Below are 72089 nucleotides of genomic sequence, written 5' to 3'. Positions count from 1 at the left end.
ATTTTCCTCTCTTAAGAGAATAAAAAACTGTTAAACATTACCTACTCTATTTAAGTTTATTCAACCAAAGAATTATGATGGTGAAGGAACTTGAGAAAGGCACGTAATAAAGGGGACAAGAAGATTTGTTTGTGCAAACGTTTGATTTTGGGAAGCTATGCGGAATGGAGGCATCACTCAAACTTAAGTTTCCACAATTATACCGTACCTCAAATTCAAAAGATGCAACTGTGTGCGTGAAATTGTGAGATGGAATGATAATAATTGGACTTGGGAATTGAGCTGGAGAAGAGGGTTGGTTTAATCGGGACTGAAGAGAAGTGGGTGTGGAAGAGGGAGAATACAAAACTTGTATCTATTTCTCATACATGCTATGTCTTCATATTTCAAAACAATACATACATATTTACATACTGAGAAATACAGACATAGATAACTCATTTGTGAGCTATTTCTTGGATATGTTGAGAAGTATGGTCTTGAATTTGTGAGTCTCGCATATGATTTTGAGCAAGCCATTTTGGTATCCATACTCATTTGCAGATTGTTCCAGTAACTCAACAATGGTGAGACTCTGAATTGCTTTGATGGTAACCCAAATCTTCTCCAGATCTCCTTTTCCTGTGCCTACAAGCACTGGAACATACCCTCTGCGACTTCCACCTTCTTCCATTCTTTTATTTTCCTTTCAACTTAAGCTGCATGTGGAAACACTATTTATAAGCTCTCTTGTGTGAACACAGAAAAACACCTTTTAGATCAATATGTCTGCAACCACAGATCCACTTGCCCTAGAAATAAGTATTATGTTTTCTTTTTGTCAACCTTTTTAGTTCATACTTCTTATTTAGTGAGATTTGAAACTAAATATTTCATATTTAGCTTATAATATATATTTTTTTCAAAGATAAAATAAATATTTGGTTTGGGTTATTCGGGTTTATTATAATTTACATCTTGATGTGTTCATCCATGACTACAATGATTTAGACAACGTACGTGACATAACATACTATTGTTAATGATTGAAATGTCCGAAAAAAATTCAACCGAAGAGACAAATGTTTTTAATAACAGTATCGATCATTCAATCCTTTTCAAGTGCAAGTGGTGCATAAAGCTAAAGAAAGTGGTTTACCATATAGGCGTAATTGCATTGACTTTAAGAATGGTAAGGAATAGCGATATGCATGAACTTTTGAATCATTTTCACTCACCATTAACTTGTATAGATACGAAAAGAGATCATAAGTTCATGACTTCAAATATGAATCCAAACCTTTGAAATTAATACAACGGATTGTGGATAGATGTTAATTAATGAGTTTTTAACTTCATCAAGCAACAAGAATCATAACCCCTTTTCTAATCATTAAGAGTATCAAGTGTTTTATTTAACACTCAGCTACTTTTTCTTTTTATTATTGATCCATTTAAGAATAAAGTTAAGTTCCAACTTCATACTCAAATTAAATAATAAACTCTAAGCTTTACCTAAATGGTTTGTGAACTAGTAAATAAACCTTGATTGAAGTACATAAATGGGTTGTGAAAAATATCAGTCCACTTTTTAGATAATTAATTATTATATCCAAAAGGTAATGAAAAATGTTTAGCATGTTATTGTGTACTATTTTATGTAAAAGAGTAAGAATATCTCCTAAATTCATTGTTAATAGCTTTAACCTTTTGTGTGAATTGAAGGCTATTCAGCCTCGAGGTTAAAGTCTTGGCCAAGAACTAAGTAGGTTGAATTAGATGGGTGTATGTTTTATCTGATGTTAATACATATATGTATATATGTTATTTTTATTTTCTCAGCTCACCCTTTCTGTTTGTGTATGGCGATGATCGTGTAATTCGCTACACGGGAGCAGATGTGGATACAGGTGATGCTGAGGATGCTCAGGCGACAGAGTGAGGACTAGCTTGGGGATTAGAGCTAGGAGTTTTTCACTTTATATTTATGGTGTTTTCATTTATGATTATGGATTTTGGAAATTGTAACATCATCATTATTACTATCTTATAATTTTGGCGAGTGTTTAAATATTTTAAAATTTTCCCACATTTGGGAATGATAATATCTTGACTTTTTAAATTCTTTTCTTGAATTATTTATTTATTTAAGTAATATTCCTTAGGGATGTTACAAGATCAGTCATGAAAACAATTATTGCAAGATCAACAATGGAATGAGTTTATTGCTCTCGAAATGGTTGGTAGTGAAGCTGAGTGGTTGAAAAATTTCTTAGCAAACATTCCAGTAGGAATGAAACCAACCCCATTTGTGTTAATACATTGTGATTTCCAATGAACAATAACTCTAGCTAGAAATAAGAACTACAATGGAAAGAACATACATATACAATTTCCATTGCTTATGTGAAGTCATAACGGAATCTAGCAAATCTTTGAGAAAACCCTTCGGAAGAAACATGATTTTAGAAACATCAAGGGGAATGAAACTTAACCACTTGCAAACAAACAAGTGATGGTAACTGAACCTTTGTGATTAGAGATCTCATGAATAAGGTTCACATTAGTAAAACATAGTCATTTGTCAGTTTTGATAACATTAGAATTGATTTCAAATCAATTTTGTCCATTCCTATGGTGTGTATGCAAGTGATAGAAACTACATTATTGAGAGGTTAAACTTTCTAATTAAAATTCTATGTGGTGTAAGAATTTTAGTCTAAACAAAGTTTTTAATGATTTTCATATCCTTTATAGGTGGTGTCACAAGTGCAAAAATATAATTTGGCATCGCCTAATATGCTCCGCTTTTAAGAAAAACAAAGTATATAATGACATAGTGACAATTTTGAAAATATTTGTCCAACTATAGGCAACGGTTCAAGGATAACCGAAGCCTATATCCTGACTGCATGAGTATAGCCTTCGATAGCCCATAATAACATGATGACCTTTTTGAAAATATTTGCATAACTATGGCTTCGATTCTTATAGTTATGCAAATATTTTCAAAAATGTCATCACATTTTGAAAGGCTTTATTGGATGTCAAAGTATAGGTTTCAATTTTAGGTTACCAAAGCCTATACCCATCTGCATAGGAAAAAATTGTGAATTTTTAACACCCACAAAAGGTCATGTTGCATAGCCTTGTTGCATTATTTTCCTCCATCACTGCAATTTCCCGTTTTCCTCCATTATAGCCTTTGTTGAGGTTCTTTTTTGTCTTCATTAGCATTTATCTTCCTTCTCGTTTCTTGTTTATCTTTTCCCTTCGTTCTTGTTTTTCCCTTCTTGCTCCTAAGGTTTTTTTTCTTCTTGTTTTGGTGTCACCGCTGCATTTTGGTAGCCATTGTCATCTTTTTGCGTTGTGGAGTCGCAACATTATAGGTTCGTGTTGGTCTTGATTTGTTGTGTTTAGGGTGCCATAACATTGTTGTTGTCTTGGTGATTGGTTCGCGTTTGAGCGATTGGTCTTTGTCACTCTCATTCTTGCTCTCAGTCTCAATCTCATTCTTGTTCGTGTTTGACCAAAACCTATTGCTTTTATTTATTCTTTTTAATCGTTTTATGCTGCGATTGTCTTGTAAATCGAAGCTTATTCCTAGAGTATAAGCTTCCGTTAGGAATCAAAGCCTAAACTCCCCATTTTTAGATCCTCTTGATATGCTTTGATTGTAGAACTGAAGTATAATAGCAAAAAAAACTAGTGTCAAAGCCCTTTGTTGTGTTAGTGTGTATAATTTACAACATACACTTGATGAAATCACCTATATAAGTGTCAAGTGATACTGCTTGTATGAGATCTTGGCGTGATCTTTAGAGTACTAATGAATATTGGGCACGCGCATAGCCTAGTAAACACAACAAAATGATGACAACAAGAATTGTAGGGGTTTATTATAATTGATAAAAGTCTCTATTTATAGATGATGGAAACGGATCAAATAACCACAACCCACGAGAAAATCCACAATAGATCCAAGATGCCCACCATGATTTGCGAAGAACCATCAAAGGAGGAGGAACAAACCTCTAAGTCGTTTCAAATGAAGTCTTTTGTGACTTGTGGATAAAGCTCAAAACATCATGCACCTAGGAGTTGTTGTCGAATATGAAGGAAAGCATCTCACGTTGCACCTTATCTTTCTCTGAGATTTAAACTGCTTTTGCAGTACTTAGCTTTTCCAACAACCCCTTTCATATTGCAAAAGGTAAAAGATAGAAAGAAAGAAAGAAAAAAATTGTCGGTCTCATATAAGATGTAATGCATAAGAGTTTATAGCAAGCTTTATGAATCGGTCATAGATTGAGAAATTTAACATATAGTGTAGTTGGTATAGCAAACTATATGAACCGGGGACACTTAATATGTCTCATTCTCTCATTCTATATATCCTTTCTATCTTTTATTAAATCATCGAGTTTTTTTAGAGTTCCTTGATAGTTTTGATATCCTTGAAAATTTTGGGAAGTTCATGTTGTATTGTGGGGGGCTTACATAACACACTACAACCCCAAGCGATAGTGGGTGCAGGTAAGCTCTGGGAGAAACACAAAGACAGGTGGTCTACGCTAGAATGTCGCCTTGCGGCGCTCAGGCAGCGCCAGGCGTTAGCGTAGAGGGTAGTGTGTTCTTTTGGCTTGCATTTTGTGTGTTTGCGAACGTTAGACTTGGACCAAGAGATGCTTGACAGTGTCATGAGCGAGTAGGTTCATGATTGGTGATGAATGCGTCATTAATATGAGCGAGGAGGTTCATATTAATGATGCTCTCGTGTGAGGATACGAGCGAAGAGGTTAGTCTTTAAGAATATTGAATTTACACGCCTCAAGAAGTCTACTTTGTTCATGATTTTGGTCAACTTATAAAACAACTTTTTACTATGCATAGTTTATTTATGGATATCACATTTCCCTAAATGTTTCTCAAAAGTATATTATGCATCACTAAATTTGTTGTGGATAGAGCGTTCCATTGAAATATATGTATTATGTACTTCTCAGTTTGATAGCTACAAAACATCTTTCTTCTTGAGTAAAATCAACTTAACCAAGATGGTGTAAAGATAAAGTTAGAGGGTGTCAATCTCCTTCATGCATAGAGTACACTACAAGAAAAATCTTAAATAATGACCAAATTTAGTGACAAAAAAAATTAGTCACTATAGTGACCAATTTAGATACTAATTTATAAACTAAAAATTATTGGTAACTAAACTAGTTTTAAAAAGTTATAACTGGTCTTTAAATTGGTAACTAAAGTAATTTTTATTATGAATTGATCTCTAAATTGGTCATTAACATTAGCTACATAAGTTTTGGTTACCAAAGAAATTAGTTTCTAAATTGGTCTCTAAATCATCAATTAGAGAGTAATTTAGTGACCAATTCATTTAGTAGCCAAAACCTACGTAACTAATGTTAGTGACCAATTTAGAGACTAATTCATAATATAAACTATTTTAGTTACGAATTTAGAAACCAATTATAATTTTTTTAAACTAGTTTAGTTACCACCAATTTTTAGTTTAGAAATTAATATCTAAATTTATCATTATAGTGACTAATTATTTTTTGTCATTAAATTTGATATTTATTTAAAATATTTTACGTAACTTTGGAAAAAGACTCCTACGGTGAAAATCACAATCATGCTGAGGTTAAGTGAGGAATATTGAGGAACAATGAAGAATCTAATCCAGATAGACCAATGGCCAAAAAGGTTTCAAAGTCTTCTATTAGGTAATGGATCATTTATTGTTGCCATGCCTAACTTTTCACCAACGTGGCAACGTTGACCATGGTGATGAGAAGATTGTTATAGATTCCGTATCAATATCGAAAAAGTTTTATTTTCGCATTTGCATTGAAAACTTTAACACTTACAATGACAACTTGGATATATCCTCTTATGCAATTTGTTGTTATTTGTACAAAGTAACTACGAATGTTAATGTTTGTTTACTACAAATTGTAATTTTAGATGTTGTTAGACTATTGAATCCAATCTCAAATATAAACAAAAGAAAAAAACTATTGAAAGATTATTTAAGTTAAAAATTTATACAAATTAAACTAATTTCATCCTTTTAATAAAATTTTCTTAAAACTGTATTTTATTTAATTTAGATTCTTTTTCAAATAAATTCTTTTATTATAGTGACATCAATCACGTGACCTTCAAAAATGAAAAAGAAAATATTTTATTTTATAAATATATGACAAAAAATTAAATAATTATTAGAAAAATCATTAAAATATGTTGGAAGTCGCATATCGACTAGAAATAAGATCATTTCGTAGTATATAAGTGAGGTACAAATTTCACCTTACAAACTGATTTTGATTTTGTGGAATTGAGTTAAACTTAAAATTCATTTCTAACGACATATTTCTTATTCTTACAAAAAATATAGAAGAAGATGGTAAATATATTTCATTTGATTATTTTGTTTAAGTCTTCCGAATTTATTCTTTGTATGAGTTAGATATTTTGTATATTTCTCTCATTTTTATAAAGTTTTTATGTGATGACATATATATTATTGATGAATTCTTAAAAAGTTAACTTACCTAGGATATTAAGATTCTATAATTATGTCTAATATCACTTTAATAGAAAACTAACGAAACAGAAAAAGTTAAATAAAAATAACTAATATTGTTCATAAATGTGAAATATTTTTTAATATATAGAAAGAATATAATATGATTTTATAAAATGGTTAGATTTAAGTGTTCTGAATTAATATACATTTTGTTGTTCATAAAAAATGTTAAAAAAAATAAAAAATTAGTAAATTTATACTTATCACTTACTAAATTGGAAAGATATTTAAGAACTATTCTTAAAATTCTGAAATGTGTTAGAGACAAAATAAAAAAAAAAAAAAACAAGTAGGGATGGCAACAGGGCGGGGCGGGGACGGATTTCGCTATCTCATACCCATTCCCGCATAAAAAATTCATCCCCATGCCCATACCCAAACCCAACGGGTATCAAACTTTTTTCCCATCCCCATCCTCACTGGGTAACGGGTATAATCTCGTACCCATATCTGTTCCTGTGTTCTAACTACTTCAATATTAATCTTTATAAAAGAAAAAAAATTACGGTAAAGAAAACATAATATTATCAAATATTCAATAGTAGGAGGATGATTGTTTCTTTCGCTATCAAATACTTTGAAATAAATTATAATTGTCTACATTTTAGATTAGAATACCAAATAAAATTTTATGAGAACCAAAACATTTATTAAATTTGCAAACTACAACATTGATGAACTTAGTTGATAAAATTAAAAAATATTTCAAAAAAATATAAAAGGAAAACAAATATTCAAATTAAAATATATTTTAAATGTTTGTTTACCTCAATTTTTTAAATTCTAATGAATCTCTTTTTTATACACTAATAAAAGTTATAATACATCACTTGATCAAAATGACACAAAGAACAAATAATAAACATAATAATAAAATTTTGACATAGATTTTCTATCTTTTGAACTTCAATATATGTCGGATAGAGACAAAACAATATTCATAGCAATTACATTAAATTTTTATATTGTAGTAAATAAAAGTTATTTATACAATTAAAGTGAACAAATTACAGTATGATTAATAATGAGTTATAAAATAACAAATAATTAGATAGAATATATCAAAATATTATTCTACATGATGAAAATAAACAATAAATAAAAATATTAAAAAATTAACAAATGTGTATTTTAGAAATAATTTGAGGGACTATTGAAAGAAATCTCACAAAGGAAATCAAATGTATAATTAAGGTATGATAAGATGGAAAGTGGTTAAAATTAAATAGAAATATCATTAGTGATCAAAAAATTTGTCATTAAATCCAAATAAATTAGTAATTAAATTGGTCACTAAATCAAGTACCGATTCGATCATTGAATCGGTCACTAATTTAGTCATTGATTCAGACAATAAATCAACTACTACCACCAATGACGAAAAATAGTGACTGATATGGGTTACTGACTAAATCAGTCACCATTTCATGTTTTTCTTGTAGTGAATTATCATATATTATTCATAAATATCATTGTGTGTGTGTGTGTGTGTGTATATATATATATATATATATATATATATATATATATATATATATATATATATATATATATATATATATATATATATATATAATTTTAACCACTTCAAACATAATTTAAAGTGAAAAAAATTACAGTATGATTAATAATGAGTTATAAAATAAAAAATAATTAGATAGAATATATCGAAATATTATTCTACATGATGAAAATAAAATAAATAAATAAAAATATTAAAAAACTAACAAATGTGTGTTTTAGAAATAATTCGAGAGATTATCGAAAAAAATCACACAAAGGAAATCAAATGTATAATTAAAGTATGATAAGATGAAAAATTTCTTAGATAACTAAGAAAACTTTTCAAATATCAACATATATACTCAATGGTTGAAAAATAACGAAAATTATTTTAATAAAACAAAAGAGTTCTTCAAATTAAACAAAAATTAATAATAATAATAATAATAATAATAAGTAAAGAATTTTTTTTATATTACCTTAAATTTAGAGTATAAACATTCTCATGTGAAAGGAAAATTTATAATAAATAAAAATATTAAAAAATAATAGAAATATTCAAATGTGAGGCATAACTTTTTTTTAATTAACATACATAATTTTAACATAATTACATAAAGGTTATGATAAGATAAAAAATATATTGGAGATGAGAATGAGTTTCATGACAAACCAAATAATTAAAAGAAATAAAAAATAGAAAGAAAAAAATATATATATATATATAGGTTACTTGTTTAATTGTGAATATTTTAATAATTTAAACGAGAATGGAGATATGGCGGGGACGGGTATTATGGCGGGTATATGTACATCCCCATACCCATCCCCATACGCAACTGAAAAAGTCGGGGATTCCCTATACCCATACCCATACTCAGTCAATGCGGGGATTCCCCGTCAAAACGGGGACGGGTTCGGGCAATACCCACGGGGACGGGTTTATTTGCCATCTCTAAAAACAAGGATTAAATATAATTTTTTTTTCAAAATTTTGATATGAAATTAAAATTCATTCTAAATTCTAAATATTGATAGAGTTTGATCTCCAAATTTAAAAAGAAAATAGATATAGTTCTCCTAACGTAATTGTGTTCAAATTTTGTTGACATGTCAAATAATATTTTAGGTTGACGTTTGAACTCTTTTACATTGTATGACATTTTCCAACTTCAATACGAACATGTCATATCATTTAACATATAAAAAATGTGGTTGAATTAAAGGGATTATATCAATTATTTTTAGGTTAAAATATTCCATTGCTCCATGTCTTTTTACCAAAATCTCAAATAGGTCCCCAGATTTTTTTTGTCCCAATTAGGTCCATATTTTTTAAAATGCATAACAATTAGGTTTTTTCCATTAGTATGGTGTTAACATTAAGTATGTGTCACATGTCAGCTCCTCATTGTTTTATTTTTTTTAAATTTTTTTAAATGATTTATGCCACATGTCACATCAGTATCGTGCCACGTGTTAAGTCAATATGGTGATACGTGTTAAGTCATTGTTTGTATCTCAATTTGGTCTATATATTTGTTACTTTTATTCTATTTCAGTTCCAATTTTTTTTTAAATTTTTAATTTCATCCATTCCAAATTGAGACCAAATTTAACTTTTATATAAATATTATAATGATATTTTTATTAAAAGTGATATTTCTATTAAACATTTTTAACAATATTAAGTTTATTTAAATTAATATTTACATTAAAATTTATTTAAATTTTATTTTAAAATTTTAAATATATTTAATTTAACTTGTTACAATATTGTTTTAAAATTTATATTTGAATTTATAAAATTGTTATTTTTAAACCAACTCTAACATTTGTATAGAAATTATTTAAAACAATTTTGTAACAAGTTAAAATAAATATATTTAAAATTTTAAAACAAAATATAAATAAAGTTTAATGTAAAATATAAATTTAAATAAACTTAATATTATTAAAATATTTAATAAAAATATCAATTTTAATAAAATATATCATTATAACATTTATATAAAAGTTAAATTTGATCTTAATTTGGAGATGATGAAATTGGAAAATTTTAAAAATATTGGGACTGAAATGAAATCAAAACAACAAATATATAGACCAAATTGAGATTCACACAATGATTTGACATGTATCGCCATATTGACTTGATAGGTAATACGACATTAATGTGACATATGACATAATTAATTTTTAAAAAAATAAAAAATATTAAAAAATTTAGGAGCTTTGACACGTTAGACATACTTAACAATACTAATATCATGCTAAAACATTTTAATAAATATGAAACTAATTGGGACAAAAAAATCTGAAAATATATTTAAAATTTGATACAAAATATGAATCAAGAAAATATTTTAACTTTATTTTAATATTTTTTTTAATAAACGAATTTTAATATCAGATCCTAAATACTACAAAATATTTAACCCAAAACCAAATCTATCACACAATATACAAATAGATTAATTAAAATCTTCTTTTTTCAATCTCAGCAAGGGTATATTTATTTTCATATCTTTTCAGTATTTTAAAACTTAATTAAAAGACAGATTTTGGTATCTATTATAGAAATCAAATATATTTATATATTAACTCGTTTTGTCTCTTTCACTGTTGTACAGTGACTGATATCCTCAACAAAAAATGTCTCCCTTTCAGAGACAAAAAAGGTTGTGTAATAATTATTTGAAGTTGTTGGAAACAAGATCAATAAGGTAAACGTGACATAATTAAGAATTATAGTGTTATTGACAGAAAGATGTGCATGAATATAAATCTTGTTTCTGAATTAAAAAGAAAACAGCAATTAATAATTTGATACCCTAATCTAATAATATTCAACTAATTATAAAATCATCAACTTAGCAAATATTAAAAGAAGTACATAGATTGGAACCTTGAAAAGTCTGCATGCAGCTTTATGATTTCAAAGATGGGTGGAGGAAATCGTATTTATTTCTTTTTGTACTCTTATAGTCAATTTATATCATATATTGTTTTGAATGTTACATCATAATTTTGTAGAAATGAGATATGATAAAATGCAAAGGAAAACTGCTTTTTTGTTAGGAGCAATGACATGGCTAAATGACCTTTGACTGTCGCCAAAAGCTGCTTTTTTGTCCCCTATAAAATTTAGAAAAGTACAATTGCATATTTATTTACTAGAGATCAAAAAGACGTCAAAATAACTTTTCTATAAATTATTTTTAAATATTTTTTAATCCTGTTTGATAAGGCACAAGATGCTCTGAAACAATGGGAATCATTTAGTATGTCAAACCGTTTCTTTTGGAAAAAAAAAGTCTAATATGCATTTAAATTGCAAAGTCAAGTTGTGACTCTTGATAAACCCTAAGTTCACACCATACACATCCGTAAGAAAAGGAAAATTTTATATAATTTTTAATCCATTTTGTTGGTTTTAATGTCTATATCTTACCTTTTCCGTACATTTGCACTAGGAAAAGAAGAACGTTACCAAAATGTTTTTTTTTTTAAATAGGAAAAAGTATGATTTTAATTATGAAATTTTACTTCGAATTGAAAATATCCTGGTTAAAATTTGCTATTCTTTGGTTTTTGGTTGTGTACTTTTTATTCTTTATTTTTTAATAGTATTAAAAATTATTTTGTGTGATATACGACATTTTAACTATTTATCATGACAAGTTTGTAACATGTGTTGTTTTTATTTTTAATTAGATTTTTTTTAAAAACCATCACAAAATGTGCATTTCACTTATGACTTTCTGTGGTTTCTTATCTTGGTGAAATTGAAGGGTATATAAGGTGAAAAATCTCAATGACGACTCTAAATGAGAAGACCACTGAGATTGCAACAGAGAAATGGGATTTTCTTGCAGAGAAAGGGGTTTTTGCTTGTTATCTATGGAGTGGATCCTGATAGGTGGTCATACTTCGAGACATTGTCGATATTTAATGAGGAGTTTAAATATGATGGAGTGTTAAATATGTGGTGGAAGCCTAAGAGAGGTAGGATGGGTATAGATTTGAGGCCTCTGCTGGTAACAGATAGGGATGCACTGCAATTATCCGAATATGTTGAAAAAAAGAAAGAGGAGTGGAGATTTACGTTGAACAATGGTTACTACAATTAATCCAATTGATTTTGTTGAATGGAGCGTAATGGTGTTGAGTGTGGTGGTCAAAAGGGGCCTGTTGATGTTAATAATGAGGTTGGATAGGTTGAAGGTACTAATAGTGAGGTCGGGGTTGCTGATGTTAACGATGAGGTGGTGAAGGTTGCTAGGTCGAATGATAAGGTTGTGGATGATGAAGCTAGGGATGTGGAGAAGGGGGTTGTTGTTGTGAATGATGATAATGTCGAGGTTGAAGTTAGGGATGTCGAGAAGGGGGCTACTAGTGTGGATGATGTGGATGTGAACAGTGTTGATGACAATGGTGTTGAATTTAGGGATGAAGGGTTAGATGAAAATGAAGAAGAACGTCATAAAGATGATGATGATGATGATGATGGTTTTCATACGAAGATACATCACACATGGACGTAAAAGATGTTTTTGAAAGGTGGAAAAATATGAGTAAAAGAAGGAGAAAAATTAAGGTTTCGATAGTGTACGTGTTGGTGCTTTTGACACACACCAAGTTTGATGACAACCATGAAATAAATACCACATATAGTACTGATGACTTAGATAATGATGTGGACTGTAAAGGGGAGGGTGTGCACATGTATCCAATGTTTAAACATGAAGATGTGGGAAAAGACTTCAAACTCAGATTGGGGATGGAATTATCTTTCCACATCAATTATCAAAATTATAATAAAAAATGTAGCACGGAATATATAATTGTAAAACAATTATATTGATTATGTAATAATTTGTTTGGTTTATATTTTATCATATAGGTTATAGTTATCGAGAGATTATGGTGACATTGGTCTTACATATATAAGGCATTTGACACCACTATTATCCCAAAACCTTAAGGCAATGGAGTTATGGGCCTTTCATCTTATATAGTGTTTAACTTTGTCTTTTTTACCCGATGTGAGACTTTGACTCACACTTGGACTATTCCAACAATCTCCCATTAAGGGTGAGTTCCTTTTTTTCATATGATATATTTCCCCCCAGGTGTATGATGACCCTTTTGTTATGGTTATGTGATCAGTCACTCTGGTGACCCCATTTTTATTATAGTTATGTGGTCAGTCACTCCGAACTATCGGCTATGATACCATTGTTAGGTCTATATTTTATCATATGGTGACTTACACTTGGACTATTTCCAACATAATTGATGTAGAGTAACACATTTGTACCATTTATACGTGTATAATTTTTATCAACTATAAGTACAAATGTATAAATTGATACTAGGAGTATTTAGAAGAAAAAAAAGTTATCTCAAAAAAAAGAAAATTGAATAAAGTTTCTATAAAATATTTTCACATAAAGATTATTGAGACACCCATAAAAGTTGTATCATGTATTATATATATATATATATATATATATATATATATATATATATATATATATATAAGTTCATAGAGGTTATTACAAAAATTAAAAGATGACAAATAGTAGAGAACTTGTTTAATAAATAACAACAATGAACATATTGGTTTATAGTGGTTGGCTCCAAACTTAAATTGTGTTTATCTATTTTCTTTTAAATTATAAAGTATTTTACTAATCTAAACAATTTACAAGTATTTTAACTATCATTTCTAACTTCATATTAGTATTCTATTAAGATTGATAATTGAATATATAAAGTCCATTTAGACTAAAGACATCAAATTCCTCTGAGCTATATAACGAAAAATTGTTGAAACATTACAAGCAAACTCTCGATAGCAATACAAGAATCTCATAGAATAGCATTGGCCAAAAGTCGATGCAAGAAGGTCAAAGGCGATGTTATTAGAAAAGTAGTGTCGGTCTAGCGTCAGAAAGGAAACCCATGAAAAAAACCTGGAAACTAACCTTAGTAGTGTCAGCTAGCTGCTGATGCTAGTTAGAGTCGCATATAGCGTCTGCTAGGTCGACACAATGTATAAAAAAAATAATTATAGAGATAGTGTTGGCTAGCCGATGCTAAAAGGATATAATATTTTAAACTATTTAGAACTAGAGTGGGCTAGTAAGTGAAAAAAATATTTTAAAATATTAAGAGAAAGCATGGACTAGTACACGCTAAGAGAAAATAATATTTTAAAATATTTGGAGGGAGTGCAGGCTAGGCGCTAAGTGTAAAAATTATTTTAAATATTTAAAGAAAGCTTGGTTAGTCGATGGTAAAAAAAATAATACCATAACAAAATCAACCTGATTATTTCTAACAACCTAAATTTCACCTACTTAAATCTAGTGTAGAATCCATATAATTGCAAAATCCATTTAATCATATGTACCTCAAATTCCAGCTAACAAAGAATTAAGTTACATTCATGTTTGCTTAAGTCATAATTAAGGTATCAAATTACAACATAGACATGTTTATAAAAGCTAGGTAGTTGTGGATAGCACATCAAAGTAGAAAAAGTTACAAGTCAAAATTTGATTACAATGTTTACCATACAAATAAGCCTACTAGTTAAAATTGGAACGGAAATAGAGGAAGTTGAAGTCATAGTCACACTCTAATACAAAAAGTCCACTAAAAGAGTACTTGTAAAATGAATAACCAATATGTAAGACATAAATATGTAAAACTTAAAAACAATGTACACCCTATAATTAGACAACACAAATTGAAGAAGAGCCTATATAAATATTGAACAAAGACAAAGGTATACTAAAATTCAATAAAATAATAAATATACTTTCAAGTATTTGATTAAATTGAAAATACTTACAATAGACCTACAATCCAACAACAATAGACACTTATAGCCAACGGAACACCAAATGAATTTTTAAGGTTGGCCAACCGAATCTAATAGGGCTGAAATAGTGTCGACTAGCCCTCACAAAAGAACCAATATTATTTTATATTATTTTAAATTTAATAATACCGAATTAGCGTCCTTTAGGTGACGCTAATGGGGTTCAACAAGCATTGGCTAGCCCATGCAAAATTACTTATATTTATTTCAATTATTTTTCAATTTAAGAATACCTAGTTAGCATTCTTCAGACAACGCTATGCTTTGTTTGGCTCTAATAACATCATAGTTGAAGTCGATGTTAATATTTCGTAGCTAATTTCATGCATTCTTGTTGTGTAAAGAAGAACGAAAACATTATCAGAGAAAAATCATGATAGATCGGAGAGAAAACTTATGCAAACAATATATAGATTAGAGCAAGAGTATTGTAGAATTACTCCTAATGAGTTTAATGTAAAAAAAAAATCATTTAACATACCTAAATGAGCTAAAGAGTATGTGTCTCGTTCATTATAAATCAAAATTGTATTTTGTTTGTCTTTATCATAAGAAAAAGATATGGTGCATAAGCATCACTATAGTGTTAAGTCATGGGGTTTATGTTTGGTTGGAAATTAATAGTATATGTTATGTTTGGGCAATTATTTTCATGTAAGATGTTGATGACAAAGGTGTTGAAAGTGCGAGTTGTAGAGGAGACGAAGGTTGAACTTTTTATTGGAGTTTGAGAAGTTGAAGTATATTCTGGTGCATTTGTTTAGCACAAAATGGTCTTAATTGGGCCATTTTCTCTAATTGAGTGTGTTGTATTCATTGAACATGACTTGAACAATGCAAGAGTGACAAACTAGAAATTAGACAATGTGATGGCCATAGGCTTTATAGAAAGATTTGAACCACTTGTTGATTACATTTATTGATGAGTGCATCGATAGGGAGGATATTAAATAATTTTAAATAAACAAATGATTGTAAAGCAAAGTTTTTGTTTTTTTAATTTTAGAAAATTATAGATTTAATTTAATTTCTTTTTTATTTGTAAAGTAGGTGCATTTTATTTCATTTAGGATGCATTTTAATTTGAATTTTTGGTTTGAAGTGACTCTATAATAGACTTGTTTTATTTGAAAAATGAACTTGATATTGAATGAGAGTGATTTTCTAGATTATTTATAAAATTCTTGGAGAAAGAAAGTTATCTTTTGCTTAAGTCTTATATTGGATCCATGGATCAAATGGCTGATTGCATAAACACTTATCTTAGAACTTCTATAAGCGGTATGACAACCTCCATTACCATAAAATTGAACCTCCTCTATGAAATTAATATCATAACTTAATATGAACAATGTATTACCGTCATTTCCTAAGAAAGCATATAATAGGGCTTTAGGAAGAAAGCTCACAAGCTTTGAAATTTGAAGAAATTACCTAAACAAGTTTTCGAAAATCTCAGGCATAAACACTAGAGAAGGACACAAACCAAGGCACACCAGAGGAGGACACGAGCGGAGACACACCGTAGGAGGACACCGAGGGTGCAACCGATTTGACGGAAGGCAATGGCGTGCTGAAAGTGATGCAAACCCTAAAATTGTGAGAGGCAATGACAGTGCCTGTTAGTGTTGTAAGCTAAAAACAGAAACAAATGTTTGTCTGTTATGACAACTGTATTAAAGTCTGGTAGTTTCTTTTAGTTAACCGCTTCAATAAGTCATTCTTTGTTGTATAAAAGAATTGTATTGCTTTCATTCTTTTTTTCAGTGTGAATGAGATATACGCACCTTTTCTTGCATCTCTCTTAAACCCTTTATGGTATCTAGAGCTAGTTACGATAACTAAGGATGTGTGAAAGTTAGCGAGAAAAAAGTGAGAATTCCTGACGCGTGTTGTGTGGTTTTTGTGTGCAAAACAAGAACAGAGAAGGGATTTCAAGTTTCGATCGAAGAAGTGTGCAACGTAAGCGAGTACGATGGCTGGGTTATGAGGCATGATGCAAGGTTCACTGCCCGTCTTCAATAGAAAGTCGTTTGACGACTGGCGCATTAAAATGCAAGCCATTTTTGGCTTTCAAGACATTGCAGATGTAGTGTTTGAGGGATTGTTAGAGTTAGGATCCAAGGCTACAGATGAAGAAAAGAGAAACTTCAAGGTGTAGTGGAAAATGGATAGCAAAGCACGATTCCTCATTTATCAATGTGTTGGGCCGAAGATATTTCACAGAATCTCGAAGGCTGAAACAAGCAAAGAGATCTTAGAAATCTTGATCAAAACCTATGAAAGTGGTGATAGGAGCAAGAAAGTAAAGATGCAGACTCTGAGACGACAATTCGAGTGTTTGACCATGGAGGAGAGTGAAACTGTGGCAGAGTACTTCGATAAAATTCAAGAACATGTGAGTAAAATGTTTGCTTGTCGTGATCCCATCACCGATTAGTACGTAGTTGACAAGATACCGAGATCATTGCCACCAAAGTTTGATCACATTGTGGTGACTATTGAGGAAACATGTGATACATGGTATATGGAGTTAGAAGAGTTACAACACTCTTTGGAGTCGCATGAGCATAGGTTGGTTGAGCGCAGACAGATTCAAGAGCAAGCACTGCAAGATCGGTCACAATCTCATGGCAAGGAAAAAGGCTTCAAGAAAGGTGGTAAGAAGAAATATGGTCAAAAAAGGGCTCGAGAAAAGAAAGGGAAAGAGGCTAGTGATCAAGAAAACCGTAAAGATCACAAGAATGATGATGAGTCTAATCAAGAGAAGGAATGGAAGTTTGATAAGCGTAAGGTGAGGTGTTATAATTGTAAAAAATTTGGCCATTTTGCAAAAGAGTGTTGGAATAGAGATGGTGCGAAGAACAAGCCAAAGAATTGTGCTCATCTAGCTCAAGATGAAACTTCATATTCTGAGGCAGTGATGTTAATGGCTCGAATAAGTTGTGAAGATGTTGCTAACACTGCCTGGTACCTAGACTCTGGGTGTTCAACCCATATGACACGCAAGAAGGAATGGTTTGTCAAGATGGAGGAGGCAGCTAATGGAAGAATCAAATTTGCTGATAATAGGAGTCTTGTGGCAGAGGGATCAAGCAGAGTGGTGTTGCAAGGAAATGATGGGAGAGAAGTGGTAATTGAGGAAGTACTATATGTTCCAGGGCTGAAAACTAATCTGATAAGTCTCGGACAACTCTTGCAAAAGGGGTTTGTGGTGACAATGAAGAATAATTGCCTTAACATCTTTGACCAAAATAAACAATTGGTTGTGAGTGCATGTCTGTCCAAAAATAAGACTTTTCGTGTTGTAATGGAAGCAGTCAAGCATCAGTGTTTTGCTATGACAAGGAATGAGTCAGAATGGCTATGACACCTACAGTTTGGGCATTTAAACTTTAGAGACTTATCTAGGCTAAGTCAATGTAGAATGGTTAAGGACTTGCCACATATTATAGTACCTGAAACTGTTTGTAAATATGTGTGGAGTGCAAACAAACCAGAAACAACTTCCAAGAAGTGCTACCTCAAAAGTCTGCAGCAAAGTTAGATGTCATCCACTCATATGTATGTGGGCCCATGCAAGTTGATACACTAGGAGGTAGTAGATATTTTGTTTTGTTTATTGATGAATTGACTAGGAAGGCATGGATTTACTTACTTAAACGCAAAGGTGAGGTACTGGATGTGTTCAAAAAATTCAAAAACATGGTGGAAAGGCAGTGTGGCCAGAAAATAAAGAAGCTAAGGTCTGATGGTGGTGGAGAATACACCTCTAGTGAGTTTGGAAGATACTGTGAGGATACAGGCATAGTGCAGGAGATCACACCACCTTACACACCAAAGCATAATGGCACAATAGAGAGGAAAAATCGCACGGTGCTAAATATGGTGAGATGTATGCTGAAGAGTAAGAGTTTGCCAAAGTATTTGTGGGGAGAGGCAGTTGTAACAGCCACATATATTCTGAACAGAACACCTACAAAGAGGTTAAAGGCCATCACACCTGAGGAAGCGTGGTTAGATGAGAAACCCAATGTCAGCCATTTGAAAGTGTTTGGTTCAGTTTGCTATAAACATGTTACAGACCAACAGAGAAGGAAACTTGATGACAAAGGAGTGCCACTGATTCTAGTTGGATATCATGCAACCGGTGGATATAAACTATTTGAACCCAAAACAGGTCAAATAGTGGTGAGTAGAGATGTTGTAGTGGATGAGATAACTGACTGGAATTGGGAGAAAAAGGAGCCAAAAGAACCAAGAATTGTGCTGGAAGAGGATGTTACAGAAGCAGATGTAAATACTGGTGACCCAAGTACAAGAGTGCGAAAATCATCCAGAATTTCACAGCAGCCTCCTCATTTAAGAGATTATGAGCTATCCTATGATACTACAGTTACTACTGAAGGTAACTTTGTTCACTATGCTTTAATAGTTGAGTCCGAGCCTATTGAATTTGCACAGGCAATAGTTGATGAAAAATGGTTGAGAGCAATGCATGAAGGAATCTCCCACAAGAGGGTTTATGTGACAAACTGTAGTGTAGTGTGGACGAAAATGAAAAAGGAGAGCAAGAAGAAATGTGATTAAGATGTTAAAGAATAAAATAATTGGTCATAATTTTTTTTTAATTTGTCCTAATATATGTAAATTTTGTTCAATGTGGTCATGTTTGTTAATGGCGTTTAAATAAATAACGAATGATGAACAATGACTCACGTGTCATTTCGTGATTTTTTTTATTTAAAAATAAATGTTCTTGTATCAAGTTAGTATCACGTGTCTAGGGATGTCAACGGGGCGGGTAGGATACGGGTAGTAACTCCCTCATACACTACCTGCTAAATAAATATCTGCCCCGTACCCGTACCCATATCCGTCGGGTATTCGTTATGCGGGAACCCACCTATTTTTACCCACGGGTATTTACAAAATTATTTAAAAAATAAATATTTAATCATAAATTCAAATAAAATAAAATAAAATACATCACTGTCATAAATTTTAAATAAAGTTCAAATAAACTCAAGTTCATACAAGTCCAAATAATTATAAAAATAAATATAAAATGATGTTCAACACAATGGAAGTTCTTTAATTAGCGCTTTGATCAACATACTCACTTTCTCCGATTGATTCTTGAAAAATAAACAAATAATAAACCTCAACTGCCACGTGCCAAGTATTTTTATTTTGATTCCATCATTTGATAACAAGCATACCATAAACATCAGTGTCTATACAGGATTTGATGTATGTGCTCAATTTCAAAGAAATGAGAGAGAAGAATGTCAAGGAGTGTACTTGGAAGAAGACAACATACCAATACTTGAAGCTAGAAGAATGAAGACAGAAGATAAAAATGCAAAATAATATATATATATATATATATATATATATATATATATATATATATATATATATACACACACACACACACATATACATATATATGAGAGTATTTTGTGAATTAAAATTTAGCGGGTACGAGTACGGATATTATGGTACCCGTACCCGCCCCATTAACATGCGGGTATCAAAAATACCCATACCCACGAGTAGCAGGTATCCATTTTTAATATTCGTTTCCTACTTGTTGCAGGTTTTATCTGTGAATACCCGTGGGTACGGATTCTTTTAACATCCCTACACATATCAAGGTGTTATATTCAATTTAATCTCAATAATCATTATTTTTTATCAATTCAATTCCAATTTTGCCCCTCTCTAAATTGAGACTAAATTTAATTTTTATATAACTTTTATATTGATACTTTTTATTAAAATTCATATTTTTGTTAAATATTTTTAATATAGAGTTAGAGTTGGTTAAAAATTAAAATAAAAATTTAAAAATGGATAATAACACCTTTGATTTAAAATTATAGAGGTTAAAAATCAAATAAAGTAATATAATTGATTAATATTATGTTGTATGACATTTTTATGTGATTTTTAACCTCTTAAAATTTTAAATCAATGATATTATGATAAAATTGAAAAAACTGAAAAAATAAATCAAATCAGTATTTAAATCAAAATAATATAAAGAAATTATTTAAGTTTAAACAACTTCACAAATTATATTTTTTCTAACAATTTAATATAACCAGAAAAAATAAACTGTTAATAAAATTTAATTATTTTTAGTGTTAGGAAGATTTGGTATCCCAATTATTTTTAACATATATAAATTAATAAATATAAAAATACAAATTTATTTAATTTTAGTGCATTTTATATATATGCTATTCCAGAAAAAAAATTGTATATTTATTTTGGCACCTAATAAATATTTACCTAAAATCCGTCATTCAACATAACAGTATCATTGAAAAATATTCAACATTTATTATCATTTTAGAAACACTTCTGACCTTTAAATTGCATGATAGATATTGTTGTCATTTCTTACATCATAATCCATGCAATGGGAAGCAATGTTTATGTTCATATCTGAATAAACATTCCTGTGGTAGGTGAAAATAAATAAATAAAATGATAAAAATAAATAAAAACAATTATGTGAATCACCATCTCACTTAGGAAGAGAATTAAATCGCATTAATCAAGTTCAACTATGTGACAATTGGTTCTACTTGTATTCAGTATTTATCTTTTAGTTTACACTTATTTTATTGAAATTTACTAATAGTATAGTTTGAACAGTTAGCTCAATAAATTTAAACTTATATTTTTCACACTTTATTTATTTATTTTATGAAAAATAAAATTAATTTTATATTTAGTTAAATATACCTTGTAGTTTCATTAATTAATCAAGTCGAATTGTATATTTTTCAGCAAATTAAATTAACAAACTCAATTTCAATCTATTTGATTTATAAAAACAAATTATGAAGTTAGTTATAAAATTGAATTTTAAACATATTCAAGTAACCTCAATTCATTACCAACCCATTTATTATCCTACTAAGGCTTTGTTTAGGATAATTCCCCTACTAATTTTGTTTTATTGTGATTTTTATTCTTTAATGTTGTTTTATGGGTTTTTATGTTTTGGGCAAGTTAACAAATTGTGATTCATTACACCATTGGGCCTTTGTATTTTGACTTTTGGGTTACAGTTCTACGATTATTTTACCTTCCTTCACCCCTATCATTATTATATCCACCCACAGTAATTGAATAAAACTAAAATACCTTCTCTCACTATATCATACCACCACTATCGTTATTGCAGTTCTCATCATCGTTATCATTGCAGAGAAAGAATACTACATGAGAGAGAATGCATTGTAAAAAAAAAAAAATTTGGAAAGATTTTTTCAAAACATATTTTTCATATATTCTGAAAATATTGTTTCAGAAAACCCATTCCTAAAGATATTATAAATGTTCTGGAGAGCTTTTTTTTTCAAAAATCTTGTTCTCGAAAACTTGTTCTGAAATGTATAAAATATATTATGAAAATTCCATTCTAAAAATCCTGTTTTGGAAATCATATCCTAACATTTCATAAAACTTGTTTCAGAAAATTTCTAATAGATTATCTAAAAACCACTCTCACAAAAGGTAAAATTGTAAAGTAGTCATTTTGAAAATTGAGGGAGTGCGCAAAGAAATTGTGGTTGTGTGGGAAGAAAAACATCCATGAATGGGCGTAGCATATATATACATAAATATACATAATAATACATTTGAATGGTTGTATTATTATGTATATTTAGATATACATAATAATACATAATAATACAAAATTTTTAAACATCAAACAAAAAACAATTCAAACAATTAACCAAAAAAGGAAATTTTCAAACACTCCACGATATGATTAGGGATGTGAATGAGGCTGGTAGGGTACGGATACAAGCTCCTTCGTACCCTACTCGTCAGATCAATATTTGCCCCATACCCGTACCATATCCATGCGGATATCCGTTATGTAGGTATCCACATTTTTTTTTTAAATCCACGGATATCCATGGGTACCCGCGGGTATTTACAGAAAGAAAAATTTTATATTTAACAACAAATTTTAACTATAAATTCAAATAAAAATACAATGCATAACATTTATAAATTTCAAACAAAGTGTAAATAACTCATTTAAATAGTGTTGAATGACAGTTTACAAATAAATAAAGATTTTTTAATACCAATTGATAAAAAATAACTCATTGAAAATCAATGTGTTAATATTTTAATCATTTTTTTTATTTTTTTTAATTTAAATTACAGTATAGCGGGTACGAGTATCCTAGAATACGGGTATTATGATACCCGTACCTGTCCCGTTAACATGTAGGTATAAAAAATACATGTACCGGTTACCCGTGGGTATCCATTTTCAATATTCATTTTCTACCTGTTGCAGGTTTTATTTATGGATATCTACGAATACGGATTTTTTTGATATCCCTAGATATGATACATGATTGCATAATAACATGAAATATGGCAATGTATTCTCTTGACATGTGATGTGTCCACTTATTTTATCTCCTATTTTATGGCTTTCATTATTTTTAAATATGCAAAATAATATATATATATATATATATATATATATATATATATATATAGTTATATATAGATATAAATATTTTTTCATACTATATATTTATATTTATATAAATAAAAATAAAAATAAAAAGTTAAAATGATAATAATATGGCTTAAAATATTTCACGGTTTGACACATGTCCTATATGGACACAGTGTTAACCCCAACTTAACGAATAAGATCAAATTGAACCCTTTTAAATAATTAGGGTACTAAATTGAACCAACAAAAAATATGAAAATCAAATTCAACTAAAAAAAAATTAGGGGACCAAATCAGGAATTATACCAAATAAATTTTATTACTTGTAATTCTATAAGTTAATTATTTCATAATTAATCATCTTGAAGTGTTAATTCATACTCATTATTATTAAAATTAAACTTGATATATTTTTCTAATTTATTATATTATACAATTAATTTAATTTTTTCCTCTCAATCAAATATACTATAAATCATACTCTTAATAATATTTGACCTAATGACAATTGTTAGCAAAAAATAAAGGATGTGGTTGAGGTGACAACAGGGAAGTTCAAAACTAAAAAAAAAAAATATTTTACATCAATTATGTATAAATTATTAAATTGGTTAAAATTTCGATGTAGAAGGAGAAAGAAAAAGAACTAGCTTATGCACATGTTACATAAGAAATGACTTCATAATCATTATTATACGATCCTAAATGTTATATCTAATCTCCTAGATTGTACAATCTATTGTTTCATTGAATATCATATTACTATTGCAGATTTCTTAATCTTAAAACCTTAGTGGGCAATATAAAAAAGAAAAGAAAAAACTTAAAAATTAGTGTGGAAATACTTTAAAATGACATAAAACTTAACACAACTAACTAACTAACTTCAACACCTATTAAACCTTCACATTCAACAATAATGTTTTTCAAATTTAATGGCTACATATAAGAGCTTTGAAGTTTATAAAACAGAAAATACAAAATAAATATTTCAAAAAGTGAAAAGTACATGGGAAAATTATGTCATTCCTAAAAACCATGACTTAGATACTTAGAAGTTCAGGTAAAATATACTCTTAAACCTTTAAGGTTTAATTTTAATTCCTCGAAAAAAAAAAACTCTTTAATTTAGAAAAAAAGTAAAATATATTGTTAAATTTTAAATACATCATTTTTATTGTTTGAGTACCATCTAGATAAAAAAATAAACAACAAATCGAACTACTTGACGAACCAGAAGTTGTTCATTTCAAATTTTGAAGAAAAATAAGTGAACAAGAAATAGAGGTGAACTTCAAAAATTTCCAAAATCTCACGAATAATCTAATTTATATATTTGTTTCCAAAATATAAACAACAATCCATTTTTGTTTTTTTGTTGTGATTGAATTTTAAAATAATTAAAGAGATTAAAAATTATAAATATTTATCTATATATAAAAGCAATTAATTGATTATTCTTAGTGGTGTAGTGGTTAAAATATCTGACATTTGCTCATATAACCTGGATTCGATTCTTAGAAATGGAAGGTTTTGTTTTATTTTAATCACAATATATGATTGAATTTTAAAATAAATAAAAAGAAATAAAAAATTATAAATAAGTTTATAAATAATGATATAAAGTTGATTGTGTTATACTTTTAACTGTTAAAGTAATATATGCAATACACACTTTAAAAGATATATAAGAGAATATTAAGTGGATTGAAAAAAAGTTAGCATAAACAAATATAAAAATAAAGTTATGATGCTTTTTAATCTTTATACTGTTTTGTAATTAGCTTTTAAATTTGTTTTATATTTTTATTTGGCCTATTTTCACCGGACTTTATTGATACTTATCACTAAATAATAGAGTAATTGCATCGAGAAAATCAAAGTAAAATGTATACAATTAACACTACTTTATCTTTTATCCTTTTTTCTTCTCTTGAAGTAATTATCTTCCTTAAAAATTTATTTGCTATTACTACTTTATCTAGTAATGTTTCACACGAACCAAGTTAATTATATAATTACACAAGTAGACATTATCTATACACAAGTACATATTAATTAAAAAGATTTTATAAGTTATTTTTTTTTTTGAAGAAACTGAATGAATGGAGAAAAAAAAAATGCTAGATTTAAAGAAATAAAAATTATCAGTAACTTAGATGGAACACTTATCAAAGTGTCAAAAAGACTTATTTTTGACTGCATTCATTTAATTTTGTCCTAAACTCAGTGTGTGTTCTTTTTTTCATGAATTTTCTATTCAAAAAGAATAGCAAGCGTTGATTTGAAAGATTTGTTGTGTTTCCTTATTGTGATTATGAAGCGATGGAAAGAGAAGAATTGCGGGATTGAGATTATTTTTGAATCCCGCTTGAATGAGTAGATTTAAGAGTGATTATAGTAATTTTACTCAAATAACCTCACTTCACGGAATGGGATGATGCAAGTCACCACCATGCACATGGCCTGGGAATTAGATCCGTGCTTCAAAGGAAATGGAATCAGTTATGGATTTTTTGGATCCAATTCCAAAAGGACAAGCTCTGTGTGTGGAACCGGTTCTATTTTGCTTGGAACCTATTCTATTATAATGGTCTTGAATTATGAAAGCAATGTTTTTGTGTTGCAGCAAGTGGTGAACTAGTTGAATAACGTAGCTAGTGCTTGGAATCTTTAATTTTTTCCAGTTTTTTCAAAATATTTATTTATTTTATATAAAATATATTATATTCTTTATTTATTTCAATTAATAATTTTTTTATAAAAAATTATTCATCATAAAAAAATTAAAATAATTTCAATTGATCTAAATATTGTACGTTTGTGTACTTTTTTAGATATTATTTTTTAGATATTATGTCATGTTTGGAATTTACTTTTTTTTTTATTAATGGTGTGGTTGAAAATGTTTATTTTTTTAAATTAAAATATTAAATTTTCTAAATCAAATATATTTTTATATTTTTTTCAATTAATAAATATTTATAATATTTTTATTTATGATAATAATATATGAAAAATTAGTTACATCTTATCTAAATATCATTTTATTATACTTTTTTAACACCAAGGACAATTAAGTCATTCTATATTTTTATCTATTAAATTTAATTTTTTTAATCACATCAGTCAAATCCTTCACAAACTCTCACAAAAATTACTCTCAAATTCATTCTACTATCACTCCCAAATTCATAAAAAAGAACAACATAAATATCACATTCTAATCAACCTAAATCAATCTTCTCCCTTTCTCTCAAATCATCACTTACATAAGAATACACCCTTAGCCTCTGTTCATATGAGAAGATACTACTGTAGAGAGGGGTTTGGTGAGATGGATTTGAGGTTTAATTCATGTTCGTATCTGCTGATTTGTAGGAAAGGGAAAGAGTAGATTTGAAGGATAAGATAAATTTGTTATCTTCTTGAAGGAGTGCTGATTTGAGTGGATGATGAAGGCTTTTACCATTATATCCTCCTCACATGCATTTATATGACTTCTGTATTTCATCTTTTTTTTTCTTTTTCTGTGATGAAATGAATGCAAAGCAAATAGTGAGATGCAGTAGATAATTATTATTATAATAAATAATGATAATAATAAATAATTATAATGATACTAAATAATACTAATAATATTCAATAATAATGTATTAATTTTAAGTACAAGGGTAAAATAGTAATTTTATATTTTTACTTTATTAAACTTATTTTTTTATCTAACATATCAATCAAATCACTCACAAACTCTCACAAATTTCATCCTAAAATCCACTCACATTCACCCTTAAATCCTATCAAAGAAACACAACAAATTATCCTCTCAAATTCACCCAAACTCATCCTCTCCCTCTCCCTCTCCCTCAAATTCATCTTTGCAAGTGAACAAAGCCTTAGTGATGCAATCTAATATACTATAAGGAAAAATAAAATTTCTGATTGGTAAACTCTATTAGTAATTAATCACAACGATCTTTCTATTAACAACTTACCAATGAAAAAAAAAATCTATTATTAATTATGAGACTATAATATTTTAGCCTATCATGTGCATTATATTTCTTTAGCTAGTTTGTTGGTTCATAAATATATAGGGAGTCATATGAGTGAAATGGGAGAACGTAATTTATCTCATATGTAAGACACATGACTTATTAATTAAAGAAAATAAAATCTGAAAAGGTAATTCAATTGATGAGAAACAATTTCCTTATGATAGATGTTATTTGAAGGGAATAACAAAATACTAGCCTTGTAATTATAATAATGAGTGCAAGATTCACTCTCTAAAAATTATGGACATTTTTCTACTCTTCATCTATTAAGCGAGATAATAAGAAGGAGAATTAAAAAAAGTGAAACTTTAACTTTGAATTTGGATAAGAAATTTTAACTATTTTAAAAAAATTAAAATACATGATATTTAAATTAATATCTTATTTTTAAATAATTTATTTAAACAAAATAATTCAAATATCTTGAATTTTAATTTTATTTTTTAAATAAAATAAATTAATTAACGTTCGACGTAAACCAGCTTGTCTTAACTTTTTTTAATTGGCTATACTCTTTTCATTTGGATCAATAAGAAATTTCATAATTTTTAGAATTTGAATTTTTTTAATTTTTATGTGAAATTCAAATTTTATTATTTTAGTTATTTGAAATACTTTTCTTAAAAAAATTTAATTTTAATTTTCTTTTAATTCCATCATTCAAACAATCATTCTATTTCAAAAAATTTTAAAATTTTAAAATAAATGATTTTTTTTTTTTTTAAATTGCTTCGTCCAAAAACCATAGATGGAAATGTATGTCTTATCTTTGCTTAATGGTTATATGAAAATCATACAAATTTCAAGATCTCTTTTGATTTTTTACATTATGTAATAGAAAACATTATATTTTTACGAAAAAATTCTTTTGTTTGTTGTACCTTTAGTCAATTAAGAACTACTATACTGATCAATTTTAGTTTAACCTTTCAGGATTAAAAAAAATGCAACTTTATTTTGTAATTAAACCAAATTGTTCCTTTATAGTTTACACTAATTGGATATCAATCGGTGAAACATAAACTATTAAAATGACATTTTATTTTGACCATGAAAGCCTTTTACATAGCTTTGATTCATAGGTTACACTAAGCTCTTATTATATGGCCAAGAACCACTACGAAGAAAAGGAAACATTTTAGTTTGAGGTGAAAGAAAAGCTAAGACGCTACTTCATCTCCTTAAGCGCATCATAAACGTTTCTGTAGGACTGAAGAACCTTCTTCCAAGAGGGTCTGTTGCTAATATCATCCCACCAACGACTCACGTTCTTCCTTTCTCTAACCATAAACCCTCTTTCCATTTCATTCACCAAATAAGAAGTAAATTGAAGATGGTTAAGATCAGCGAGACTGAAGAAATCCCCAGCCAAGTACTTTGTCTCTGATAACCTCTTCTCATAAATGTCAAGCACTTTTCCAAGCTTTTCCTCATTCTCTTCAACGGCCTTTGGGTCCATTGCTTCACCATTTAGTACAGACCCAAAGTACATTTTTATTAAGTTATAGATCGGTGGAGTATAGTGATGCGCTTCAACTTCAAGCCATTGTTCCACAAGCCCTCTCTCTTCCATTGTCTTTCCCATCAAATTTGACCCTTGATTTTTGTACTTTTCTGCATAATACCTCATTATTGCTCGAGATTCTGCACAATCATTTATGTTACGTTAATATGTTTAGTTTTTCAAGAGAAAATAGATAATTACCGTGGATATACAACATCAATGAAACATGAGTCCAATTCATATATAAGGAACTGACATCATTTTCGATCTAAAATCTTAAGACAATGAGTTTATGGGTTATATGGTGTCTAACTTTTTTATTTTTACTCGATATTATGAGATTTAGATTCAAACTTGTATTTCTAAGTTAAAATTATGTATAAAGAAAATATGAAAATAGGTAAAGGAACTAACCATAAAGAACATAATCCCCATCTTCAACAACTGGAAAGAGTCCAAAGGGCTGAAAACAAGAAGCAAGAAGCATTGAGAAATAATAAATGGGTAAAATTGCAGAGAGAAAGAAAGAAAAAGAACCTGCAACTTTAGGTATTCGGGTTGTTTGTGCTCTCCCTTAAACCCATCAACATGCACAGTTTCAAACTCAACTTCCTTCTCAATCAGACACAGTATCACTCCCTTAGTGTGTCCGTAGTCTGGGCCATACACCTTCACCACCATTCTTATTTGCAGAATAGGGGAAAGGAAATTTGATTCAGGAATGAACGTTAAGCTTGTGGTCTCTTATACTGCGAACCTTAACAAAAGGACGATATAGTTTCAAGACTGGTTAAGAAAAACGGACCACTGTATTGAATAATTCTTGAAGTGCTCAAAATATTAATATTAATTCATGACAAAGATAATACAATTAAGGTATTGCATTAATAACTATAATAAAAACAAAACTGTAGTAAAATGCTACACAATATTTTTAATTACGACCACATCAGGGTGGATAAGGCTTAATAAATATAATAAATATTTAATAAATATAATAAATAATAGTATTAAAGTACAATTCAATGTCTTAAATGAGTCTAATTAATAATATTAATGACTAATTTAGACACTAATAATAGTTAATGTTAATGACTAATTTAGAGTATAATTAGTCATTAATTATAATTATAATTTATATTAGTGTCTATTTTAAAGATTAAAAATCAATCATTTTTAATTTATAAATTATCTAAATTATTGATTGTTATATAAGAATTTTATCTAAGTGGTCGCCATGTTCATATTCACTCCTTTGTTCTTTCAAATATTAATTTAAACAAGTTTTTTCCAAAAATTATAATAAAAACACGTAATATTACTTTTATATGTTCTTTATAAAACTGTCTATCTTTTCTTATTTTTTCCTCTCATTCATCAACATCTATTTTATCATTTTTTTTCCATTCATTTCATTTTATTTTTAATAAATATAAATTTATTTTGTATATTAACTTAATAATATTACAATATCATCATCTATTAATATAATATCATGCATATTTAGAAAAATGTATATATATAGGCGCGACAACACCTATGTTTATACTAGTAATTATATAATATTTGTAATGTATGTAGGGATGTCAAAAAAATTCGTACCGTGGGTATCCGCGGATAAAACCCGCAATGAGGAGGAAACAAATATTAGAAATGGATACCTGCTACCTGCGGGTACGAGTATTTTTGATATCCGCATGTTAATGGAGCGGGTACGTGTATCATAGTATCCGTACCCATGGATATCCGTACCCGCTAAACTTTAATTCAGAAAATACCCTCATATATATATATATATATATATATATATATATATATATATATATTAAAAAACATTATGAGTCTTCATTCAATAATGGTGGTCGGATTCTTACTCCCCATCGGAGTAGATTACTTCCAGATACTGTGGAGGCATTGATGTGTCTCAAAGACTGGTTCTGGACCAACATGGAAGGTAATGAAATTAACACTTTTACTTAGATATTTTAATTAAGTGATTGTTATAAATTTTTAATGAACTTCTTATGTTTTCAGCTCTTCTAGATTAAAATTGGACAACATGAAACTTTATACAATGTGGCAAGATGTGAACATTGATGAAGTTAATAATTTATTTAATATTTCATTCAAAAATAAACTACAATATAAATTGTTAGTGATTTTTTATTTGTTTATTTTTCAAGAATGGAGAGAGTGGACTTGTTGATCCAAGCACTAATCATGGTTAAATATTTGTTTTTTTAAATATTTTTGTAAATACTCGCGGGTACCCGTGGATATCCGCGGATGTAAAAAAAATAGGCGGGTACCCACATAACGGATATCCGACGAATATGAGTACGGGTACGAAGCGAATATTTATTCAGCAGATAAGATACTGGGGAGTTAGTCTACCCGCCCCATTGACATTCCTAAATTATGTGAATACTTTTACCATGGTGAATGAATACTTTTATTAGCTCTATATGAATACTTTTATTAGCTCTATTTTTATAACTAGATATGTTTATTAATAATAAGTAAGGCAACAAAATAAACTATTATTAGAAAATTCAGTTTACAAAAATCAAACATAAATCTAATGAATATATTATAATAATATAGAAATTACAACTAGAAAAATCAAACATATATATAATAATTATATTCTAATAATATAGATAGAGTTGATTTAAAAATAATTTTATAAATATTTAATAAAAATATGAATTTTAATAAAAATTACTAATATACTATTTATATAAAATTTAAATTTGATCTTAATTTGGAGAGAAACAAAATTATTACTATTTTTTTTTTTAAATTTAGAACTCAATTGAAACAAAATAACAAATATTAGTATACCATTTATGTAAAAATTAAATTTGGTCAATGTGAAGAAAAACTAAATTGTTTCATTCTAAAAAATTTTAGAATTGAATTGAATCAAAATAACAAATATAGATACTGAATTGAAACAAAATAACAAATATAGATATTGCATTAAATATAATACTATACACATGATATGCTCCTGTCACAATGTGACATCATACTCATAGTATCACATCACATGTCACAATACTGACTTGATACGTGGACATATTTAAAAAAATTAAAAAAAAACAAAAAAAAAATAAATAAAAAAACAAGAAATGAAATATATCTTTAACTTTGTTGATACAATTATAAAAAAATAATCAAATTATATCAATTTTAAAAAATTAAAATTTAATTGAGAAAAAAAAAGCATTAGGAGAACAATTCAAAATATCTTGACGGAAATTAGAAACAAATGAATATTTAAACCAACATCTATAATCTTCTATATATATATATATATATATATATATATATATATATATATATATAACATATATATATATATAACATAACAATAAAGGGGATTTCTCTTTTTGTGTCCACATTTCATAATACCCGTTTTACCCTTAGTTATTTAAAAATTAATTATTTTATAAATAATTTACTTTTAATCATTTTTCTACAAATCTCTTTTGTCTTAAATTATAATTTAAATTTTCTTTTTACATATATTTTTTTTAATTTTATATTTAACAACTACTTTAAAAAATATATATTTGTTATTGATCTTAAATTTCTTTAGAATTAAAAAATGCGAATACACGGGCGCGACAGCGTCTGTGTGTTCACTAATACTTATAAATTAAACATGCAACGTCTCATCCAAGATTAAACACTATCATTCCTTTTATTGGATTATTTAAATATAATACACCATTAAATCTAATTATATTATTTTACATATATGACGTATATATTTCATGATACTAATAATTTTCTTAAGTAGCATTAAATACTTATTTAATATTTTCCAAGTTAATACATTCAATTCATAAAACGGAACTAGTGTAATGTTTTTGAAGCTTTTACCGCATATTAATTAATACAATATTTTTTTTAATAAAATTACTGGAAAAAACGTGCAAACAAATTATTTCATACTTTTAGGGAATAAATATTTAAACTATTTTCCAACGTATAATATTATATTACAATATAATTTAAACTAAAATTATATATATATATATATATATATATATATATATATTAGTAAAAAGTTATATAATAAAACTGTAAAATCAATCCAAACCTAATCATAAAAATTTATTAGTTTAATTTAAAAAAAAATGTTCTGATTAAACTAAATTAAGTGTATATAATTGGTTCAAATATATATTTAATAAAAGATCAAACTAATCCGTACCAAAATCCTCCTAAAATCAAACTAATACTCAAGACAGTCATATTAGTATTAAATACATTATATAAAACGCAATAAGTTAAGGTGAATAATTTAGTGAAATACATTATATAAAACGTAATAAATTAAGGTGAATAATTTAATGAAAATGGTCAATATGTATATAAAAAGTAAGAAGTTTAAAATCAATTAAAAATCTCTAAAACACTTCTTTTTATCACAACTCAAATTGAAATATATATATATATATATATATATATATATATATATATATATATATATATATATATATATATATATATATATATATATATATATATATATGAGAACTACTTCAAAGTGTCTAACATGAGACAACAAATCAAATGGACAATATTTATGAACTACTTAACAACATTTACCCATAACACATAATTACTAAGTTCAGATGATCACACATCCACAAGTTATAAATTTGATAGATTATAATAAAGGTACTTTTTTTCCTTAGTTCAGACTTTTCTTCTTAAGACGGGTTTATTGTCGAGCAAGATTTTAACGAGACACATTCTTTCTAGCTTCGATACACTCCACACATGCAAGCTAAAATTAAGCTCAAATTTAGTAAATCTAACAAACTATTTACCCAAAACATATTTGCTTAATACCTATGTTGAAACTCAGAGAATGATAAAACTCGTTCATCCATCAATAAGGTTTACCCGACTTCTAAGCTTGAGGGACTAATTATGTACATACCCCCAAGATATTATGAAATATCTCCAAGATACTTATAATATCATATGGACATAATAACTTACTTATTATCAATATTCTATTATATCTGTAAGACCTTAGAAAATGGTGTTATAAAAGTGATAGTGGTTTAAAAATAATAAGACTCGATTATTTTAATATTAAAAGGTGGAATTGTTATAAACGAGTTTCATTATTTTAAAACACACCATCTCTCTAGAAACCACTTTTGTAGATTCTTTCTAGGAGTTATGTCTCTCTGATAGTCTGATTGAAGAACATAAATTATAGGATTGATCCTCTCGGCGAGCTCTTCAAGTTGGACCGATCAGTTTCTTTGTTCGCGTAAGTTGAGTTTCTACCTCCTTTTTAGTCTTTTTTCTATTTTCTGTTGCACGTGAGTTCTCTTCTACTTGCATGCCACATTTTAATCATCAGTATGAGTCTTGGCTAATCAGTGGTCATAAAAATATGTCCTAATTGTTCTTGTGATATTTCTATGTGTAGATAAAACATCTTGTCGAGTTAGAGGCGTTTGACGTTTTTCTAGAGTTGTTTAAGCAAGATAACAGATAAGGGAAGCTAATTGCATTGTTTTTAAGTTATAAATTATAAACTGTATGGTTGCTCTGTGATTTGCTAGCACGATTAGTTGTATGATCATATTCTGACATATTGTATGATTGTAATGAAAATTTGATGTTGTATCTGAATTGTGAAAATGATATGTGAAAGTTATAGAAATTAGATTTTATTCTGCTTGCCTTAAAATGCTTGATGTTTAGTATTGTATTTGAGATTAATTGACATTGATAGTTGTGATAAATTCGTGTTTGGTATGTGCATAACATCTGTGAAGGTCCCTGAGGGTGTTTAGAAATGATTTGGGGATGTAGAATTATGCAAAAATTATATTCTGCAAAATTATGCAATCCCGCTGGGCGAGTTTTAAGTCAGGGATTCACTGACCATTAACTCGCAGGGCGAGGAAATTGATGAAGGCTTGATCCCTACCAAGGATGATGACCCATGGCACATGCTTAAAAGAAAGGGAGTTTCTAAAGCCCTTCCTTTGCTTTTATTTTCCTTAGTTTGAATTCCATGAAGTTGGCTTAGTTGACTATTTTAAATTGACTTGTTGACTCAAAGATTAGCTTAACCTAAGTCAACATGCTAATCTTCTGAGTTTTTGTCTTGTGTTGTTTGTCTTTCTTTTGCGATGATCACTTTTTTTTTGTGAGAGCATATGTGATTGTAGTTTCTGAGGACATCTCTGGAAGATGAGAAACCATCTTTTAAGTTGATGGAAGTTTTTAGTGAGAGCTTTAGCACAGGTCAGTTTATGTATAAAGCTCATTAGATTAGTTTAAGTGTATAAATGATATATTTTTATAGTCCTATAGTTTGTAAGATTGTATTAATATATTTTGTACATTAGATTATCTGTTTTGAACACTATAATGAAACACTCTATTTCATTAGTTTTAAACTGTTAAAATTGAAATGTTACAATATCTCCAAAATTTTATGATATAATAATTGGTTATATAATATGTCTAAGATATTATGATATAATAATTTATTATCAAATATTTGCAATATATTATAATATAATAATTGATTATATCATATAATCAAGATAGAATACTTGATTATCTTCAAAATAACAAAATCTTTTTAAGATATTTGTTTACTCATACATCTTTCTCATAATCATAATCATAATCATATTTCTCATTTAATATTTCTCTAATATAAATTTTTACTAATTAGTATTGGCTTAAGAATCATATAATCTTTTACAAATAAATCTTTCCTCCATTTCTCCTTAAAACCCGGGACTTTCTCACAAAGAAGCATAAACACGGCATTCTGGAGCTCCAACTCCATCGCCAAAACTCCTTGGCAAATTTCTAATCAGAACAATAGGAAAACTTTGCTTCCAATTAATATGACTGGACAAGTACTCTAGAAAGAAAATCTAATAAAAATTGTTTAAATATATTAAAATTAATATTCTCATCAGGAAAAACACTTTTATGGATTAATGCTTACAATATATTTTTTATTATTAAAAGTATATATTTAATATACTACTTTTTGAAATTTTCCTACGCATATTTATTTTTACCCATTTTTATATTTTGTACTTCAATTAATAGATCGAGAAATATCTTTGTACATGAATCTGAAATTAGATAAGTTTCTCAGTAAGTATTTATAGAAAATAAAATAAAACTGAAATAAATTTTTCATAAATTCAAATGAATTTATGCAAGTCAATTGTTAAGATATTAAGTAAATAAAGTTCTATAAATATCAAAGTACATAAATTCTATGTTACTCATTAATTTCAATTTGTTATTTTCCATTGTCTTGAAGATGAATTCATGGGAATGAATTTTTGAGATGAAAGTTTGAATAAGATGGATATCGTAGATTGAAAAAAATATTTTAATGGATAAAATTATATGATTACTGATTTATCCTTAAGGATAAATGTCATATAAATTTAAATCTAGATAGTGAAAATTATGTTAAAATAAAATTGAGGTTATTATTTAAAATTATAAAATTATTATTATTATTATTATTATTATTTTATTAATATGATGATTATTGTTATTATTTATTATTTTTATTTCTTCTTCTTACTACTACTACTATTATTATTATTATTATTATTGTTATAGTCTTAAAAAGTAATGGAATATAAAAAAAGACCACATAAGTAATAGAAAAAAAAAAACAAAATAGTAGGGCTTGAAAATGGGAGAGTCCATTCTCTTGTACAAGAGCTGACATAGGACCTTTAGAGTTAGAACCTTGCATGAAACTTGGAAAATTAGTAAAAAAAAAACAGGAAAGAGACTGAAATTTCAGTTTGAACAGTAATTTAGAATCGTCAGTATCTCGTGCCATAAAACTCCAATTGAGATGATTCCAAAACGATGTGAAAGTTCAAGTTCTGAACTTTAGTTTAAGCTTAAGAATCACTAATTTTGTACAAATAGAATGGAAGTTATGACCACGAGATAAATATGAAAGATGGAATGAAAGAATCACTCTTTCGAAATGAGGCAGCACATAATGAAAAAGTCCATTGATACAGCCAAGGGTTCTTGAAATACTTAAGAACTTAGGAGAATCATTCTCACTAAGATAGAAGATATGAACTCTAGTGTTTCTGAATCAAACTCAACTTGTTTTCATTGATAAAAATGGTTCAACTTAAATAGAAGTTTTAACCATCAGAATTACAAATGACTCATTAATTACAATTACATTTCATTTAAGTTAATAATAATCTACTTAAGCTAATAATGATCCCATTACCTGATGAGTGATTGTAATTGAAATTGTGGAAAGCAAAAGTCACCCTGTAACATTCATAAATCAATAAATAATGTATTACTTTATAAGCATTTTATTATATATTATTATTATTATTATTACAAATATATATATATATATATATATATATATATATATATGAATATATATATATATATATATATAATATACATATTATTATTATAATAAATTATGAACATATGAATGTAAAGATTATAAATATCCAAAATATACAAATAATTGATGATTTTATAAGAAATATATTAAATATTTTAGAATGTTAATAAAAAAAATATTTTTATAAAAGAAGAAACGTAAAATAAATATGTTAAGTTATGTAAGTATGTATATATATAAAGGATAAACTTACATATTGTTAGGTAAATTGGACATATTGTTAGGTTATAAAAAAAAGAGAGAGAAAGGAAAAGAGAAAAAAGAAACCCTTCAGAATTATCTGTTCATTACTCCATGTAATGGAATGAGATCAGATGCTAATAAATGCATGTGAAATTACAGGTTAAAAAAAAATGAGAACTTAATCCATCACAAACCACGATAACTAGAATTTGAAAGAAGAAAACAGAAGTGAACAATGTTACAAACCAAATAAACTAAATGTAATGATTATGTTCTAGTATAAATAGGAGTGGTGGTAGTGAAACGAAATGGAGACAATAAGATCAAAGAAAAAAAAAGGGAGAAGAGGAGTTTGTGAGTACAAGTTGGCAGTGAAGAAAATAAAAGAAGAAAGTTGAAATGTTCACAAAGCTTTGGGATATATCTTTCACAATAATTAAGGTAAGGGAAGGAGACATCTATCATTTTATCTTTTTACTATGATTATTTTATCCGTTCATAATTATTTTTATCTCTATATTTATCTTAAGTGAGGTGTCCCTAACCTCATTCTAATTTATATTTAGTTCCCATTTCTATTTATTTATTTATATTCATCTCTAGTTGTGCACTGGTCCTTTTTATTTATTTATATATTTTTTTAATTATGCATTGATCCTATTTATTTATTTATATAATTATATGGTTTAAATATTGAAATAAAATTTATGATAAATAAAGATTTGAATATTGTAGTTGGAGGTATGACCTTAGGGATTTAAACGAGTTAGTATTACTCAAGATGAGATGTTCTTCAGTTACTTTGTTGGCCATGAGCTCATTTATCCTGACTAGTCACTACAAAATTAATCAATATCTTTATAAAAGTATAATAAAAATCCAGTTTTATGGATTTGGGAGAATTTTTATTTCATTTCATTTTATTATGATATGCTGTATTTTTTTATGTTATATTTGTCTCACTTCCCTATTTTATGATTGTGTGTGAAAAACAAAATTTTATAACCTTATCATATATGGTTGCTCCCAACATGCCTGATCCTTTCTTTGTCGACATTGTGGCTGTTTTCCCGGAAAATGCATGACAAACAAATGCAGTGAATAATTCTGTAACATTTCAGGGAACGGGAAACTCTACTATTACTTTTCTCTCTGCTCCAAACGTGCCAATTGTCATTGAAGAACAAATTGGAGTTACCTTCTATTTACCCCCAACAGTCCAAATGAACCCTATCCATAACCTTTTCCCTCCACCTGTTTGAAAGCCAGTATATGAGGGGAAAATTGTATATACATAATTTTTTTTTCTCTTGTAGTGTAGGGAATATTAGATGTACTAAACGATGTAGATATAAGATGCATACAATACTGTAAATATATATATATATATATATATATATATATATATATATATATGTGTGTGTGTGTGTGTGTGAATATTTTATGTATAATTTTGCCTTTAAATTTTATAAGTATATTATAGGAAATAATAATAATAATTAAATAAAAAAAATTATCGTCACACACCCAAAAGCATTCAGTTATGCATCCTCTTGGTCTCCGAAAGTCTAATGACTAAGATTCCAATTGGACCATTTTTCAACTTGAAAATAAAACAAAAGCTAAAGCCCATTAATTGATTAACCAAAAACATAATTTGGTCAGCCAATTTTATATAGGATTGGGCCATTATTTAAACATACTAGTAACTTAAAAAAAACTGCAGCAAAGTGGCACGTTAGTCCTCATCCATTTGGGCCATGATGCAATTCACATCATACCCTCCTTCTTCGAGAAGATTCGTCCCGAATCTTAAGAATTTATTTTTCTGCTAGTTTTAATAAAAGATTATTATGTTCTTATAAAGAACATTATTTCTCTACAACTAGAAATTATGTCTCATCCTCCAAGATCAAATACAACTTGAATACATTTAGATTTGCTCCTTTTCAATGGTTGCAATCCCTGGAGTACCTCTCTTGTCAAAACTCCCTCACCTCCATATGTAACAACAAATAACTCCACGCGTTGTGTTTCACTATCATCAAGACTTTGTTTTTCATCAGCAAACTAAGTATAATAAAGCACTAGGAACAAGCTTCCTTTTCAAACATAGAAGTTGGTGTATTTCATTCACATGTTCATCCGTTTGTTCTTGTAAAATGACATCACAAATAATTGAAGAAAAATCATTGACAAATAAATTTTTAGTGCTCTTTTTCTCTAGTTCTTTTTCTTTTTCTTCATTTTCTCTTCTTTCTTTTTCTCTCATTCTTACTTCACTCTCTATTGCTTCTTTTTTTATTATTTCTTTTTTCTATTTTCTCCTTTAGCCTATGTTGATCCTTATTGACTTGTCTAGGTGTCATAAATTTCAACTTAATTTTATGTCTCTCATGCCTCAAATAAAGTGACTGTTCATTAAGATTGAGTGTTTTAAAATGTAGCCATGACCATCCCAAACGAAGATGACAAGAGTCCACGGGAGCGATATCACATAATATTCTTTCACAATTGCCAAGTAGTGAATTTGATCCATGCTTGCTTCAGATGAAAGCTTGTTAGTAAGTGGAGTTTTTTAAATAATCTTTGGCTTACAACATTGTTGTCATTTTCGTAAACATGTGCAACTAAACATGGGTGACCTTCAATTAAACACCTTTTATAGGAAACTTGAATTGCTATTCCAAACCCACAATCGAAGCTCTGATACCAAATGACGTGTTCCCCATTTGCACAAGAGTTGACATAGGATTTTTAGGGTTAAAACCTTGTAGGAAACTTGGAAAGTTAGTAAAAAAAGTAAATAGAAAAGTGGCTGAAATTTCAGTTTGGACAATAATTTAGAATCGTTGATGTCTCATGTTATAAAACTCCAATTAAGGTGATTCCAAAACGACATGAAAATTCAAGTTCTGAACTTTAGTTTAGGCTTAAGAGTCAATAATTTTGGACGAGTAGAACGAGAGTTATGACCATGAGATAAATCTGAACAAAATTAGTTTTTTTTTGAAAATTGGGTGAATACTATCAGAAAAACGCTAATTACCGACGATCATAATCCGTCGGAAATGTGCATAATTCGTTGGTAATAACATTTTATCGACAGACTTCCGACGGCAACAAATCCATTGATAAACCGCACGTCGGTAATCATTTACCGACGAATTGTTCAAGTCCGCCTGTAATTACCGACGGAAACATTCGTCGCTCTGACCGTCAGTTATTACCGACAGATTATGCGGTCAGAAATTACCGATGGCCTTATCCGTCGGTAAATCCATTCTTGAAGTCCACGTTGTTACCGACGGATATATCTGTCGGTAATTACCGAGGGAAACATCCGTCGGAAATTACCGACAGCCTTATCTGTCGGTAATGGCGTGGACTTCACGAATGGATTTACCGACGTATAAGGCCGTCGGTAATTCGTCGGTAAGAGTCAAAAATTGGTCTGGGTTTATTTATTTTTTAAACATTCCACAATACCTGCATATAGAAAATTTCAACACAGACAAATCCAACCGTCCAACATTCCAGCATTCCATTTTATCAAATATTATATAATTATGAAACTCCATCACAATATAAATATATATATATATATATATATACATATATATATATATATATATATATATATATATACATATATATATATATGTATATATATATATATATACATATACATATATATATATATACATATATATATATGTATATATATATATATACATATATATATATATATGTATATATATATACATATATATATATGTATATATATATATATATATGTATATGTATATATATATATACATATATATATATATATATATATATCAGATGACACACTAAATTGTTTATAAAACAGAGAAAATTGGTCTGTAGCACAGAAATGTTTACATAAGCACGATCAGTACCAAGAAGGAATAATAATACACAAGTTTATTAAGTACATGCTGAAGAAAGTTTGTCTTAAAAACAAGAAAAACTAATAATCTTCATAATCAGGAGAAGATTCTTCATTTAAATTATTGTCCTCTTCATTATTTTGTTGCTGAGGATGAGGTGGAGGGATTTCAGAGTTTTGTTGAGTAAGGTTTGGCTGTTGTGGCTGTGGTTGTGGCTGCTGAAGACGAGTTTGAGCATCCGGAGGGAGATATTGCAGAACTAGGGACTGAAAGGATCAAAACTCAGACCTCAATTGCTCATTTTCCTCCAGGCTACGTGAAAGTTGCTGCCTAATATTAGTGAGGTCCTCAATATTAGAAGAGGAAGAAGGTGGTAGTTGGTTCAAACTTTCTTTTGGACCAACATATTTTGAAACAAGTTGACCAACCCCATAAAGTCTTCCTTTCTTTTTCCCTCCTACTGTCTCAATCCAGCACCTAGTCCTGATAGAATCATCCTATGTATGATCAACAGAGGATTGCTCTTGTGTTCCATCAGCACATGAGGAAACCTCAGATCTGACTTGAGAAAGCCTAGTCTGAAATTCTTCCTGTAAGTAAACAATGAACAATTATTATTTTGTGGTGGGATACATTTAAGAGTAAATAATTTTGAACAATAAAAGAGACTTACATTTGTCTTCCTAGACCTCTCATCCACATACTCGCTAGTACCCTTCCGAATATGTGTCTGCTGAAAGACTTCATCAAGAAACACATGGCGTCCCAACTCACGTGCCTGCAATAAAATGTTATAGAGTTAGATTTGATTTGATTTCAAACTTTAAAAATGTAGTTCAAATGTGACAAATACAAACAGTTAATGTGTTTACCATACGAAGGGCATGCTCGTAAATGGTAATGGATCCACCTGTGTGTAGGGTTCCACCTGTTTCAGAAGCCCTATTCTTCTTAGCTGCAATACATTTGCTCTGATAACTTGGAGAATTCCAATCTTCCAGTAGCCTTGTCCACACATCATTAGGAATCCATTCTGGCCTTTCTCTAGCCATTCTAGCATCTCTAAACATCTCAGATAGACGATGAGAAGCTCTGCTGTTGAAATTTCTCTTAATGGAAATTTCATGCTCTGGTGCCCACTGAACTCTCCTTTATAACACAATTTAAACATATAAAACATTATAAGTATATTAAACATGGAATAATAGTTAACAACTTAATTTACCTATATATAATAAGTTAGAACACGTTACCATGAAACGTTGCCAGAAAATGTCCTTGTCTTTTTCAGGTATTGATCCCCATGATGGCCAAGGATTAAGAAATTGTTGTTTGATTGTCTTTATGATAGCCTGTGAAGCAACTCTAGATGGAAAAAACCTATAATTCATGGAAAATTGTCAGAAGATGAAAGAAGTTACATAATATAAACAATGAGAATAACTGAATTTAAATATTACCCTCGACCGACAAGTTCAATCATCGGGCGATCCTGCAGAGGAGGGTCAGGTTCTGCATCCAAATCAGGATCAACCATAGGCTGTGTGGCAACTATATCACCTGCAACTAGGGATGGTGTAGACTGCAGAGGAGGGCCACCAATCGAGGCTGGAGATGGTACAGTATGAGGTGATGAGGATGCTCTAATGTTTGTAGAAGGGGTATGTAACCCAGTGTGTGGAGTTGAGGAAGATGAGGATGGTATATGTGAGGGTGGTATAGAAGGGGCCCTGGGAGCAACAACATGGGTATGCAACCCTATGGGTGGAGGTTGAGAAGATGAGGACGACATATGAATCGCCAGGATAGATGTAAGGTTATGTAACCCTGTGGGTGGAGGTGGAGAAGATAAGGATGGCATATGTAAGCCCGGGGTAGGGGTGATGGGTCTGAGTGAAATCCGAAGCACATAATTATTACGTCTCTTTCTTGTTTTTGCAATACCTTTCCCCTTATCAACAGGGGGTGGTCGAGGTGGATCTTTCGATGACATGGCGTATGGAGTTTAGGATCTAAGTATCAAACAAATTAAGATGGTGTATGATAATAAACAAATATATCAACTTAATAACTATTCATTAGACATATTACACAAGTTGAAGTACAACAACAAAAAGTTCTAATGAAATGAAGAAAAAACAAACATATTAAAAAGTTCAGTACAAAAACAAAAAAGACAAAGTTAGTCATTATCATCACTTTCATCCTCATCGTCGTCCTCCTCTTCATTTCAGTTTCATCTTCTTCTTCTTCATCTAGATCTTCCTCCTCCTCCTCCTCCTCCTCTTCTTCTTCTTCTTCTTCTTCTTCTTCTTCTTCCTCCTCCTCCTCCTCCTCCTCCTCTAACTCTTCATCATGACCTTCTATGTGATGAAATCTAGATACATGTTCTACTTCAATTACTTCGTTGACATGTGACATTTCATCAACTTGGTAAGGGACATCGTCTTCCACCTCATTTGATTCAATGCAACCTCTCGGCTTTGTTTTAATTGCAACACACCAACCACGATTGTCTTTTCGAGATGGTGGATATTGTACATAATATACTTGTCTAACATTGTATGCCAAAATAAATGGATCAAATGGTTGGTACCTTGAAGTCATGTGAATGTCCACAATGTTATATTTAGGATCCACTCTTGTACCTTTCCTTGAGGGATCAAACCATTCACAAAAAAAAGTACAACTTTCTTTGGTTTATTAGAAGTATTGTACTCTAGTTCATATATTCTATGAATGATCCCATAAAAATCATCTTCACCTCCTTCGGTAAGGCCCTTCACATGAACACCACTATTTATAGTCTTTCTCCCTACAAATATAGAAAGATAGATGTAGAATTTTGATACATTAAAATCCATTTGTTGCATAATTAATGGTACAATACATACTTGATATTGGAACCATTCAGGAAACTCTGAATGAATACGAGCAGAAGCACTACTCTCAGGTATTTGCAAGCATATAAGGAATGAGCTGGTGAAAATAAATTCCAATGCTATCAATTAACACATGAATCGATTGATTAACACATGAGGAATGAGTTGTTCACAAAGGAGGATATAACTTACTCAAGATATGGTTTGACTTCAGTGCAATTGATTAACACATGAACATGAGCAGATTTGAACTCTGTATCAGTTAACCAATGAATCGATTCTCTCCCTGCATGTCGACCTTTTTGCTGAAAAACAGACAACATTGACACATCTCTTTGACATTCAACTTCATTGCTCTAATTGCGTGATGACAACATGAAGTTGTTGAAGTAATGAGAACAAAAGTATGTTGTCTCACGATGTAAATAAGATGCACAAATAGAACCTTCAACTCTTGCTTTATTTTTTATTGATCGTTTTGAATCACCCATGAATCTATACAAATAAAAAAATACATCATGATGAAAAATTGGTCAGAAAATTAATTATAAATATGAATAGGGAGGTCCTTTAGTACCTTTCAAATGGATACATCCATCTGTATTGCACTGGTCCACCCAACAATGCTTCATGGGGGAGATGAATAGGAAGATGTTCCATGAAATCAAATAATCCAGGAGGGAATATTCTCTCTAATTTGCAGAGAATAATTGGAATATTTTCCTCCATTCTTCTTAGGCATTCCTCTTTTAATGTTGTAGAGCACAAATCTTTGAAAAAATGGCTAATTTCAGTAAGAGGATTTAAAACATGAATGTGCAAAGCACTAAATGCAATAAGAAGTAATGACTCCATGAATACATGGCAATCATGACTTTTCATTCCATGGATTCTTCCCTTTTCAACATCAACACATCTAGCCAAGTTGGAACTATAACCATCTGGCATCTTAAGTTCCTTTATCCACCGACAAACTGATTTAGCTTCATTTGGAGTTAAGGTGTAATTCGCTTTAGGCTTTAATATTTTCCCATTATCTTGAACCTTCAACTCCAAGTCTTTTTGCTTGCAATACAATCCTAAATCCCTTATTGCCTTCTCATTGTCCTTTGTCTTTTCCGTCACATTCATAACAGTATTGAATATGTTTTCAAAGAAATTTTTTTCAATGTGCATTACATCAAGATTATGCCTTAACAAATTATCTTTCCAATATGGAAGATCCCAAAAAATACTTCTTTTTGTCCAATTATGCCACTCTCCATATCCATCTATCCGTGTTACATTGTTTTCAGTGACTTTTGGAAAATGTTTCACTCTTCTCCAAACTTGTAATGGTGTCAACCTAGGAGGTGGCCCATCTGTTTCAACTTGCCCTTTTCGAAAGGCTTTAATATTTCTCCTAAAGTGATGGTCATTAGGTAAGAACCTACAATGTGAGTCAAACCAACAACTTTTGCGACCATAATTTAACGTGAATGACTTATTGTGCTCCATGCAATGCGGACAAGCTAATCTACCATGTGTGCCCCAACCAGATAACATTCCATAAGTAGGGAAGTCATTAATAGTCCACATCAAACATGCCCTTATCATAAAATTTTGTTTCCTTGAAACATCATAGGTCAAGATACCAACCCACAACTTCTTCAAATCATCAATTAAAGGCTCCAAGTAAACATCAATAGAGGCCTTTGGATTGGATGGCCCTGGTATAAGACAACTCAAAAACATATAAGGTTTTGACATGCACATTTCTGGAGGAAGATTGTATGGAGTAACAATCACGGGCCAACAAGAATATGGTGAAGATGAAGCCTGAATGTAAGGGTTAAATCCATCTGAACATAGATCAAGTCGCACATTGCGTGGATCAGACGCAAAGGTAGGATGTTTACGATCAAAGTGCTTCCAGGCTTCACCATCAGATGGGTGGCGTAACATTCCTTGGCTTTGGTTTTCATGATGCCAAGTCATATGTGGCGCAGTTTGCATAGAAGCAAACATTCTTTGTAATCTTGGGATTATAGGCAAATAGAACATTGACTTAACTGGAATTGGTTTTTTGCGCCTTGATCCTTGATGAAGTGGATGATATCTTGGTTTGTGACAAAATTTACATTCAAGCAATGCTGCATATTTTTTTCCACTATCATTGTCATAAAAGAGCATACAACCACTCACACAACAATCAATCTTCTTAGCCTCCAATCCCAACTTTGATACTAACCTCTTAGCGTCATAATAACTCTTTGGCAAGCTCATATTTGGTGGTGTGAGATCTAACAAAAGTTTGGTGAAAGCCTCTAAGCATTGGTTGGGAATATTCCAATTAGACTTATAAGATAGAAGTCTAACATATACTGACAATTTAGAGTCTTTTGCCCCTTCAAATAAAGGTTGATTTGCCTCCGCCAACAAATTATAAAACCTTTGTGTGGATTCATTAGGACGCTCTTCTAAGTTAGTGTCGTTGGGTTGTTGGTTTGATTGAAATTGACACAAAGCGTTATTGACCATCTCTTCCATGTCACACAATTGCTCCATTTCAGCAGTATGTACACCATCTCTAGGGACAAAATTATCACCTTCAATTAAATCAACTGGCATATCTTCACCATGTAATGTCCAAATCCAGTAATTTGGTATGAACCCTTTTTTATAAAGGTGAACTTTTACAATCTCATCTGTCAAAATCCTTGTACAGTCACACTTAATGCATGGGCATCTAATCCCACCTTCAAGTTCAAAATATCTAGACTGTCTTGCTACTCGAACAAACTCTTCAACGCCTAAGACAAAAGACTCCTTCAATCCCCTTCTACCACTATAACAACGATCATACATCTATGCACGATTCAAAGCAGGTTCGCCCATGTTCTATATCACAATAAATGGTTTAAATTAGAATGTAATGGGGAGAATTGAAATAAAGTGGAGACATGCATGTCCCCATGTATTGCTTAAGATCATGATATTGTCGGGATATATCTTACTAATTAAGTAAGATATCCAAATATTAACACAACTACAATGTCCTAATTGGAATGCAAGTCCCATGACTATGCAGACCATTTTAGCTAAAATTTTCTTACTTTACATTTTCATTAACTACATTAATATAGTTCATTGACTACTTAAATTAGCAGCATGATAATACTTAGCAATAATCACATCAGGTGGAAAGAAATTATACCTCAGAAAAGGTACTAGGCAACCTTTTAGGGAAATCCTTCCTTGCTACTGTAATTTACCTCCAGATCCACCTTCACCCTTTCCTCCCCTATCATAGTGCATAAATAAATATTAGTCTTCATGCAAATGAATATATCAAAACAATCTGAAATAAAGAAGCATAAGCAATGGTTGATTGAATCTGTTATACAATTTGGAGGGAAATTCAAATCTGCTTACAAAAAACACAAAAATCAACTAGAAATTGGTCAAAATGAGCTTAAGACTATCCAATCAGCAAAGGAAATGTTGAGAAATGATGCAAAAACAATGTATTTAGTATATGAAAGATTAAAACTAAGCTAAAAGTGAGCAATATCAAGGAAAACGAAAACTGAGGTGGAGACTAACTTGTATGGCTAGTTTATGAATCTCTAGTCTAGCTAAATACCTAACTTCATTATTTTTTCATTCAATTAGTGTGACTAAGTTGTGTGGCCTATTTTTATGCAGAAAAAGTAAACCAAGGACAGAAAAACTAACAAAAACAAAGAAAGAATGCAGTAACTTGGCTGAAAAGTTGACCAAAAGTTGACTTTTTGCCTTTTTCCTCTAATCTGAAATCTATTATGCGAAACTGGTATAAACAGGACCAAGGACCTACTCAACAAAGTTAAAATCACTCAGGGATCCTAAGGAACAAGTCAAAACTGAAATCCTACCTAAAACTCAAAATTTCACTACCTAAAACCTCTAAAAACACCTTAAAGATAGGCTAAAACTAAGTTTATGCTAAAGCACGGGTAGAACTACCACTAAACTACCTAGACAAGGTTAAAATGACTTAAGAAAACTTAATCCTAAGTCACAAACTATCTCCTAAATGATTTACCAAAAATCACTACCTAAAACCAAGACTATTCTACAAAATTGACCCTTTTGTGTATGCATGTACTAAGCTAACCTATGGAAGTTTAATCTAACTATCCTAACATGTTTCTAATGGCAAAATATGAATAGAAAACAACTCACACTGCTAAAACTTACTAAAGCTCAAAATCTAGCTACCTAAGACCTAAAACTACCACTAAATTATGCTAAAACTCCAAAAAATTAGAAATTAAATAAACTACTGCACATAACTTTTATAGAACTACTTGGAAAACTTCCAATTATCAAAAGAAAGGTTGAGAACAGATGAGAACTCATAATTAACAACCTAATTCGAATTTGCCTAGTAAAAACCCAAAAAATGAACTAGAAATGGTCAAAATGAGCTAAGACAATATGAACTAAGTGAAAACACACTATTTTTTTCAGATTTCAAAACAATTCCAATTTAAGTTTCTTTCTCAGGGGGTTTCTCTCTCCCTTTTTAGGATTGAGGTCTCATAACCTAATTGATATAGGCTCATACTATTCAAATTCTTGGCAGCTTTGAAACTCTATTCACTACCTTTAATGCAATTCATATTTTTGTTAATCATACCCTATGTAGTTCATATTTTTAGAATGAGATTATTATATGGGAGCTGAAAAATGATTCTAAACTATTCTCATAAGACTTAACTTATAAAAAATTAAATTTGTGGCTTTTTTGTATGAAAGTTGAGATTGATTGGTTGTGGCTGTAAAGGATGCCCAATTTCACAGTTTATCACCCATCCCTATGGCTGTTAAGGATGCCCAATTTCAAAGTTTTAGAAATAAGAACATAATTAAACTTGATGCACAATTTGATCAACGATTTGGTTCAAAACTACACAAAATCCTAATCAACCAACTCAATTAAACAAAAAACAAAACACATCACTCAATAAGGGATCGAGACAATGAAATGGGAAAATGGCACACACCTAGCAATGACAACTGAATTGGGAAACACAATCAATCGAGACATGCTTGTATGAGACATGAACACATTCACACAATGAATCAATCAACTTAATAACTTAATGGAATCTAAAACAAAACCAAGCAATCAAATTTGGATCCAACAAAGCAATCAATTCGAAAATGCAGTGAAATCAGAAAGGGAAAATTGATCAAACCTAGTGTCTCACGTCTCTTGCAAAGAACCCATAATATTGCAGCTTTCCCGCCTGCCCGCTACTGCTAAACCCAACCGGACATCATCTCCCCTTACCAATTTCAGAATCAACGATAGTGAGAACAAGTTTTGGGATAAAAAATTCAAACAAACATAATGGCAGTTGACACTTACCACTACATTGATGTTGCCGGAGAATGCATCGTCGTCCAAGATCAACACACACTACGCTACAGGAGGCTCGCGCCAGAGAATGCACGAAGCAGATGAGGCAGCGGCAAATTGCGCCAGAGAACACGCGTCAGGGCATGAACGGAAGAATCACGGTGGAGCGACACACGCAGTGGTCACGACAATTTTCTGAAAGGCACTGGGTTTTGGTGATTTTGGGGGAAGGGGGTAAACTGAAAATGGTGGAGGGGAAAGTGAAATCTTATTTTCATTTGGTCGAGAATTTACCGAAGGATCTTCTCCGTCGGTAAATAAGAAACCCAATTCACATAGGACATTACCGACGGATCCTTCCGTCGATAAATAAGAAACCCAATTCACATAGGTCATTACCGACGGAAAGATCCGTCGGTAAATAAATCATCAATATTCGTCGGTACATCCGTCGGAAAATAAACTTTACCGACGAATATTTATCCGTCGGAACATATCCGTCAGTAATCAATGAATTTCTTGTAGTGGAAGAAGAAAGAATAAGAGGTGAATATGAAAGGTGAAAGGAAAGAATCACTCTTTCGAAATGAGGCAACACAAAGGATGGAAAAGTCATTTGATACAGCCAAGGATTCTTGAATCACTCAAGAACTTAGGAGAATCACTCTCACTAAGATAGAAGAGATGAACTCTAGTATTTCTGACTCAAACTCAACTTGTTTTCATTAAAAATGCTTAAATAGAAGCTTTAACCATTAGAATTACAAAGGACTCACTAATTGTAATTACACCCCACTAAAGTTAATAATAATCCACTTAAGTTAATAATGACCCCATTACCTAATGCCTGATTATAACTGAAGTTGTGGCAAACAAAAGTCACCAAAAAGCATTCAACTATGCATCCTATTAGTCTCCCAAAGGCTGATGACTAAGATGCTAATTGGACCCTTTTTCAACTTGAAAATAAAACAAAAACTTAAGCCCATTAATTGATTAACCAAAAACATATTTTGGTAAGCCAATTTTACACATGATTAGGCCATTATTTAAGCATACTAGTAACATAAAAAAAAAAAAAAACTACAACAAAATGGCATGTTAGTCCTCCTCCATTTGGGCCATGATGCAATTCACATCACTTCCTCAACTACTTTTTCAACTACATTGCGTGTATGTGGACTGTGAATGGGAAGTGAAGCTGCTACACTCGAAAATCTAACAAAAGCAAAGAGTGATTAGGTAAATTTAATGTATTTCCTTTTCAAATCTCCTCATCTATAAGATCAAAATTCCATCCTTCACTTTAAATTCGTCATTGAATATGAATGCAAATCAGCATAAACAAACACGGAGGACACTTACTCGCCCATCTATGTCTAAGTACACCTGGGGATGATAATGGGTTGGACTGGACACGGATAGTGCTTATCCGCTACTCGATCCGCAACATAAAAATTTACCGTTACCCGCCTTGTTGCCATCACATACTCGTTTAAAAATTTTAACGGGTTTTAAAAAATCCACAGATACCTGTGAATATTAAAAAAATATAAATTTTTAAAATAAAATTTAAATAGAAGTACAAAAAATGAAATATAAATTAAATTAAATTAAATTAAATTTTAATTAAATTTATTTAATAAAATATAAATTAAATTTTAATTAAATTTATTTAATAAAATATAAATTAAATTTTAATTAAATTTACCTTAAGAAAATATAAATTAAATTTTAATTTTAACTTTTTGCAGTTAACAAATACTTATGAATACAAGTAATATGATATTTGTACCTGACCCATCTATAAACAAATACTAAAATATTCATTACCCCTTATGCACATATAATAGATACTCACAGATACTAACTATTTGTGACAGATTTTATCTGCAAATATCACATACATGAATAATTTTACTATTCCTATGTATAACCTAACATTGCAGTGTAGATAAAATGTTTGCATGCAGAAACAAACGAATTTACCTTAAATTATATTTTTACTTCTATATTTTAAAAATTATAATTATGGATTTTATTTGTTTTAAACTTTAGTCCTTTAATTCTCAATTACCTAAAATTTTGGCTCTTAAATTATATTTAGTAGAAAGTTCCGGTAACTAAAACTAAAAAGTTACAAATAATTGAAAATTAAGACGTGAACATTAAATAATGAAATTGAAATATTAAAATTAAAATGATTAAAGAAAATAGAGATATAAAATTGTGAAAAAAATGAATCTAGGGAACCAATATTCAGAATTTGTAAAATATAAAGAATAAAAATACCACTAAATCAATAACTTATCTATAATTTGTGAAAATTTGAAACTTGAAAACTCTATCTTTGATATATTTTTATTTTATTTGGTTATCCCTATTTTCAATGCATGATCTAACTTTTGCTCTTGTAATTGCCTCGAAGAATTGGTTAAGTATTGAATGCGAAATAAATACATTGAGAAATTTAAGAAGATATGAGCTGGAAACTAGAAGAAGCAAAACCCCTTATTCATTTGTGGCCCATTCTACCAATGCATGGCCCTCTTCTTGACCTGCCTTTTACTTCTTTGGTCCCACAAATATTTAATTCACTGCACAAACTTTGGTTGATATGTCACCTTTCATAATATAATTAAATTCATATCATGCATCCCATTTTATTATTATATGCACAAAATTTATATACACTTGTACTATCACATAAGCTTTTTTTTTTCCTTTAAGGAAATATACCACTATCATAAAAGTTGTTGGCAGTTACATAATACAAAATCACATCACAATTTATATATACAAGCGTTAATGGTATTTTTCTTTAATCAAATTTTAGGATATATTCATGTAAATTTTCAGAAAAGTATATATAGAACACTTTTCCTGATATCTTTGCAACATTATTTTTTGTGAAAAATTAAAATTTGTTAAAAAAAAATAATCTTAGTTCCAGTGAAAGTAAGTAGATGAGTATTGTATTCTAGATTTTATCCGACGAAGTGAAATTCCATGGACCTTGATTCAATTTGAAGACTCAAGTGGGTGAAAATATTTTAAAAATAATTATTCTTTTAATTACTAACTGCAATATAGTGTTTTAATATCCCACCCATTACCAGTCACAGCTAACTGGTCAATCGGTTCATTTCCCCCTAACACCATATATATTCTGAAAATATTTTTTATAGATATTTTTTTTGGTATGATAAATAATTAAGAAATAGATAATTAGCTTAATAGATATGTTATGAGTGTATGTTTTTTATTCTAACTTTTTATTAGATCCTTATAATAAATTTTAAGGTGATTGTTCTTAAATAATCAAGTTATTACACAAACGTACTACTGAAGCAAACTATTTGAATTGGTTTGGTGAACTAAATCACCTCATCATCAAGACAGATGAAATCCACCTATTTTTTTCATCAAATTATATGAATTTATAAAAAATAAATAAATAACAAATTTCACTAATTTGTTTAGATATTAGACAAGATTGACGTAAATACATTCAAAAAATTAAAAAGAAAATCACCTTAAATTAAAAGTAATGTATAACTTCAGTTTACAAAAGTTATTTCAAAATTTGGCCAACCACAGAAATGTTCTGCGAAATTCTGCACAATTTTAAGACTACATTTCCCCTTTCTAATCTGACTGTCAATTATCAGGTAGAATATAATTTATCTGATTCTTGTTACTGTAAATTAAGGAGTAGAGTTTGACCTAATCCGTGAAACCTATCATTAATTTGTTTATAAAATTGGATAATTTTTTATACATCATTTTAAGAAGATTTTATTAAAGAAAAATTATTCCATATTTTGAATATATATACATTATTTGTTAATAATATTTTCCAATAGAAGCTGGACAGATTTTCATATTGTGTTGATTGAAAAAGAAGGCAACATTGCTTGGTTTCACTCAACAACATGGAATTGCTTTGAGGTTGCAAGTTACTATTAGGAAACAGTAGTTAATTAATGGCAAAGCCTGCCACCTAATTAATTAACTTTTGTCTCTATTTTTGGCGTTCATCACTTTCGAAGTAACATGAGCAGACCAAAGCAGAAAACCCTCTATCATAAATACCACTCTGGTGTCTGCACTCTGCTGCATAAATACTACCCTTTTGCAGCATCATCACTCTGATGAGTGCAATGGGTAGAATGGGAAAAGGGTATGCTCTATGGCTCCTCTTCATCACTCAAATCTTCATCTTGGTACATTTTTCTGCATGCAAAGTTCCTGCAGTTATAGTTTTTGGAGACTCCTCAGTGGATTCGGGTAACAACAACTTCATTCCCACCGTTGCTAGGAGCAACTTTGAGCCATATGGAAGAGACTTCTTCAATGGCGACCCTACTGGAAGGTTCTCCAATGGCAGAATCCCTCCTGATTTTGTCTCTGAGGCCTTTGGAATCAAGCTTTCAGTTCCTGCATACTTGGATCCTGCTTATACCATATCAGATTTTGCAACTGGTGTGTGCTTCGCTTCTGCAGGAACTGGTTATGACAATGCTACTTCAAATGTTGCCGTAAGTTCTCTCTCTTTCTACCAATCATTTTCAAATACGTCTTTTCTCCTTTCATCTTTTGAGATCATCTTAAAAAAAAATTATTAAACGGATTTAGGATTCGAACATTTTCTATTTGGATTTCTTTTTTGTGGTTTTGTATTTTGATGGTATAAAATCTGTAGGGGTAAGTTGTATCTTTCAACTACTCATTCTTGATGATATGCATTCTCTTATCAAAAGTTTTACAACATGCATTTACTTTTTCTTTTATTTCACATCCATTGATCTATTTTCTTGTATTTCTTTATTTATTTTCAATTCATTTACCTGACATGTTTATTAATTTATCTTTATTTGTTCTATCTTCCTATCTCTGTTACCCTTTTATCACAACTTTCTCCGTTTAAGGGTACGAACAGAATCATAACTCTTTCTTGGACAGGTTTCAGGATGTAGTTGGTCGTTCCAAAAAATAGGTTTTTATTTATGATTGCTAATTTTACAAGCCACGATAAAGATGTCGGCTTTATTTTTTAAAAAATATCTATTAATGATGGAAATCAGATTTTGTTATTTTTATCATTTTCTGTGTGTAAAAATTTGAAAATATAAAATATGGTACTTTTATTAAATATTGAAAAAAGGGAGTAGTTCCTAAACAAGACAAGACTGATCTTTTTCATAACTGTTTGGAGTTAAAATAAGTCCAAATATTTGCAGGTACTTTGTTTGGATGCCTGCCATATTTGTGGTAAAATACTTTGTCCTTATTTAATTTCTAAAATTTTGAAAACATGTTTTCACATTTTAGATTGTTTTCAATTTTTATCCTTCTATCATTTTAATATATGAATTTTACTATGACAAACCGTTAGAAATGTCAAATCAAATACATGTTTACTCTATCTGTCTCCTAATAATTACAGAATTTAAAACATGTGTGCACAATAATTGAGAAAACAATAAATATATTATTTTTAAAATAATTTCATTAAACAACTCACACTCACTACCTCAATGCACTATGTTAATTAATTTATATTTGACTTTTAAAAACCAAAGAAAAACTTATTTGATCCAATGATAAACAGTGGTAATAAAGTTATAAGTTTTTGAAGCCCATGATGAATTTGATAATTTTGCAGCGTGTGATACCTCTATGGAAAGAAGTAGAGTACTACAAGGAGTACCAAGAGAAGTTGAGGGCACATCTTGGTGAGGAGAATGCTAATGAAATACTAAGTGAGGCATTGTATTTGGTTAGCATAGGAACCAATGATTTCCTTGAAAACTACTATGCCCTAACTGAAAGAAGGTGTGAGTTCCCCAGTGTTCAGGAGTATGAGGACTTTCTCATAGGCCTTGCTGAAAACTTCTTCACACAAATTTATGGCCTTGGAGCAAGGAAAATTTCTCTCACTGGGTTACCTCCTATGGGGTGTCTTCCACTAGAGAGAGCAATGAACGTTTTGGAGTTCCATAATTGTGTGGAGGAATACAACAATTTGGCTTTGGAGTTCAATGGAAAGTTGGGGTGGCTTGTGTCAAAGCTCAACAATGACCTACCTGGCCTTCAAATGGTAGATGCAAATGTCTATGATATCTTCCTCCAAATCGTTAAAAATCCTTCTGCTTTTGGTAAGTTCTTACAATTTCCATTAATTGTTCTTTTAAAAGAATGGGTTTTGATATCTTCTCTCCTGGATTCAATGAAAATATGTAGTGTAATATTATTTTAATTGATGATTAAACCGCATATGAAATTGAAGGAGATAAAGAGATGAGATGTCACCACTCATCTCGACCATTACCACTATTTGTAAGTGCACTAGTGACTCACTAATGTACTTGCAGAGTTGATGTGGTTTGAATGTCAACAAAAATAGTCATACGACATTTTTTCATTGGATTCACATGAAAGGATATCAAAGTCTCTTATTTTAAAAGGATATCGAAGTCACCCTCAATTTGATTCTTGATTATTTTAAAAGGGCAATGTTGTACTTAAACTGTTTTTGGATTTGTAGGTTTTGAGGAAGCAAAAACGGGATGTTGTGGAACAGGGAGATTTGAGATGGGTTTTCTATGTGACCCAAAATTTACATGCCAAGATGCAAATAAATATGTATTTTGGGATGCATTCCACCCCTCACAAAAAACAAGTCAAATAATCTCAAACTATTTGATAGAAAAACATCTAGCAATGTTTCTTTGATTATTGAACGACACAAGAGGAGTTTAGATTCTGTGTGATTTACCATATAATACAATTATATATACTATGTACATTGGTATATATAACAACGTTTATACAATCTTATTATATGGAAAATAAGTACTAATTGCATATGTATGTAGTTGTTCTTGGATGTTTCCATAAGAATGATCCAGTTAAACTTTGCATGTTGTCAAAAGCATGTAAGCTTCTTCTGAAGATAACAGACAATGATTCTTCTGATAATACTCACATATTGTTCAAGTTCTGCATAACATTTGTGATTACTTCATCTTCGTGAAAGAGGATGTTGTTGCTATTTAATACGTGAAAATGAGTACAAAAGTAGGGTTGAAATGTTGAAATAATCATCTTCATGTTCAGAGAAAGGCTTCTTTCAATTTGAGTTCACTTCTATGGAGGATTTCTGTTTTGTTGTGCTCTTGTTGTGAGTTGTTGAACCTTGGTTTCTTATGTTTATTTGCATTACCTCCGAATTTATTAACCCTTCCACGATGGCTAAAACTCAATGTAAGGTTAAAAAGATGAAATTTCCTCAAAAAATCTATTTCATTGCATTTCGGCGGGGCCGTCTTAAGGCCCAAGGCCCGTCTTAAGGCCCAAGGCCCGCCTTAAGACTCAAACAAGTAAAGTCTTTGATTTAGATTCTTAGAAAAAAATCTTCAAAAGAAAAATAGTATTAATATATTTTTATTAAATTAATTATAAAATTATATTTGAAAATAAAATTTAATTAAATTATTATGAGTGATTATTAATTTTTATAATAAAATCGTTTTATTAGTAAAATGATCTCATTTTTAAGTTTGTTTTAGTTCTTAAAAAATTATGATATATTTTAATATAAATAACTGTATTAATAAATAAAGATATTTCACTTTTAAATTTGTTTTAGATCTCTCTATCCTTTAAGGTTGGTCATATTTGAACGAATGTATCATGAAAAAAATAAAGGGTTGTTTGCTAAGGTTTTAGTTGATATTGATATGCAATAACCTTAGTTGGATCAGATTTTGGTGGAGTGTTAAGGCTTGCTTTTTTTCCCACCAGAAGAACATGAAAGTCTCCCAAAATTGCTCTTTATTTAAAAATGAATAAATAATGGGTCATTCTTTGTTTAAATATTCACTCATTTAACAAGCACCAAGTGCAAAAAGTAGATTCAATGACGACTTACTATGACGATTGAAGGGCACCTGTCATAATAAGTTGATCGGTGACATATTTGTAATAAAACCTTAAACTTATTATGACCATTGTAGGTGGACCTGTCATAATAACTTCACAGATTGATGGCTCTTTTGTAATGATGGTTGAACTTATTATGATTGGTGTAAGTGACTTGTCATAATAAGTGGAGTGATGGGAGTTATTCTGTTGGTTATTGAAAGATCTGATATAGTAAATATTTACCATATTTGTTACTTTGATACCTAACATAGTATGTTTAAATTCTTTATTTCTCCAAGTCTCGTTGTGTTCCACTCAATCTTCCTCCTAGAAGCAATTCCCATCTATTCTTCCATCTACTCTTAATTATTTTCATTATCTTCTTTAATATAAAGAACACTATTATTGTATAACGCTAAGTCACTTATAACATTTCGGACTTGCTCAACTACATCACTCCTAAATATACAAACATAAATATGGTTTTTAGTATAATGAGAAATTTTTTAAAAAAAGATGATATTTAAACTAATCTCTCTTTACTAAGATATCTTCACACAATAAGATTTCTATCGACAACATTCAAATTATCGATAGGTTGTCATGAAATTGAACCCATGCTACATCTTTGCACTACATCGAGATGTGTAACAATGTTTTCCACTAATCCTTTCTAATGTGGAAATTAACAGTCCTTGGAAAACAAAAAAATGTCCTTCACACAAGCACCACAAAGACTAGAATAAAAATAAATAATTAAAAAGGAAGAGAATCAAACACACAATAATTTAACGTCGTTTGATCAGAGCTTTAACAAACTCCAGTTTACATCTACAAATAAACATCACTAAACATAAGCTCTTCCTCTTACTAATTATAAAAGGAATTGAATAGATATTACAACTACAATATGGTTCTCTCAAGAATAATGAAAGTTCATTTGTGCTCAAGAACTCTTAGTTACATCATGTTTTGCATAAGGGGTCTACTTATACAACACAACAATAACTAACTCTCCATAAACCATGCTACATATGAGGCAACATAATATGTAATGCATGGGACATGTATTTCACTCTTAACCTAAGATGCAAAAACACATTGATATATACAACTAGTTGTACAAGACATTCTTCCATCAAATGACGTACCTCCAAATGATCTTGATTAGATGCATTTTACTCAGTTGGATAAGAAGCTTACACCACAAAACCCATAAAGAGAAAACACACATGTACCATAACAACCAAGACAATAAGATTTTATTGAACCAATTTTCAACAAATCTTCATCTTAGTTAAGGATAAATCTATTGACTGATATCATTAGACCTAGAAAATGACATTTTATAAATGATAATAATTTAAAAATTGTGAGACTCGATTATTTTAATATTAAAAGGTTTTAATATAAATAGTTTTGTTATAAATGAGTTTCATTATTTTAAAACACACTATCTCTAGAAACCATTTTTCTAGAGTTCTCCAACTTCTCTCTAGGAGTTCTCGTCCTTTGTTCACCTGATTGAAGAACTGAGACTATAGGAATGATCCTTGTGGCGAGCTCTTCAATTTGGACTGAACAATTTCTTCAACTGTGTGGGTTGTTTCCTACTCATTTTTCTTGTGGGTGCTTTTATCCTAGCTTGCATGCGACCATTTTTCTGGTTGCATGTAAGGTTTAATCATCAATACAAATATCTATTAATTAGTGATCATGATGGTAGGTCTTGATTGTTATTGCGATGTTTATATGTGTAGATAGAACATCATGTGTGGTTAGAGGTAGTTTGGAGTTCTTAGAGTTGTTTGGGTCTATTAAGTCGTCTCATTAGGTAAGGGAAGGTAGCCATGATCTTATGTTGTTGATTGTTTATGATTTTGGTCCTTGATTGAATTTAGCAATATGATTTTGACGTGAGTATTATTGGATTGCTTCTACGTAACTAGTTGATAATCTTTTTGTTGATTGTTTGCTGTGATTTGTGATTGAGCTGACTGAACATTGAGTAACTGAACAAGTTGGTACTTACTCCATTCCTGATGAAACTATTTTGAGCTAGAATATTGAAAGAGAAGTACCAAATTGAGCAATTAATCAGGTCCTAAGTCTTTCATAACATAGATTTTCTTCTCTGAATACTGGTATAGCGTTGAAAGGTAGCACGACGGTGTCGGGCGCTGGTTATGTTGAGTAGGTCTTGGGGCAATTTTAACTCCAGACCGCTGATTGCTGGCAGCGACGTTGAGTACCACTTTTTATGAGAGGTTGGGCAATGAGCGTTAACGTTGAGTGCCACCTTTTGCGAGGAGAATTGCACTAAGCGCCACTGCAATGTGCCAGGCCCCTGGAACATCAACATTGGGTGCTATTTTGATACCATTGGACGCTGTTAGTGTTATTCTTGGGTGTGATTTTATTTTCTTTGAATGTTGTGTAATTGTGAAGTAAGGTCTATGATTGGTTTGTATCATGAAACAAAGGTATGTTTGAGTCGTTGTAAGGTATTTCTCGAGGAGGAAATCCCATGGGTGATGTGTTTCACTAGGGTGTGCCTTGAGGTTATGATTGTTCCATTTTGTGAGGTTATCCTGAACTTTACTAGCAATTCATACTCATGTGGAGGAGAATGATTAGGTAGTGAGAGTAGCAAGAAGTCTGGTCATAAAGGTAGTTCCAATATTTTTATGACGGTAACAAGGATTAACCATCTGTGTGGTAGCTCAATAAAGTAGCTCGGTAAAGTTGTTTATATCACCATAAGCACTTGGCTTCACAAGTTTGATTGAAGGCTTAATCACCGATCAATTAGATTAAATCTTGATAATTGACATTATCATGTTTTTTTATTATGTTTATTTGTATCCATTTTGGTATTTTATTATTATCTTTTAGATAATTAAGGTTTTATTTAATAAATTTAGAAAAAATAAGTGTTTGGTTTATATTTTTCGGATAAGTAGAAATCTTTGAGATTTAAAAAGATTATCAAAAGAATTGGATAATTCAATTATGAACACAATTAATTATCAATAGAGTTGGTTATTTCAATTACATATTCAAGTACAAATTCCAAGTCTTATCCAGTTTTGAAAGTCTTTAAATGGAAGGCTCTGCAAAGTAAAAAAGATCCCCCCCTCTTCCCAGCCTTTTGAGGAATAAACATCCCCCTTTGGGGAAGAGTGGGAACTTGATCTAAAAGGAGAGAAGGTAGAGGTTCATTATGGAGGTTGGAAGCATTCATTGTTATTCTTTTCTAGTGTCAAAATGTATCAAAGTAACTAACTCTCAAATTCACAGGGGTTGAACGTAATGAATGTTAACTCTTTGTGAATTCTACTATTCAATATATTTCTTTTCCACCACTCTTGTGTTTTATTCTTGTTCTTAACTTCATGATTATTGTTTGGATATTTGGTTGTACCAGCTGATTGAAAAATAGTTTGGAAAACCTTATTAGGACAGAATAACTAACAAATTTCACAAGGTAGACTTAGATGTGAAACAATTAGTCATTCGTAACATTGAAATTTTGAACTTAATGTGAACTTATAATAAAAATTATTAAGACATTGGGGGTTTTATTATTAAAGTTTAGACTTGTCACTAAGATATTAGAGCTTGTTAAATAATGGTGTGAATGCTAGAGTAAGGAGTATATTGTTTTTTGTTATCACGTTGAATTGGAACATGAAATCCAACACCGGTGAAGTCTCTACTGCTTTTATTAATTTCACCCTTTAATTGCTTTCTATTTCAGAATTTATCTTACTAAAAATTTATTCCTTTTATTATTTTAAATTGTTTAACCTAAATCAGTAAATAATCATAAATTTACTAAACAACATGTGTCTTTATGGGAAAATGATATATGGACTTATTCACTTTATTACTTGTATGATTTGGTACACTTGTCAAAATTGTAACAAGTTTTTGGTGTCATTGTCAGGAACTAATGTTTGGTTTAGTAATATGTATTTTATTTACCAATTTAGGTTTATTTTGTTATATTATATTTTTTGTATTATTTGTGTTTTGTTCAATTTTATTTATAATTAAAATAAATTGTTTAACTTTTCCCTTCTAGTGTTTCCTTATTTTGTATGATAAACAAGATCATTATGGTACTATAAATGGCGAAAATAGATTCTTATTTAGCCAACCTATGAAGTTTTGTCAATACAAGCAGGAGATTATTCCTAGAAGATGGTTTATGGAAGGGTTGAGATTTAAGATCCTTATTCTAGAAGGACAAAATTAGTGATCTGTAAAAAGTTGAAACCTTATAGGTGTGATGAAGGGAAAAAGCACACCAGAAGGACAGATCACAAACCCTAAATATAAGGAGTCGAGCTAAAAGACTTTAAAGGAGCCTTGCTGGAAGGGAACCCCGTATTTTCTAAGTTTTTTCTTCTTCTAAGTTTTGATTTTAAAAATGTTTCACATTAGTTGTTGGGCTACTACTCGTTGCCCCAACCACTATTTTCATTCTCGTTTGGCCATTCTACTCATACAAAGAATTTAAACCATTGTTTTTCATTCACTGCACTACTTTTGGTCGCCCAACAACTATAAACACACTCGTTGGACTACTCTACTCGCCCAACTAGTGGTCATAATTCTTTTCCAAAAAAAAATACGTTTTTATTTTTATTTTTTATAGTCATTTATATTTGATGTAAATTTTATTTTTCTTTATTGTTTTCTTATTTAGTAGTAGTTTGTGTCTACATTTGCTTAATTATCAAATTGTATCTGGACTTGTTCTAATCATGTTCCCCAACTATATGAATTGAATGTTTGTATGTCTCTTATACCTTTTCTAAAGTTATAGTTTGAGTTTGTCTCTTATACCTTTTCTCGTATGTTTACGTTCGATGGTTTGGGTGTGTTGTGTGTAGTGGCATAGCAATGCAGATTAAAGGTCGAACATGAGCTGCTTACCTTTGCAAAGGATGTGTAGTGGCAGAGTTTAAAAGCGACGCATTAAACTGAGGGATCTTCAAGAAACATGTGCTTAGGAAGAATACCACAAGTTATGCAAGAGGAGGGAAGTTTAAAATTTAGATTAAGTAGAAGTATTAATGCATGTTTGTACAACAAAGATAAGAAATCAGCTTGGTACCACATCTTAGCATAGGGCTGAGGTGGAAGATGGTAGAATGTCTGAGGCTAAGGCAAAAAGGGTAGAGACCATCCAGGATATAAGGAAGGGAAATCTCCTATGGAAGGTTAGTCCGATAGGGTGGTATGTTCTAAGAAAAAGGAGAAAGATAATTAAGTGATGAAAATGAAGTGTGCTAAGGGTATATATCATATCAACCTTATTGAGGGACAATTGAAATTCTCAACAATAAAAACAATTCAAGTCAAGAGAAGAATGGATGTTCTAGAGGAGGTGGTTCATACGAGAGAAAAGTGTGGTATTGGATATGAGATGAAATGTTTCATATATTAGAAGGAGTGCCACACTAGCAAATTTTGGAGTTGTGATAGTAGTATTGCTACGGGTGCAACTAAGTATTAGACAATGACAAGCGAAGAATAGAAGCAAAGGGTCTCTGTGGTGGGAAGTTTAGAGACAAGTTGGAGGGAGATATGAGAATTTTCACCTTGGATAGGTAAAGTCCCTATTGTGTTAGTGCTGGAAGTAGAGCTTGTGCCAATAGGTTCTAATTGGATGATTTTGGCTGGGAGTGGGAAGTAAGAGAAGTAAAAGAACTAGAATATTGATGACATAAGGACAAGGACTCAGTGTAAACACCAGAAGATGTCTATGGACAAATTGGTTGAGTTATATGTTAGAGAAGTGGTCAGGCTACATGGGGTATCAGCGAGTATCGTGTCAGATCGGAATCCGAGGTTCATCTTAAGATGCTGACAGTCGCTACAGGCAGCGCTGGGCACTCAGTTGAGGATGAGTTTAGCTTATAATCCTCAGACAGATGGTCAGTTTGAGAAGACCATTTAGTTGTTGAAGGATTTGCTCAAAACATGTGTATTGGATCACTTGGGCACTTGGACTTATATGTTACCATTGGTGGAATTCACGTACAACAACAGTTACCACTCAAGCATCGGGATGGCACCATACAAGGCTCTGTATGGTAGGAGATGCTGGGCACCCTTGTGCTGGCAGTAGAATGGAGAATCAGTGGTACTCGGCCCAGAATTTTTGAAGCATACCATTGAGAAGGTAAAGGTAATATAGGATCGGATGCGAACCACCCAGAGCAAGAAAAAGTCTTATACAAATAAGAGGAGGAGGCCGCTTGAATTTGAGGCAGGTGATCATGTATTCCTCAAAGTTACACCGATAGCAAACGTTGGAAGAGCTCTCAAGTCGAGAAAGCTACCTCATAGGTTCATCAGGTTGTACCAGATCACGAGGAGGATTGGACCAGCGACATACAAGATTGTTTTGCCACCTCACTTGGAAAACCTGCACAATGTCTTCCATGTATCACAGTTAAAATGTACATTGCAGAGCCTACACAAGTACTAGAGGAGGATGATATTAAGTGCGCGAAGATCTAACAGTGGGAGTTGGACCGGTGAGAATCTTAGACTCTCAAGTCAAGAACCTCAGAGGGAAAGAGATCCGGACTGTTAAGGTCCTTTAGGCCAAAGCAACCCATTAGATGACGTGGGAGATGGAAAACCTTATGGGGCAATCATATCCACACCTATTTTCTAGTAAGTCCAATTTTCGAGGACGAAAATTTTATAACGTGGGGAGAATGTCAGACCTAAGGAATTTAATTAATTAATTAATTAATTAATTAATAAATGCGGGTACTAGGAGCTTTTGTAGCAATTAATGTTAGATTGTATGACATGTAATAATACTAGCTCAAATGGTTTAGAGTACTTAATTGTATTGAAAGGACTTGGGTTTGAGTCCTATGTATGCCATTTGTGTGTTACTAAGTTGACTATTATTTTAATAACAATATGCTTGATCATGATGAGTGATAATATAATCCTAGATTTATAGGAATTATCACAAAACATGAATTGGTTGATTTGGTTGTGCATTTGCTTTGAGATTAGATGGTTGTGTGTTTGAACCTTGGTAGACATAAAGTAAGTTTTCTTTTTGCTAAAATTACGTTTGGCAAAGATGAGAAGGGCTGAAAACCCTAGCAATCACGAGATGGCAGCCAAGAGGGCTAGAAAACCATGTCATAATGGTTCTTGAATGGTAATTACAACCATCAATTAGGGAATTTTCGTTTTATGATCATTAACCTTCATGAAAACATAATTAATAAACCAATTGAGGAAGAAAGGGAGGGTTTTGTGAATGCCAAGGGTGAGTGTTGTAAGGGGGAGTGTTATGGACCACTTGGAGAGGCTAGCAAGGATTGAGAGCGAGCTTGGAAAGGAGACAAATGTTGTAATTGTTGTGGTGCACAAGGACGTGAAAAATCCCAAGACTTAAGAAGGGAATCCAAGTTAAGGGAGCTGTGACTCTCGTTTTATATTTTAATTACATAATCCTGAATGGAATATGATGTATGATTGTCATTTTATCGCATTTTTCAAACTGCATTGAGTTTTTGGAAAATTTCCAAGAACCGCCTGGCAGGCTTGCAAAGCCGCCAGGCGATACATACCTTTTACATGCAATTTTAGGTTCCTTTGAGGAACCACCTGGCGGCATGAATGGGCCGCCAGGTGACACGAGCTGTGCCAACCAGTTTTCTAGATTTTGGATGAATGGCCTAGTGATGATGAACAATCGTTAGGCGACGCAAGCAATATGGCTCAATTTTTTATGTTTCATGGATTTTGGTTTGTCCTAATTGGCGAAGAAAGTAATGTTAATGATGTGTTTATTGAGATAAGAGGATTCATTGTGAAATTATGGAGTGGTGTGAGGAAATTGAATGATGAATGTGGTTAAATAAGAATGTTAGGGTTTATGAATTTGGGATTTTAGATTTTTGGATCAAATTAGGTGGAGAATGTTAACAAAATTTCGTTCGTGGAAGCCTTAGGGATGGACTGTGAACTTAAACACATGAGTGTAGTCTATTGAGCCAAAAATTGATAAAAATTGGAATACTAGGTTATGTTGAGGTTCATAGGTGCAGAGGGAGAATGTTGGGTTCCAGAAATAGAATGAACTACTTGGTGGCACCCTAATTGCCGCCAAGCGCTAGACCAGAATAGTGGAACTATGTGTTTGACGTACATTAGTGGTTGGGGAATTTAATCTGGGTCATTCGGAGTATTAAAAAGGAGTTTGGGATATGTTGGCTAGGGATTAAAAGGGATAAGCACTATATGAGGTGAGACTATATGGGAATGTTAGGTTATGGTTGGTTTTAACAGATTTGGATGCCATAATAGTGCCTTACAGGTTAATTAAATCAGAATTTTGTTGATGGGAAACCTTATATAAATTAAGAGTTATAGCTATTGTGGAAATTTCCTGAGTTGAAAGTGAGGTGTAATTATAGGTTGAGGTATAATTGCTACGTCACTTGAATTTGGATGCAGATCGAGGGAATAACTGAAACCAATATAGGTAGTATGAGTTGATTGTGGTATACTGTGAATGAGCAAGGTTGACTTCAAGCAAGCCTAATTATTAATATACTTGGGTTGTTGAACTTAAATAGAAATAGGAACCTTGATAATAAGCTAAGCACGTGAGAATTAATGTAATTAAATTCGTGCAGATTATTGTGGGCCTTGATGCCTTGATTGGGAAGTGTAATCTGTTCTGGGTGCCTAAAAACCAGTATTGCGCAAGTACTGATGCAGCGTCTGGCAGTGGTGTTTGACCGCCAGGCAATAGTTGCCAAATTAGAGAGGTACTAGAACGAGGGGCGCCTGGTGGTACAGATCGTCCCGCCAGGCTATACCTATAAAGTCAATGACATCAGAGGCGCTTGGCGCTTGGCAGTAGATGTGTTTCGCCAGGCAGTCTATAACGGAGTTTCGCCTTGCAGCTCTGGAGCAGTGCCAGGCTATAATATAGAGACATGACTTGTGATTTGTTGGCTTTGGATTGCGTAGTCTACCAAGCTTTGGTGATACCTTAAAGATCGACTTGTTGGAGTTTTTCTTAAGTTGTTGCTCGGAACGTATCCCTTGAGTTGTGGCTCAGAATAAGGGTTAAACACGTGGCATTCTTTGAGTTGTGGCTCGGAATGACATCTCTTGAGTTGTGGCTCGGGATGGCAGATGAACACGAGGAATCCTTGAGTTGTGGCTTGGATTGGCGAGTGTTACCAATGTGAGTGTGCGAGTTGTGGCTCATACGAATGGGTCCAGAAGATTGTCCTCCTCGGTATTTGCCGACGAGTTTGGTAGTCTTGGGACAATACGAACTACGTTCGTATTGGGAACTCCACATGGCATTATGGAGTGTGGTCCGCAACAGGTTTCCCGCACATGTTCTACAAGTTGTGGCTTGTAGGTGTGGCAACAAGTGTATCTTGAGGTATTCATTTAAAGACGTAGAGCACATGATGTTGCAAGTGGACTTGGTAAGGCATAGAGTCGAAGCGTGGGCTATCATGGGGATTTTTCTATAGAGTTTTAGTACTACTTTATGAAATTTAAGGAATTTGTAATCAATGATGTTATCCAACTTGAACTATGTATTTGATTTTATATTTTGGAGGATTTTTGAATAATTGATGTTCTATTAAATGTTTTAATTTTCCCACGTTTTTGGGAAATAGAGTTATAATAAATGAGGTATTATTCATATTTATTTCTTTTATTATTTAAACTAGTAATATTCGATCGAGATGTTACACTCCAACCCTTTTGAGGAATAAACATCCCCTTTTGAGGGAGAGATGAAACTTAATCTAAAAGGAGAGAAGGCAGAGGTTCATTATGGAGGCTGGAAACATTCATTGTTATTCTTTTCTTGTGTTAGAATGTATAAAAGTAATTAACTGATAACATTCATTTCTACTTATTTTTGTGTGTTTATTGTCATTAATAAATCAACTCTTTTCTAGCTTTTATTTTGTTATATTTTCAAATTTAGTGTGTTTTGTATTGTTTTGTGTGTTGTCCTATGATAGGATTTTGATTAGCTACATGTTATTTGGTTGATCGAACACCAGGTTCCCCTCAAAGTCACTGTTAGGGACGTTGTTGGAGTAATGAATTGTTGAACACACATGACTAGTTGTTGGATGAGGTTCTCTTCTTCTTCGTCTTTTTTTCACCTTGTATTTATCATAAAATCCTCCTTGAGAATTGTTTATGTTTGGGTCCAAAAGAATGTTATTGTAACGTCGTTCTCTTATCTACTCGCTTTGTACTTTAATGATGCTTCGTACAACACCTCCATGTTCAACAAAAATTAAACATAAATGAAAAAAAAAATTATAATGTATGAAAGAGATGAGTGTGAATGAAAGAGAGGAGGACATGGGTAGATGAATGTGACTGAAGGAGATACAGAAAAAATGCGAATGAAGGAAATATGTGTGGAAGAAAAAAATGAATGTGGATGAAAGAGATGAATTTGAACAAGGGCGGATGTTCTTGGGGTCAGGGAGGGACCATGACCCGTCCAAAATTTTGAAATTTTTTTAATTATAATATATATATATATATATATATATATATATATATATATTGGAAATTTATTAAATTTTTTAAATTGTAGGTAGTATATTTTAAGAATTGATGAAAATTAAATTGTATATTTGTTTATTTTTTATAAAGCACAACATTTAATGTTAATAGATAATAAAGAATAAAAATATTTAGGTTTAATTTCTCTTTTGCTCCTTGTTTTTGTCAAAAAATTGACACTAGGATTATATTAATTACATCAACAAAGTCAACCATTCATATTAAGAGTTTCAATTTTAATGAAAGAATCATTGCTCCGTTTCAAGAAATTTATCGTAAAAGATCAAATTGCATTAGTTTTTCAAAAAATTAAGACCAAATTAAGACTAAAAAATTGGAGGACCAATTTAACATTTTTAAACGAAAACATGAATTAAAAGAGTAATTAAACCAAATATTTATTAAGAAAAAATTATTTCCTTCTTATTGTCTTTTTAGTTTTTTCATAAATTGTAATAATCTCTCACTCACATATATTTTCTTTGTGTTTCATAATCGATTTTTAGTTGTGACTTGACTATAACATATTTTTCTTTTAATAATTACGTGTCCTCAATTTTTTATTAAATTATGATAAATTATTTTTTAATATTATTTACAAAAAAAAAATATTGATAGAGAATAAAAGAATAATTTCATTGTTTAAAAATGATAAAAAAAGAAACTATTCATTAAAACAATATAGATTCTATTTCTTCACATATTTTAAAGTATTATACAATTGATCAAATTGTTTAGTAAAGAAGCCATTTTTTGAAGCATTATACTATTGATCAAATCTAATAATTTCAAAATTATATTACTTTATCCCTTCCAACATTTTTTTTTCAAGATCTGCCACTGAATGTGGGTGAAGGAGGTGTGGGTGAAGGAGATGAGTGTGAGGAGATTTATGAATGTGAATGAAAAATATGAGTGTGATAAGATTAAATAGAACGTAAGAGAGAAAAGTGTGAATGAGAAGATTAAATATGTTCCTTTAAATTAAAAGTAATTTGGTATTAGCTAAGTAGATGGTAACTTAAATAAATAAAAATATTAGTGTCAACTTCTCCGGTGCTAATTTCACACTAAAAAAAATATTTATTTATTAAAAAAAATAATTTGATATCTTTTTAACTTTATTCTTGAAATTAAACTTTTGTGTTGTCTTAAAGTTTAACCGACTTTATTAACGTACGTCTCACATTAAGTGAACTCTGTCAGTAAATTGACTCTATTAGTGTTCAACATTATACTGGCTTTATTTGTTTTGGCTATACCAACTTTATTATCGTCCACCATTAAAAAAACTCTATTAGGACAAACTCTCCAATTTAATACTATACAAATATTTATTTGTTAAAAAAAAATATTATTTTAATCTTTTTTTAAACTAATCTTTTGCGTGATGTAGAATCAAATCAACTAACTCTAATAATATCAAAGTTTAACAAAGGCTAATGTTTAGAAGTTAATTTTAAGTATTGATATAAAGATTAAATCATCATTCACTCATCCTAATAAATGCTTGAAAATCATAGAAGAAAAACACAATTTGTAATGAATTAATTATCATCACGCCTATCCTTCAAAGATTAATATAGCCAAGTAAACAAGATTGATAAATCAAGGAATAACGTATTTATTAGCTCAATCACCGGAAAGGGGATATAATTCACAAGGTACAAGTCAATCAGGTTTTACAACAAAACACAGTAAAACCAGCAAAGTTCAACAACAACATACATATATGTTTATATATATTCAAGAAATTAAAAAACTGTGAGAATAATGACAACTATATGTCCATACAATATATATATATTATATATATATATATATATATATACGAAAGTGATGATGAGTGAGTGGAAGCTAAGAAAAGTAGGGTGGAAAATGTGTTTCTGTACAATCAAAGACTGAGGAAGGGTGAATGGCGAACTGAACCACAGATCTGAGATCATCCCAATTCTCATTGGCAAATGTATAGTCTTCAACATTGTGGTTCCAAAATGTTGGGTAAGGGGTTGAAGATGGAGGTTGAAGATACAAGTGTTTCTTTTCATCGACCTGTCCGAAAACTGGCTTCAGTTGTTGCATCATCTCAGTGTCTCTGCAGATCAAATATGGCTTGCAATTGTCAGAATCTATGGTGCTTGTATTCGAATTCACAGTGTTGCTTTTTGTGTCTTTCAAATTTGGAGTGTACTTTTTGAAAGATGGGATGCGTTTGAATATCCTGCACAGTGTCCACACCTCCTGCAAAACACATTCATCAAACACTTTAGGGTTTTTTCTTCATCACCAACTATAATTTTATATTTATATCAATATCAACATGAAGAGTAGTGTTATATGAGAGTAAATGATGACTGAAACATCTTTACTTTCATCTTTTTTTTATGACATCTTTTAATATTTTTTTTTCTTTTTTTTTATTTCTCTCTTTTTCTCCTCGAAATGAAGAAATCATTAAATAAAATTATGGTTCTGGCAATTATTTCTCTCTTTTTTTATTATATTTTAAGAATCTTTTGGAATTATCTAGGAATGCACAATGCACTGAATTTTTATTATAATACGATTTTTTAAAATTTTTTGTTTTTATATTACAACACTTATATATTTATAGATTAACTAAAATCTAAGTAAGAAGAAAGAATATAATTGATTAAAAGATTCATTAATATCTTGAACTTAAAAAAAACAATTTAATGCTTGCTTATATATATATATATATATATATATATATATATATATATATATATATATATATATATATATATAGATAATAGATATAGATATAGATATCTTCCTTCGAATTTTGTTATGGTACCAAAATATTGATAAATTCTGTTAGACCTCACTTATTTGATGTGCATAAGGAAAAAAAAAATATAGGGTAGGTTTTTGTCTTTAAAAATAGAATATTTAATATTTAAAAAGAAAAAAAAAACAGCTTAATGGTTGTTTGTAGAGTGGAAAATATAGGGGTATAGATATCTCCTCCATTGAGATTTTATTGTGGTACCAAAATTTTGTGTATATATTTGTCTCATTCTAACAATTTTCAAATTTTGTTAGATCTCACTTATTCAATGTGTATAAGAAAAAAAAATATAGGTGTAGGTTTATGTCTTTAAAAAAATAGACAGAATTTGTTTTTTTCTTTTTCTGTGAAAGAAAAGTTGAAGACTGATTCCAAGGGACTGGGTCATGCTTAAAAATACGATTAAGTAATTAATTAAAGCGGAATTGCATGTGTTATGTATATATCATGAAAGTAACATTCAACCAAAATGTCAGTGTTCAAAAGGGTTGACTTGGCCATACCCATAAAGTTCATTACATGGTGGGACCATCCAACAAATAAATGAAATTAATTAATTTCACTTTGAGAATCACAAGGGAAGGGACCCCTAAAGTATAGGGGAAGCAACCACCACAAAAGTTCCTATTTCTCTTAGTTTTTGTACATTGCACAAAAATTGTAAAAGAAAAATACACTTTATATTAAATAAAAAGTAATTTAAAACAGTAATATACAATATCAATGAAAATTAGTGAAAAATGTTTTACACTTAATGGGTTATACATTATCACGACTGCAATAGTTATAGTAGATATTTTAATTACAGTACAAATAT

The 72089-nt window shown here is 30.3% G+C and overlaps 4 protein-coding genes and 1 pseudogene across 4 annotated transcripts in view; 2 read left to right on the top strand and 3 right to left on the bottom strand.

Annotated features, from left to right (window-relative positions):
* Window positions 1-17154: 17154 nt before the first annotated feature.
* LOC146885759 (uncharacterized) lies at window positions 17155-18357 on the top strand. The gene is made up of 2 exons (XM_085675084.1): window positions 17155-17385; window positions 17428-18357. The coding sequence occupies exons 1-2, from the start codon at window positions 17155-17157 to the stop codon at window positions 18355-18357; spliced, it is 1161 nt and encodes a 386-aa protein (XP_085531210.1).
* A 10209-nt stretch (window positions 18358-28566) lies between these two features.
* LOC114188958 (glutathione S-transferase F9-like) lies at window positions 28567-29834 on the bottom strand. Its single transcript, XM_028077640.2, has 3 exons — window positions 29596-29834; window positions 29473-29521; window positions 28567-29198 (listed from the first exon to the last, which is right to left on the bottom strand). Exons 1-3 carry the CDS (start codon window positions 29737-29739, stop codon window positions 28723-28725), a joined length of 669 nt encoding a protein of 222 aa, XP_027933441.2. The 5' UTR covers window positions 29740-29834; the 3' UTR covers window positions 28567-28722.
* A 14879-nt stretch (window positions 29835-44713) lies between these two features.
* LOC114188450 (uncharacterized) lies at window positions 44714-47372 on the bottom strand (annotated as a pseudogene).
* Window positions 47373-53968: 6596 nt separating this feature from the next.
* On the top strand, window positions 53969-56683 carry LOC114187576 (GDSL esterase/lipase At4g26790-like). Its single transcript, XM_028075851.2, has 3 exons — window positions 53969-54455; window positions 55583-56075; window positions 56465-56683. The coding sequence occupies exons 1-3, from the start codon at window positions 54069-54071 to the stop codon at window positions 56650-56652; spliced, it is 1068 nt and encodes a 355-aa protein (XP_027931652.1). The 5' UTR covers window positions 53969-54068; the 3' UTR covers window positions 56653-56683.
* Window positions 56684-70172: 13489 nt separating this feature from the next.
* The window catches only part of LOC114187635 (transcription factor JUNGBRUNNEN 1-like), a 5886-nt gene continuing 3969 nt past the window's right edge, over window positions 70173-72089 (bottom strand). The window contains exon 3 of the mRNA XM_028075930.2: window positions 70173-70701. Within this exon, the coding sequence (XP_027931731.1) occupies window positions 70318-70701 (384 nt within the window). The 3' untranslated portion in view covers window positions 70173-70317. The remainder of the gene's footprint in view (window positions 70702-72089) is intronic.

Source organism: Vigna unguiculata, chromosome 6 (genome assembly GCF_037176805.1).
Source record: "Vigna unguiculata cultivar grain cowpea cultivar isolate G323 ecotype 2 chromosome 6, ASM3717680v1, whole genome shotgun sequence".
In the NCBI taxonomy this organism is placed as follows: Eukaryota; Viridiplantae; Streptophyta; class Magnoliopsida; order Fabales; family Fabaceae; genus Vigna; species Vigna unguiculata.
The sequence above is the reverse complement of the archived record's forward strand: the minus strand, read 5'-3'. Positions and strand labels throughout refer to the sequence as shown.

Bases quoted from the DNA above. Each gene is read 5' to 3' on its own strand.
- LOC146885759 (XM_085675084.1), top strand. From the start codon at position 17,155: ATGGATAGCAAAGCACGATTCCTCATTTATCAATGTGTTGGGCCGAAG. The intron at 17,386-17,427 runs GTGAGTAAAATG...ATCACCGATTAG, and splicing joins TCGATAAAATTCAAGAACAT to TACGTAGTTGACAAGATACC.
- LOC114187576 (XM_028075851.2), top strand. From the start codon at position 54,069: ATGAGTGCAATGGGTAGAATGGGAAAAGGGTATGCTCTATGGCTCCTC. The intron at 54,456-55,582 runs GTAAGTTCTCTC...ATAATTTTGCAG, and splicing joins ATGCTACTTCAAATGTTGCC to CGTGTGATACCTCTATGGAA. The intron at 56,076-56,464 runs GTAAGTTCTTAC...TTGGATTTGTAG, and splicing joins TAAAAATCCTTCTGCTTTTG to GTTTTGAGGAAGCAAAAACG.
- LOC114188958 (XM_028077640.2), bottom strand. From the start codon at position 29,739: ATGGTGGTGAAGGTGTATGGCCCAGACTACGGACACACTAAGGGAGTG. The intron at 29,522-29,595 runs GTTCTTTTTCTT...TCTTGTTTTCAG, and splicing joins CCGAATACCTAAAGTTGCAG to CCCTTTGGACTCTTTCCAGT. The intron at 29,199-29,472 runs GTTAGTTCCTTT...ATGATTGTGCAG, and splicing joins TGGGGATTATGTTCTTTATG to AATCTCGAGCAATAATGAGG.